Below are 72,089 nucleotides of genomic sequence, written 5' to 3' on the forward strand. Positions count from 1 at the left end.
TCTCTCTTGATTCTCCTCTTACATGCCTGACTGGTCTTTCTCAGTCTTCTTTCTGGGGCTTCCTCCAGGCCACACTGTCCTGATTCATCAACTGTATGCAGATGTTCTGTAAGTCTCTCCCCTGGCTGTTCTCTCTCTGTCTCTCTCTCTGTCTCTGTCTCTGTCTCTCTCCCTCTCTTTCTCTTTTCCATTGGTTTTCCTCATCTGTAAAATGAGCTGGGGAAGAACATGGCAAAGCACTCCAGAATCTTTGCCAAGAAAACCCCAAATGGGGTCATGGAGAGTTGGACAGAACTGAAATGACTGACCTAGAGTAAGAACAGAAGTGTCTGCCTTTGTGGTCGATTTTGGAGGCGAAGGATTGGGCCAGGCAGCTGCTAGAATTGTTTTTGCTTTGATTTCCCTAGTCTGTGAATATTCTCTGTGTAATTTGTTTTCTACTCTAGTCTGGCTTCCCACGGATTGGGTTTCAACCTTAGAGTATTTTGGATGGTGAGAGCAGGGGTGGAATAAATACTAATATGGAGCTTGCCATATTACAGTCACTGTGTCAAGGCATTTTTACAAATATGCTCTTATCTGATCCTCACAAGAACTCTGACATGTAAGTGCTCTTATTATCCTCATTTCACAGTTGAGGAAGCTGAGGCAGACAGAGCTTAAGTGACTTGCCCAGCATCACAGAGTCAGTAAATGCATGAGGCAGAATTTGAACTTTGGACTTCATGTCTCTAGCACCAGCATGGCTGCTTTCATGAATGCTGATTCCTTGTCCTCTTCCTCCTGACCAAAAGCTCATGTTCCAGATATGGAGAATGAGCCCTGCATTTTATTTTTTTTGGAGAGGAAGGGGAATATAGTCAATGTGGCTACTTGCTTTGCTGGACTGTACATACTTGTTAAGAGGCCTTTGTTTTTGTTACTGTTGCTGTTTTTGTGTAGGATGGGAAAAAGGACAAATGTGAAAATACAAGATTGCTAATTTTAAAATGAAAAATAAATAATTTAACTAGAAAAACCAACAAAGACAAACAAAACCCCACCAGCTCTCTATGATCTTGCCATGGTCACCATTCCATCCTCAGACTCCACAAGCTGCCTTCTCCTTTTTTCCTGAATCCCATCTCAGAAAGACCAAATTCCCTGAGAGAAATTTATATTCTCAATTCCACATTCGTCAAATAAAGGAAGAGAAAACAAAAGGAAGCTGTGGTCTGAGGTCACAATGGAGGCCTGGTTTCCCTATGAGGTAATCATCTAGTGCTGCAGGCACGTAGTCGGTCTTCTGGGAAATAGAGTCCTGGAATCCTCTCCAATGAGAGATCCTTCCCTGGGCCCAAACATCTGGAGAAATGCAATCTCTTTCCACCAGATGTGCCATCTTTGCTTGCACCCAGCTCCTCAGGAACATTCCTAGAGTTTTCCATATGCTTTTGATCTCTTGAGAAGTCTGCCCACTGAGATGATAGCGTTCACTGATCCACAGGACTGAGTGAGTCCCCTCATCTTAGCTCCCAGCTGCTCTGGGATTGTGATGGGGGGCAGGGTATAGCCTGCCACCCCCAGGCAAAGCCCACCCTCCCCTCCTGTGGCACATCCTAAGGACCCTGTGGCTATCAGACAGCAGACAACTGCTTTTCCTGAACAGAGAGGCCCCGCTACCAAGAGGACATCTGGAAGGTCCTTTAGCTCTTCTGGCCCAATGATTTACCTTGGAATTCACTTCAATTTCTGCTTAATTTGTGGAAATATGTCTTCATTCTGATGTTGCTGAGTGTCTTTGCCCTGGCCTAATGTCTCTGCATTTGGTTAGGAAGCTGTTCATTGCCTGTTGTCAAGAGTGACGGTCTTGCAGAGAGCAGGCGGGCTCCTTGGTGTTTCTCAGAAATCATGCACTCAGCTCAAGCAGCGAGAATGAGCCAACATGGAGAGGGGCAGGAAGAGATTGGTTCTGAGCTTCCTGAAGCCCAAATTATCACAGACTACTTTATGACCCCATGAGCCCCTCTTTCAGTTTCAGCGGGTTTAATAGGCTGCGTGCAAAGTGCAGCCAATCTCAGGTAATGGAAAATGACCCCAAAGGAGCCAAACAGGTGCCTAATTGGGAACTGAATTACTCTGATCTCTCAACTTTGGGAGAAAAGGAATGCTTTAGGCCCTGTGATTGCTGGGTTGTGCACAGGTTAGGCAGACCATTGTGCTCAACTGAGATAAACTGAAGAAGGTCGTTTCCTTAATGAGGGCATGTAACAAGATGCCTGTTTGTGTGCAATGAAATAGCGAGAATGTGGAATCACTTCTGGAGAAATACCCATGATGGCTGAGGCTCGGAAAATGAAAACGGGGGTGGTAACAGCCTTCTCATGTGCATGCAAATTCATGCAGGCGATTTGACAGGGCAGAAGTGTTCACTTTGGAAATTTGGGATGTTATAGATTCATGACTTTTAGAGATATTTTATGAAACGGCAATGAGGTGTAAGGGAAAGAAATGCTGAAGACCTAGATTCAAATTCTGGCTTCCTACTTTCTACCTTTGTGCCCTTGAGCACATCATTAGATTTCAACATCATAAAAGGTGATGGAGGGAATTGATTAGAGGGCCTTTGAGGCCTGCTTCTAGACCTATGATCCTCTTCCTGCACTATATCTTGGTGATGGTGGTATGGAGTTATTCAGATCTAGTGAATGGTGGGCGCCCCTAGTCCTCATTGGCCCTTCCCCTTGTGGTGCTGCCCATTCTTCTCATGTCACTCCCTTGAACACTCACCCACCTCCACAAGGAATGGTTTGCATTTTAAATCAGGTGCAGGGAAGACAGTGGGAAGGGAAAATAATCATCTTAGGCTAGTCCCAGAACGTTACAGCCTCTCCAGCTGGAATTGTTCATTTGTTGCCTATAATGGTCATGGTCTAAGTTTCTTTCCTTGGGATCGATACTTTTCCTTAATTTGTTCCAAGCCCTCATGTCAGAAAGTTTGAAGAAGGAAATCAATCTCTCTCTCACACACTGTCTCTCTCTTTCTCTCTCTCTCTCTCTCTCTCTCTCTCTCTCTCTCTCTCTCTCTGTCAAGAACATAAAACACATTTTAAAGAAATATACATGAATTTCACAAAGAGAGATATGGACTCTCCCGAGACATGTCTGAGCCCTTCAAACAAATTCAGCAAAACTTGTGCCTACCCGTGGCTTGGCTTGACCAAATGAGCTGATTAAATCCACTACAAATTCTTGATCCATTATCTCACCCTTGCTAGGTGATCTTTTTATCCCTCTCAAATTGGCTTACTATCCCACTCACCACAAAGGAGTTTCCAAAACTTTTTATCCCCTAACTCCCCTTCCTCCATTATCTCAGTTGGGAATTTAACCTTGTATTACAATGCAAAACAATGAGGCTTTTCCCAGAGAGCTCACTCTTCTCGCATCTTCCTCATTTCACAAATCCCAAATGCTTTCTAAAAACTACTGCTTTATAATACAGTTTGAGATGTGGTGTGGCTAGACCAGCTTCCTTTGAATTTTGTCACTCATGTCCTTGATATTCTTGCCCTTTTGTTCATCCTGATGAGTTTCATTTTTGTCTTTTCTAGTTGTATAAAATATTTTTGGTAGTTTGATTGGTGTGGTCCTGAATAAATAGATTAATTTAGGTAGAATTGTCATTTGTATTATATTGGCTCAGTTTACCCATGAGTGACTCATATTTCTCCAATTGTTTAGATCTGACTTGATTTGTGTGAGAAGTGTTTAATAGTTGTGTTCATACAGTCCCTGGGCTTGTCTTGGCAGGTAGACTCCCAAGTATTTTATGTTGTCTACAGTCATTTTAACTGGAATTTCTCTTTCTCTCTCTTGTTGGGCTTTGTTGGTCATATATAGAAAGGCTAATGATGTGGGTTTATTTTGTATCCTACAACTTTGCTGAAGTAGTTCATAATTTCAAGTAGTTTTTTTCCAGTGGATTCTCTAAGTATACTATCATATTATTTGCAAAGAGTGATAGTTTTGTTTTCTCATTGCCTATTCTAATTCCTTCCATTTCTTTTTCTTTTCTTATTGTTATCGCTAATATTTCTAGTACAATATTGAATAATAGAAGTGATAATGGACATCCTTGCTTCACCCTTGATTATATTGGGAAGGCTTCTAGTTTACCTCCACTACAGATAATAGTTGCTGATGGTTTTCAATAAATATTACTTATCATTTTAAGGTAAGATGCATTTATGCCTATGCTCTCTAGCATCTTTAATAGGAATGGGTGTTGTATTTTGTCAAAAGCTTTTCTGCATCGATTGAGATAATCATATGATTTCTGTTGGCATTGTTATTGATAAGGTCAATTATGCTGATTGTTTTCCCAATATTGAACCAGACCTCTGTTCCTGGCAGAAATCCCATCTGGTCATATTGCATGGTCCTTGTGACATATTACTGTAATCTTTTTGTTAGCATTTTATTTAAAACTTTTGCTTCAATATTCATTAGGGAAATTGGTCTATAGTTTTCCTTTTCTTTTCCTTTTCTTCTTTTTTTCCTCATTTAGGTATCAGCATCATATTTATGCTGTAAATGGAATTTTCTAAGACTCATTCTTTGTCTAGTTTTCCAAATAGTTTATATAGCTTTAGGATGAGTTACTCTTTAAATGTTTGGTAGAACTCACTAGTGAATCAATCTGGTTTGGGGATTTTTTCTTAGGCACTTCATTGATGGTTTGCTCAATTTCTTTCCCTAAATGCTGTGATTTAAGTATTCTGTTTCCTCTTCTGTTAATCTGGACAACTCATATTTTTGTAAATATTCATTCATTTCACATAGATTGGCACATACCTAGGCAAAATAGCTTTTAATAATTATTATAATTTCTTAATAATTATTTTAATCTCCTTTTCATTTCATTCACCCTTTTCATTTTTGACACTGACAACTTGGTTTTCTTCTTTTTTTTAAAAAGCAAATTAACCAATAATTTATCTATTTTATTTTCCCCCCCATAAAACTAGCTTATGGTTTTATTTATTACTTCAATGATTTTCTTACTTTCAATTTCATTAATCTCTCCTTTGATTTTCAAGAGTTCCAATTTGATATTTAATTGAGGGTTTTTTTTTAGTTACATGCACAATTCAACGATCTGCTCTTAGCAATCTAGTGTAGTTATTGTCCCTGAACAGTGTGTGTGTGTGTGGGGGGGGGATAAATTTCTTCAGAAGTCTGTTGACAATAGCTTCTTCTACTTCCTTTCCTCTCACTCTCTCCTTAACTTTCTACAGACTGGCTTCTCACTGCATCATTTAACAGAAACTTCTCTTTCTAACATTCCCATTGAGGTCTTAAGTACCAAACCTGATTGTCTTTTCTCAATTCTCATCTTTTTTGACCTCTCAGCAGCCTTTGACACTGGTGATTATGCTTTGCTCCTTGATAACTCTCTTCTCTTTAGGCTTTTGTGGCCTGGTTCTCTTGGTTGTCCACCTACTTCCCTGACTATTCCTTTCCAATCTCCTTTGCTGAGTCTTCAGCTAGTTCATGTTCACTAATGGGAGTTGTTCCTCAGAGTTCTGCTCTGGGGCCTCTTCTCTTCTCCTTCTATGCTATTTCTCCTGGTGAACTCATTGTCTCCGATGAGCTCAATTATTTTCTTTGTGGTGAATATCATTAGATTTACGTATAATCTCTCTCTTAAAATCTAGACTCCCTGAATATAAACTGAAGCATACTATTTTTCACTTTCTTTCTCTTCCTCTGTCTCTGTCTCTTTCTCTTTCTTGTAGTTTGACTTTTCTTCCACAAAATGATTAACATGGAAATGTTTTATGTGATTGCATATATATAACCTATATCAGATTGCTAACCTTCTCACATAGTTGGGGAGGGGAAGTGAGAATAGAATTTGGAGCTTAAAACTTTAAAAAAAACCAATAAATGTTAAAAAGTGTTTTTACATGTAATTGTGGGAAATAAAATATTACTTAAAAAAGTCAAGACTCCCATGTGCAAATGCCTATTGGACATTTCAAATTGGATGCCCCATAGACATCCCACACAAGACACTCCATCTCCTGACTGGGCATTTTCTTTGGCCGTATCCTATGCCTGTAATTCTCTCCCTCCTCATCTCCATCTCCTGGGTTTGCTGGTTTCCTTCAAGTTCCAGCTGAAATCCTCCCTTCTACAAGAAGCCTCTCCCAAGCCTTCTTAATTCTAATACCTTCCCTCTGTTGGCTATTTCCCATTTATCTGGCATGCAGTTTACTTGCACAAAGTTGTTTGTACATTGTCTCCTCAATTATATTGTAAGTTCCTCAAGGGCAAGGACAGGCTTTTACTTTATTTTGTTTTGTCAGAATAAAGCAGTAAGTACATGATAAATGTTTATTGACTGTCTGACTGACAGACTGATTGCCCCTGTCTCATAGCCCAGCCCTTAAGGTGACAAGTCTAGTGCTCTCTCCAGGTTTGCTCCCATTAGGCAACCCATGATGACTTTGGTGGTGGTTACCACCAGCTCCATCTGCCCACCTGAGCACTATTTCTCCCATATAACCCTGGTGACCTTGGCCCTGAGTACCCTCTCTCCTCAACATGGCTTTTCACTGAGGACAGGAGAATTAAAGTTTGGCCTCAGAGAGTCCCAAGGTCATACTGTTGCCCAGGGGACTCAGGAGAGAAGAATTTATGGTCAGGATGTGGGCCTTAATTATCAGGCATTCCTTCCTACAACCCAAACCTCATAATGACAATGACATTGACACTAGTAGTACAACTTTATTAGTAGTAGTAGTAGTTGCATTTATGTAATATTTGAAAATTTTCAAAGCTCATTGCTTAAATCATCTCATTTGAGCCTCAGAACAACCATGTGAAGTAGGTAATATTACTATCCCTATAGTATAGATGAGGACACGGATAGTGAGGGAGACAATGGGGTCTCTAGGGCATCTAGTTCACCCTGCATATTTATGTGTATATATGCACACAATATTTCTATGCATCTACACGTAGACATGTGCATTCATGTACATATATGTATGTGTATGTATGTATGTATATGTGTGTGTGTATACATATACACATATACATATAAAAGCTTTAGAGTAGGAAAGGACCATAATGGTCACCTCATCCTAGGGTTAGAGGCTTCACAACCTAGTGTGCAAAGGGAGTTAAGCTCAAACCCTTCATTTTTGCACATGACTAATGGAGATCCCATACCATTTTTGAAGACAGCTCTTCTTTTCCTGAAATCCTCTCCCCTCTGAGCTGACCTTCCCTGTTCTTTCAACTTCTTGTATTGGGTGGCTCCCAATCCCTTTGCTACCATCCATGGTCTTTCTTAGGGTCACAGAAGGTGGATGTGGTGAGGTCCTCAGAGGATCACCGCTTTCTCTACGTGCACAGGAAATTTCCCTATAGCCTCAATGACTGCCAAGCCTCCATCCTCCCTCCCTCTGAATGTGCTTGAGATAGCAGGCCTTTGCAAAGGTGGTCTGATATTGATAGAAGTTGTAGAGAGTTAGATTATGTTCTAGTTAAGGAAAAGCTGTCCACTAATAAACTGCCTATAAGTGGCTTGGGCTGCTGCTGCTGCTCTGCTGGATTTGCTCAGAGAAAGGTAGGATTCCTAGAGAAAGGATACCTATTCAGGAAGGATTATATTCAAAGCCTCTGAGATCTCTTCTACCTTGAAGAGCCTGGAGTTATAGTGAGACAAGGAAGGGCAGGGAGGTGGGTGGAAGTCAAAGACAAGAAAACATTATTACTCACTTTGTCCTCATATCCCCAGCAACCAGTGCAGGGCCTCACACAGAGCTGGAACTTAATAAAATATTCCTAGATTGAATTGGAATTGAATTGGAATGAATTGTGGTTTAGGGATTCAGGGAAGGCCTCATAGACAATGGAGCATTTACATTGGCATTTGAATTAAGGCATGAGGAATTTAGCATTATTCATCAAAATACCTTCCCATTTCTGATCTCTTTCTCCCTTTTCCTCCTCTGTCACCTCTTTTAAGTCAACATAAAAATGTTTACAAAGCACTTTACAGTTTGCGAAGCAGTTATGTGCAGTTATGGACTTACTCTGTTGATGAGAACATGCATCAGAAGGTCAGGTCCCTAAAGCAGGGCAGGCTTCACATCCTCTCTAGGGTGTGTAGGGGCTATCCCTGAGGGACAGCAGAGGGTTCTTAAAACTATCAGCTTGAGTTTATTCCGGTGTTTTCTCCTTGAAATATACCCAATGGTTAGTGCCCCAATAACATTTAACTCATCAATATCAGTTAGGCTTTACAAAGACATATTTATGGGAAAGATACAATAAGAATTAAAGTTTAATTGATCCCTGCACATGGAGTAAACTCTCTTCTGCCACCTTCATCTATTCAGGCAGCCAAAAGATAGACTCATAAGAACTTCTATAGACATTTAGTGTCCCCCCCAAAAAAAAACCACACACACACCATGTTCACTTCTGAGAGCAGCTCCCTTGTTGCAGGGTGTGACTTTTTGGCTGCCTGGATGATCCACTGTTGATCTGGATGTGCAGGATGCACTGCATTGTGGGATTTCTTGACAAGCTCAATAGATGGTAACTCTAGAATGGCCTCCAGTTACTGAATCTCTGATGACCCTTCTAATCTTTTGAAGCTCACATGGCTTGTGGACCACCACTCAGTCACCTAGGACCAGAAAGGATAAATAGAGACAAAAGTAGAAGCCCCTTGTGATCCTAGGCCACATGGAGACCAGGGTAGGAAATAAGGACCCATGGCCTCTCTCTCCACCTGGAAGCTTACAGTTCTTGCCTTAGTCATCCACAGGGATGACAGTGAAGTGGGTTTTATACTAGGATCTTTTGTACACACACCTAATCTGCTTTCTACTGCCAAGTAACAGGTTTTTCATTGCCACACGGTAAGAGGACAGGCAACTGTCCCAGAATACTTGCCTATGCTCTGAGCATGGGGAGCACATCCCCTCTATCACATATTATCATGCACTTCCAGAAGTAGTCTCACCAGATACATGGCTCCCTTAGGGTTGACAGGAGGAGGAATCCACTGAGTGTGGTTTGAGAACTGGACTTATCAGCCAATCCCTTGTTAGACTGACATGATCTCATCGGAGTGTCACCACAGCCCTATGAGTATGGTGCCACTGATATGAATTTCCCCAGATTACACAGAAGGAAACTGAGGCTCAGAGGAGTGAAATGATCCAGAGATAGCCAATAGAAAAGACAGGATCAGAAGCTAGGTCTTCCTGGTTCCACGGCCAGTACTGTGCCAGGCTGCCTCTCCAGTTATACATGACCAGTGGAGTCACCCAGATATTTGTCAGCCAGGCACGAGTCATGTAAGTGACAGACATAGCCCCCACTTGGAATCAGCAACCAAAACTTTCCCAGAGGACACGGTGATCAGAGCATGGGCGGGAGAAACCCACCAAAGATAGCAGCTCTCGGACGCCTGAGGAGATAAATAGGAAGATAAACGGGTGATTGGTTGCTGGCCTTCATTCTTGAAGAGGATCAAAATGACACCACTATGCTGGAGTCAAGGTCCAGTGTGTCTGACTGTGGCTCATCAGACCAATCCAAGCTTGGAAGGCTCTACCACAGGTCAGGCTCAAACAGTTGATGTGAACATTTGGAGTGGAGATGGCTCTAAATTTGCACATCTCACATTTCTTTTGAGCTACTGCAATTTGGCTTCACTCATAAAGCACAGTGCCTTCCTTGATACAGGCACACTATGCTGGCAAGTCATTTGCCAGTGTCTTCCATGTCATGCCATAATATGCAATAAATTCCAAAATTCTTTGGGGAGAACTTGAGAGTATCTTTGTATGAGTTCTTCTAACTACAGTGTGAGCACCTTCCTTGTGTGAGTTCTCTATAAAATAGTCTTTTAGAAAAATGTACTTTTGGCATTTGAACAACATGGCCTGCCCATCAGAGTTGCACTCTCTGCAGTACAATTTGAATTCTTGACAGCCAGGTGGCACAGTGGATAGAGCACTGAGCTTGGAACCAGGAAGACTTTTCCTCCTCAGTTAAAATGTGACCTCCGACACTTATTAGCTGTGTGACTCTAAGCAAGTTACTTAACCCTCTAGAAGAAATGATTATTGTTGTCTCATTAATAGCCAATTATTAAAATTAAGGAGGCACAAGCTTTTCCACTCTGTCCTATTTCCTTGTCCAATCTCTCAAGGCCAGGGCTGATGGAAGGTAGGATTAACATTCTCCTCCTTCTGGGTATTGATCCTTCACCCAACCAGATCAGCCTTCTAATCTTAGGTGGAACTCCTTTCTACTCTGGCTTGGGGAAGGGATAAATTCTTTGAATAGATTTCCCAAGGCTGGGGGTAATTTAGAAGCAAATGATGTAATCAAAATTCATTTGAATAGGGTCCACCCCTCACTGGAATATTCATTCTTTCATTAATTGTTAACCAATCAGAGTTGATTGCCACCCTCAAGAACACTCCTCTTCCAAAGGGCATAGAAGCTGTGAGCCTGCTGGCATGACAATTTTAGGTCTAAGACAGAAACGGCCAAATGACCATCCTTTTATTAATAAGCCTGTTGGCATTATTAATAAAATGGTTAAATTATCCAGAAATTGTGTCTCTTGAACTTTTTAAACATCACACCTCTTTGCTTCAGTTCTTCATTTGTAAAATGAACCGGAGAAGGAAAGAGCAAACCACTCCAGTGTCTTTGCCAAGAAAATCCCAAACAGCTTCATGAAGAGTCACACATGACTGAAATTACTGGAAAGATAGATAGGATGGCTTTGTATAACCTCTTTGTGGTTTACATAAACCTATCTTTATTCTCTTGGGGAGGGGCAGATGAGAACTGAAAAACTGCAAAAGTCTCTTGTCCAGGCACCCTGAGATGGATTTTGCTTCACTGAGTTCATCTGCACTAGAGAGAAAAATGGAGATGTCCAAAGACTTAGAAGCTCCCCTTTATGTACAGTATTCCCTTGTAATTCATCACATAACTTTCCTTATGTGGTGTGTAAGGTCTGTAAGGATTAGGGATTTCCTTCAACACCAGAGATTATCTAATCATGGCAGAAAAAGTTAAACCAGGCCAGGTAGATGGAATAAGAGATCAGTGCAGCTCTCACCCTTTAAGATTTTAGGGATAGCCATTCTTCCATGATTCCAAGTGAAATAAGATATTTTTAATACATTGGTCCAAAGTCAACATGTCAAGGCTGTATGACAGCAGCTCTAACCTCTTCCACACTGTAGCAGAAATTTCAGTGATTTACTGTGGCCAAAGCAGATCTTGACCTGATGGTTAACCACCTTCACAAAATTTAGCAGAGCTGGTCACAAATTCTGTGGCTGGGCCAGGATGCAGAGTTGCTCCTGTTTAGAGCAGACAGGTTGCACAGTGGATAGAGTGCCTGGCTTGAAATCAGGAAGAGATGAATTCAGATCCAGTCTCAAACACTTACTAGCTGTGTGACTATGTGCAAATCATTGGGGATAATGATAGCAACTATTTCCCAGGGTTGATGTGAAGACCACCTGAGATAATAGTTGTAATGCATTTAACACAGTGTACATAATATATGTCACATAGTACATAGTGAGAGCTACGTAAATGTGTTATTGTTATTATTATTAATATCAGCAGCAATAGCAGCCACTCTGCTTGATTTTAACTGCATGAAACGAGATGCCCCTCCCAAGTTAAACTCATCACTTCTAATCTCATCACCATGCTGCTGCTAGCTCAAGCCTTGTCTGACACCCCCTCCCTTATTCCCTCAGTTTCCTCTTCTCTCTGATTGGAGCTGGAAGGAGGAATAGTGAATTCCTCCCTCATTCTTCCTTTATGGAGAACAGCCACGAGACTCTCAGATCACTCTGCTTGGCCTCTGTCTCTCCCCCTGGTTTCGACACGGAGCAAGATGCTCCCTGGACAGGTACCCACGATGTTCCTCCACCCTTCTTGAGTGCAGGTGCTGTCTTTATTTTTATTAATTTTAGTCCCAGTGCTTAGCACAGAGCAAGCACGTCGTAGGTGCTTAATAAATGTTTGTTGGATTGGTTTGGAGAATACCCTAGACTTTGTGCTCTCCTAGCCTGTGCTTTGAGACCACGGAATCAGCTCTGTATCATGATAAGGAACTAGGTTAGGGAGGTGTTGAGGGGTGGGGTTCAGCAAAGGACCGACATATCTCACAGTGATAAAGAATCCAGAGAGAAGCAGTTGGAACGTCGTGAGACATCATAGAGAAGTTAGTGAAGGTCAGAGACTTCAGTAACAAAATCCACAAAAGCTTCCTCAAGGGTACAATAATAACAATAATGATAATGATAAAATGATATACGATGATAATGATGATATTAATAATTAGTGGTAGAAGCAGAAACATTTCCATAACACTTTAAGGTTTGTAAAGCACTTTATACACGTTATCACCTTTGATTCCTAAAACAATCTTGTGATACAGGTGATATAATTATCTTGATTTTTGAACAGATGAAGAAATTGAGGCAGACAAACATTAAGTGACCTCCCTATGGTCACACAGCTAGTAAACCTCTGAGGGAAGTTTTGAATTTGTGTCTCTGATACCAGGTACCACACTATACTACCTAGCCTCATGCTATGATGACATGCCACCATCCATCACTAAGACACCAAAGCCTTGTTATTCAGTAATTATCATCTATCACCTCATGTCACAAGAGCTCTTGGAAGAAGGTATCACCTAGGCTCATTGAGGGTAAGCCCAGCATGCTGCAATAGGCCCAAGGCAAACCTGTTTGTTACAAGACTTTCCCTATATCAGTAGAATATTATTCTCTGCAGAAGAGCAAAACAGGGTATTTGTCACAATTGTAATGAATAATTCAGCAAAAAAGGCCAGTATAGATAGGAATCCCATCCCTTCTGATCCCAAACTGTCTTGGCAAATTCCAGTGGGTTTCAGCCATTGTTAATGTGTATTGCTTAATCCCTGGTACATTAGAAAAACTGTAAGTTCAGAAAGGCCAGGCTCACCTTCATATTTATTCCGTAACCATCAAGATCCTCATGGGTCCCAGGAGGCTGCTTTGTCTTGCAAATAACAACAAAGAATCAGGATTTTGAGGGAAGGGACCTTGAAGATCAACAAACCTGAACCCAGAGAAGACAGATGATGGATGGATGGATTGGAACAGGAATATCTGAGTTCAAATCCTCACTCACATACTTACTGTAGGGAAAGCATTAAGCCTCAGCTCCTCATCTGTGAAGAAGAAGAAGAAGAAGAAGAAGAAGAAGAAGAAGAAGAAGAAGAAGAAGAAGAAGAAGAGGAAGAAGAAGAGGAAGAAGAAGAGGAAGAAGAAGAGGAAGAAGAAGAAGAAGAGGAAGAAGAAGAAGAAGAGGAAGGAGAAGAAGGAGGAGGAGAAGTTGTGAGGATGAAATTACACAGAAAGGGCTTTGCAAACTTAATGTGCTGCACACAAGCTAGCTTTTATTCTTATTGTTATTGTTATCATTATTACTATCATAATTGTTGTTGTTACAATAATAAATATTATTTATTAGTTTTTGTGGCTCCCCAAATTCATCCTCTGGAGGCCAAATATCTCTTCGTGAGCTGCTTTGAGCATAGCTGGGCTAAGCAAATTTGAACTCCGGTGTCTGTTTAAAAGAAAGGGCCCCACTACACCCCCAGTCCATCCCTGAAGTCTTCCCAGGTTGGTGGTATCTGCCAGAGCTAGGCCCCACCCACTTGGTGAGCTTTCCAGATTTCAAGCTCATATGTACCACTTGAGACTTTGGAGACAAATAGAAGAAGAGGAAATTGTTAGATACATTTATAGGAAAAAGCCAATTGGTTCAGTTTCCCTCTCCTCTGATTCTCCTCTCTGTCACTGAGCTCTGCCATCAACCCTCAGTGGCCCCAAAGATGCAGTCAGTGGCAGGGCTCTGGCCCTGGTCTGGCTTTAAGCCCTTGGGTTTCTAGGAGGGAATGTTGGCCTCGACGTTCAGTAGCTTTGGGCTTATTCGAAATGAAGCAAGATGAGAATGAACTCTTTCCCTAACCAAAGAGAGCTTTTTTCTTTTTGAACATAGGTATTTGAAATATAAATTTGGTTAGTTCATAGTTTCACCTTCATCTCTTGCATTTGAACTAGCATGAGTTTCTAGTACACATCATATTAGTGAGTTTTTTTTTTTAATGTCTCTAACCTCAGAGCCTTTCAGAAAATCTCCTCACTATTTGGCTAATTAATCTGATCTTTCTTACTCAGACGACAGTCAATGTTCCAGCTAATGCCCTCCCCATCCTCCACATCACACACACTGCAGCCAGTGTCCTTGTTCTCTTGACTTGTAGCAATTGTCCTTCCTGGAAAATTCCTCTAGAAGCTGTGCTGCCGTCCTCTCCCCAGCTTCTGCTCTGACGATCCACAGTTAAATGGACATTCCCTACCACACCCCCTTTTTGGGTAAGAGTCTTCTTTGAAAAGATGATGAGAGATGTCAGCCCATTACTCATTACATTTTTCAAGACATAAGAGTTTATGACAGCATCATGGCACCTACCCATGGCTTATTTCTTTCTTCCCTCCTCCCTTCCTTCCTTCCTCCCTTCCTTCCTTCCTTCCTTCCTTCCTTCCTTCCTTCCTTCCTTCCTTTCTTCCTTCCTTCCTTCCTTCCTTCCTCCCTTCCTTCCTCCCTCCCTTCCTTCCTTCCTTCCTTCCTTCCTTCCTTCCTTCCTCTCCCTCCCTCCCTCCCTCCCTCCCTCCCTGCCTTCCTTCCTTCCTTCCTTCCTCCCTCCCACCCTCCCTTCTCTGTCTGTCTGTCTGTCTCTCTCTCTCTGTCTCTCTGCCTGTCTCTCTCTCTGTCTCTCTCTGTCTCTGTCTCTGTCTCTCTCTCTCTCTCTCTCTCTCTCATTTATCTAGGGAAGGATACTGAACATTTGGGAACAGTGCTGTGCTACTTTAGAAAACTGGGACATGGCTCCATGTGGATGATCTTGCCTCAGGCATTTGGCTTATAATTGAGCTTCTGATCCAGGATGCCCCAAGGATTACTTCCCCTTTCTGAAGCACTTAGAGCTGACTGACAGGCCCACTGTTGCTTCTGCTGATTCTTGTCACCAGAGCTGCAGGTATCAGGAAGGGGCTGTCAGGCTCGGCCCTCTTTTTCTTTCTGAAAGTTTTATTGTTCATCAATGGTCCTGTTTTCTCACAACCCCTCCAACATTTCCCATTGTCTTTTTTTTTGGTCGTCCTTGCCACTCTGATGGGCATGACACAAAACTCACAGAATTGCTTTAGTTTGCATTTCTTGAATTGGTTTTAATTTGGGCGTTTTTACAAAGACAGCAGCAGAGCCTGCTTGTTCCTTGGAAAACTGCTCATATTCTTACGTTGTTTATTAATTGAGCAATGGCTCTTTTTCTTATAATTTTGAGTCACTTTCATCACTTTTAATTCCTTGAATATATTGGCAATGAGACTTTTATCTGAGAAAAGCTGCTTCAAAGTGTTTTTTTTTACTTCCCAATTAATTATTTTCCTTTTAATTTTATTGTTATTAGATTTGATTGTGCAAACCCTTTTACATTTAATGTAATTCTTGTTCTGGCTTTTTAGTCTTTTCTCCATGAGGCAGCAAGGGGCTGCAGGGGCCTCTAGAGTCCCAGGAGCCCATGGAAAAGTAGAGCCGAGTCATTTACATGGCTTGGGTAACTATACCTTATTGGATTGCCCTGATTGATGGACTATTCATACCAAATTCTACTCAAATAATAATTAGGTCAATAAGTGGCCACTGGTCAATGGCGTGTAGAGAGAGGTCAGTGTTTGAATCTGGAAGGCCTAAGATTAAGTCCCTTCTTTGAGATATACTGGTTGTTTGACCATAGAAAATCCATGAACCTCTCACTCCTATCCAGAGACTCTCTGTAGCCCAGTTTCAGATCTGTATCTGTGAAGAGATTTCAAGTCCTGCAGGTCAGGCTCTTTGATTTACAGCTTGTTTGACTTGTTTGAGCCTAACAAGATGTCTGTGAGGTGGGTAGGACATACGACATTACCCCATCTCAAAGAGGAGGAGAGAAAGGCTCTGTGCCTCACCATAGTCACATGCCTAGTTTCAGAGGTGAAATTCCATACTTTGTCTCTCCTAACTGCCAGTACAGCTCTTCTGGCCTGACTGTAGAGCTGCTCATGGACCCAGGCTCTTGCAGAGGGTCCAGGCTATTGCTTCTATCTTTATTAACTTGTCTATGACCTGGATGTGTGATCAATACTGCAGACAAACCATGGTAAATGGCCACATATTCCCAACACCTACCTGGGCTAAGAAGGACATAGACAAGGCAATGTCTGTCTGCCAAAGGAAAGACACCAGTCATCAATCAATCAATCAGCATTTCTCAAGTGCCAGCTCTTTACTAATGCCCACCCACCCTCTTGGTAGCAGGATGGCTCCACACAGGCAGAGATCGGATTCTAGGGGGCATACCTGAGGGGCTGGAATTGCTAGTACCTTTGCTCATAAGCCTCCAAGGCTGGGCTTTCCATTGATTATCAGGCAGACTTAATTAGATTTAGAGAGACTATTTTATTAAACAAGTGGACAAAGTAAGGACTGAGAGTGCAGAAAAGGAGCAAACTTCCCCTGTGTACACACAAAATCTCTGGACAAAGTGGGCTCCAACTGAGAATGATGATGTGGCGCGAAGGGTGGCGCCCGACCCCATTACCAGAAGTTCTTTCCCCCTTCATAGAGTCTCTCTCTGCTGGATTCCTCATGGCATTCTGGTGCTTCATTTCCTCAGTGTCCTTGGGGTATCTCTGAGCTTCTGATGAAGATGAGATAATGCCATCAGCCTGGCCGCTTCCGGACCCTGCTGGATGATGTTGAGAACTCCTGCTTCGTCAGCATTTTGAAGTTGACGAAGGATCAGTGGGGGACGGGGTATAAAGTTAGGTTACAATTCTTATTCTAAATGTTAGGCGTTAGGATTGGAGAACTCTTTGCCTGCTCTCAGGAGCTCTTTACCACTAGACCAAAACACTAATTAACTGACCCATTTCCAGAAGGAATGATTTTGAGCTGACTTGTTTTATATATAGGCAGAGAAAAGTGTCTGATTCATTCAGCCAACTGCAAGATAGTTCTGGGCTGGCATCATCTGTCTTTATTGAAATATCAAAACACTTCACTCCTCCCAAATGGATTAAGGTCTTGTTTGCACCCTTCAATGATCATTGATTGAGCCCACTTGTCTACTGCTCCTGCGATTACACTAACTGAGAGGGTGGAAACCCCAACTCCCCTTTCACTGGGCCAGAGGTTTTTTTTTTTTTTATGTGACCTGGACTCCTTTGACATGCTTATGGACCCCTTCCCAGAATCAGGATTTCAAACACATAAGATAAAAGTCAAGATGACAAAGAAAGCTAAAGGTTTTGTGAATATAAAGATGTGATTTTCTTTTCCTATTCAAGTACCATGAAATCTTTCTGAATTCCTCTTGGGGGCCCATGGACTACGGTTTAGGAACATGGAGGCAGTTAGGTTTCATAGCGGATAGAACACCAAGCTCCTGGAGTAAGAAAGACCAGTTGAAATCCAGCCTCATATACTAGCCTTATGACCCTGAGCAAGCTATTTAGCTCTGTTTGCCTCAGTTTCCTCATTTGTAAAATGAGCTGAAGAAGGAAATGAGAAACCACTGAAGTATATTTGTCAAGATATGGGGTCACAAAGAGTTGGATACAACTCAACCAATTGAAGTACAAAAGCGCTAGTACAGCAGTTGTGTAACCAAAGTGGCTGATAACTGAGAAGGCTGTGTAGACTCATAGTTAACAATGTGGGAAGCATCACGAGATCACAGGATTTATATGCCAAGAAGGGACCGAGAGGCCCATTCACTCACCAGCACCTGAGCAAATTTCCTCATACAACCTTCTTCAAAAGTCTCCCTTTTCTCTTTATCCTTTCCCTGATGACTTCCAAGGGTGAGAAGCCTATGACTTCCAAAGACAGATCATTCCACTCCATGAAAGTACTGCCAGCTCTAATCTTAAATGCCTCCAACTCTAACCCTGAATTCAATCAAAGGGTCACACTTGAGGACCTAGAGGGCCACATATGGCCTCAAGGCCGCAAGTTCTCCACCCTGCTAGCCCTTCTTCCACACAGCAGAAATTGGATTCTGAGAATATGGGTTTGTATCCCAGCTTAGAAACTCTTAGCAGTGTGACTATGGGATGCTAGGAGTGAGGGGAGGTATACTGCCTCTTCATTTCCCTGCTGTAAGTCTTAGGGAAAAACTGTATCAGTCCAAAGGGGCTCTTGGGGTAAATACTTTGCTTCATCCTCATAAAGCTTCCTGTTTGAGGAGTTCTTCTGGGTACTCACCCTTCATCACAGGTTGTGTTTGTCCTTTAAGGAGAAAGTGCATTAGGCTCAGTCCCATCAGCAGCTGTTTCATGGGCATGGCCCCTCTCTGCTGCATCCACATATCTCTATTTCCATATACTCCATTCCTAACTTTTAGAATGTTTCCAGAAAAAGAAATCTTTGTTTTCTAAACAATCAGAACCTTTGTTTCAATAATTGCAGTATTGGGAATATGTCTTGTCAGAACTATCAAACACACACACCAAAAATGAGCTGTCTGTTCCAATATTTTATACAGCAGCATTCTATATAATTGTAACACACACACACACACACACACACACACATCCCTAGAAACAGACTGTGTCCAACAATAGGGGCATTATTTGAAACATTTTGGCTCATTCAGAGATTCAAATATCATGTTCGAAAAATCACAAATGCAAAGAAATCTGGAAAGACTGTTAGGAAAAGACACAAACAAAAAGGAATTGAGGCATCAGAGCAGGGGACCCGCTAAGAATAAGCATAGATGGCGTTAGAGAGAGGCAGCCCAGTGCTTCACTACGGGCACCCCTCAAATTGGGGAAGGAAGGTGGAGCCAAGGTCAGGAACCTGATCCCTCTGTAAGAATGGGAGTTGGGACAAGGATGCCTAAGAGTGTCCATGTGCTACACAAGGAAGACTTAATGAGATGAATGGGCAAAACTTGTTTGGGAGGCTTGGAGGGAGGGACTGAAAAAGTTTCATAAAAAATGTGTTGGAATTAATTTCAATGTAAATAGTTAAAAAGTTAATATAGTTGTTTATATTGATGATTAATATTAAGGTTCTAATGGAACATGTAACTTAAAAAGGAAATCTGGCACACACATAGTGGGATTTTTATATTTTGCACATCAATCTTTCCAGCATCTAGGATTGTGTGCAGAATGCCTTGCTTTTGTGACTGAGTGGATGGCCTTGGAGAACAGAGCTTTAAACTGGGGCTTGAAGAATCCTGCCTTTGTCATTTTCCCTGCTGCTGATCCATGGAATGACAGCAGTTTTTGTTCATTACCAACATTGTTCTCAGAGCCTTCCTGGTTCTTTGGGGGAAAAGAGCTGGACCAGTCTTTCTGAACCCTGGACCAATTCCACACCACAGTAATGTAATGGGGAATATCAGGGTAGATTCTCTATCTAAAAAAAAAAGCTATATTAGATCTCATTAAAATATTAAATTAGCAACCTAAATAGTTAGTCCAGATTGTCTACAGTGTATAAACATTGCACATTCCAGAATGGAGGTGAGAATTGCTTTTTTGCACCAATCAGATTCATTCATAAAGGTAATTAACCTAGCAGAATGGCTGGTCTATTGAAGTCTCAGAAATGCTCATTTACCATTCAGCAAGTAATGTTCAGGTCTCCATAGCATCTTTGATCAGACACACATTGGTGTAATTTAGATTTCTCTAAGTGGTGGAAATGGCCAAGTGGAATGTGCCAGATGAGAAGCTCCTTTCCCGGCCGATACTTTTGGAACACGCCTTATTCACACAGGCAAATGCATCTGGGTCTCATCTACCTACAACATAGATACAATGCCATCTCCACCACCCTGCTCTTCAAAGGTGATGCTGGAGGAATTAGCCTCTGGGTACTTCGGAGAAAGCTGGGCCTTGGAAGGCCTACAGAGTTTTCTACCTTCTCCATCAAGCCTGGGCCCCTAGAAATACAACAATATACAAGGGAGAGATATTGAAATATGGATGGAACTGTGGCTTCAGGGTAGATGGCAGATGCCCTGGAGGAACTTTCCTCCTGTAGCAAATGTTTTCCTGAGCCTCTAAGGTTGTTCTCCTTCCTAGTACCACCCACCCTTCTAAGGTGTTAACTCTTTGAAAAGTGAAGCCAGAAAGCAAGCAAACAAGCAAACCCACTTGGGAATTGACAGTTGCTCCAGGCTTAGAGGAAGAAAAGAAAACCTTCTGACAAACATTTGGCCTCTCCTCCCTATTTGCACGTCATAGTATTGTACCTGTGACTGAGGGGGCATTTTTTCCATGCTTTGGTGGATGTCACCAAGAATTTGGAAGGACACATGCATAGCATGGTACAAAGGAGGCTTAGCTAATTCATGTGTGACCTGGACAATCCTTGGAATCTTTTACTGTTCATATTCTTAGAATATGCTAAGAAGCATTTGGAGGAGCTCCAATCTGAGTGTGAAGTCAGACTACATCCAGAGTCCTGTGTTCAAGTATAGGCTCCATGGTTTAGAAAGGATACTAAGAAGCTGGAAAATGTACAGAAGAGTAAATAAAGGCGCTGGAGTCCATGTTTTATGAGTCTCATGAAGGAGGGCCCTGGGACATTTACTGTAGAGAAATGAAGATTCCAGAAGAACAGAATTGGTGGTTTCAAGCATTCCAAATGCTGTTGTGTGGAGGTGGCCTAGCTTAGTGTTGTTTGGCTCCAGAGGACAATTTGGGAAAGTTGGATAAATGGATGGTGGATGAATGGATGGAGTGATGGCAGGAGGGTAACTTGTCAGGGAGTTTAGAAAGGAAATTTGTGATTCAGTACAGGTGGCCCTAGAAGCCTCTGTGGTCCCTTCTGACCCAGAGATTCTGTATCTATGAGTTTGTGATTCTATGGTGCACAAATATCAAATTTATTGTATCTGTCCCAAAGGACAGCACTGGGACCAATTAGCATGATTGACAGAAGGTCAGAATTCTATTCGATGGACGGAAATACTTTTTCATGACAAGAATGGGAGGAAATGTACAAACCAATTTGGGCAGTGAATCACATGTCTTTGTATAGGTCTGTAACAGAAGCCGAAATGACCACTTGCCTGGTTCCTTAGGGAGGGAGATCTTGCCTGGATGTGGATTGGATGAGATGCTGCCGAGATCCTTCCAGCTCTGAGATGCTGTGATCCCTCCAAGAGTTTGTACTCAGATGGGAGTCTGGAGGAGGTCCCCAGGGACAAAATTATCAGTTCACCTGTCTTACAGCAGTGGGGACTTGGGGGTCTTAATGAGATGCAGTCATTGTAATAAGGAAGAGTTAAAAGGCAGGGCCAAGACTAATTGGCAGAGGCTGGGATTTCTAGATAATTGCTCTGACAGCTCCCTGAGTGTCAGTGAAGGGGCTGACTGCTGCTCCCTTTCCATCGGAGAAAAAATAAATTCTCATTGTCTCCAGGGACCCATCCCCAATCTGGTGGCTCCAATGCCAGCTTGCTCTATAAAATCAGGGTAACTATCTCTATCTTTGAAATGGGACCCAACCTGAAAATAAATTAATACACAATGTCTGGCACAGACTCAGTGCTCAATAAAAGCTTGTTGGGAGATTGATTAATAGCATATTAACTTGTCAGAAAGTGCGTTGTTGTGTGTGTGTGTGTGTGTGTGTGTGTGTAGGCCACAAATACACAAGTCTTTTCCTTTTCCCTAACCTATTTCTCTTGGTTTGTTTGTGAGTGTGCGTCAATTGTATCCCCAACCGGATGAAGGTAAATGGAAGATCCTGCTCAGTAGTGGCCAATGAGTCCGGAGTGAGCTTCTCCAGGCAGAATCTACCCTTTTCTATCTCCTTTGATAGATATCTTTGACCAGGTCTAGCTCACATACTCAAACTTCAGTTGTCCCTCAGACTCCATCCCTGGCCTTTTCCTCTTTTCCCTCCCAACTAGCTCTCTTGTGATCTTATCTGCTTTGTGGATTCACTTATCACCTCCATGAAGACGATCCTGAAATGTTTGAGCCTGTTGATATAGAGGTAGACAATGGCCAAGACAGTGCTCTCCAGGGGTGCATATTCCTCTCCCCAACTCTACTCCAAGGAAACAAATACATATAATGGAGTCTGGGCTGGGAAAGGTAACAAGGAGAGCTTCAGGCCTTCTGAGGAAGGGGAGGGAATTGGTTCAAGGATGGTTTCAAGAAGAAAACAGAACTTGAGATGAATGAAATAAATTGTCCTCAGATGCTTTCCAGAGAAAGTAGCCGTCTAGAAAGAGGAGGGCTATTTGGCACATCAGTCAGTCTGTAAACACTAAGTGCTCACACTATGTGCCAAACAGGGAGATAATTGCTGGGGATGCAATGGGAAAGAAACAACAACAAAAACAGAAAGAAGAGTGTCTGGTCTAACTGGGGAGACTTGTGTGTGTGGGTATGTTTGAGATGTGTACCCATGAACCTAGCTGGTTACTTAGAGGGGAAAGTATCAACAGATTAGGGGGTCCCCAAAGGTCCCTCAGAAGGCTTAGAGAGTGGAAGGACAGCATATTTGACATCAGGGAGATAACAGCCAAAGGCACAGTGACTGGAGACAGAGCACATTTGCCCCTTCCAATTTTCCCTGATGTTTTGAAGAACACGTATTTAGGAAATGGCTGAGCCAGAAATGGAGGAAAAGTTCAGGCCACAGAACAATTCAATTTCCTTTGTTTCAAAAAGCATTTTTTTGAAGCACCTACCAAGTGCTGGGCATTGTGCTCAGCTCTGAGGACAGAGATAGAAACTAAGACAGTCCTGCCCCTGTCAATCATGAATTTTTTAAAGGAATAAACACAAGGTAAGTGATAGGTTTTGGGATCCCTCCCCACAATGCACACACATATACACATACACTTCACATATAACGCATCCTTTCTTGGAATCATACAGAACAATGGTTGGGCTGCAACATGGTGGGGCAGGGAGGGAGGTGTTTCTGAATCAGAGTCCTAGAAGGCACTTCCCAGGCAAAGCCCTGGGGAGAAAGGCAGAGCATCTCTCCTGAGCATCCCTGTGTCAGGTCCTTTGCACACAGCACATATCCTTCTTATAGGTTTGCTAAATAAGTGAAGAAATGAAGTCATCTGCCTGTCCTCACTGCCCAGCCCTGGAGCAGGGCCTTCCCAAGAAGGCAAAACAGAGAACACTCAGCCGCAAACCATCTTTATAAGAGGCTAGGGCTGGCAGGAACGAGATTGAACTTTCTGGTTGATAAATCCCAATTTGGATTGGTGGGAATTTCCTGCTTTCAGACCTCTCATGGAGGGCCTGAGGGGCAGCCAAACAAAATGTTTATTTCTCTGCAGAATCGATGTTCCCTAAGCTTAACCATGGGGAGCACTGTCTCCATAGCTCATGAGCCACTCAGCTCCCAATCAGCCAATTCCCACCTGATGACGCCCATGCTTGGGAGAACGTTGGTTTTCCTGGAAGCCAGCCGATTTATTTCTAGCTCATTCCTCCACCATCTGCCTGCCCTGGGACACCTCCTTCTGCTGCGGCTTAGTCAACAAGCACTTATTAAGCACTTGCTTTGTGCCAAACATGGTGCTTAGCACTGGGGATACTGTTGTTGCTTGACCTTCATTCTTGAAGAGAACCAATGACATTAGGAGGTTGATGTCTTGACTTGCAAGTGAATTGGATTTAAGTGAGGGACGGCTGTGCAGTCACCAACCTCATTTTCTACTCTGGAGCTATCTGGGTCCAGTGGCAAGATACAGATTAGGATGACTGGACGTGGATGCAGTGGGAGACCTTGGCCTTTTTGAAATAAGCTCTTTCCCACCCCTCAGTTTGTCTGAGGCAACATCCATTCAGTAGTTAAAGGCTAGATAAGAATTGTGGCAAAAGATGGCCTAGTTTGTCTTCACAGAAGAATCAGTCTGGGGGGAGAAGACCCTCAAAATTTCGGGCCTGAGCAGAAACAGTTGCTATTTACACTCTGAGCCATCAACACCCAAACAAGCAAGCAAGTATTGGCCTATCAGTGACAGCATGAGAGATGAGGCTTTAAAGGTGTAGTCAAGTAGCTCCAATGGAATCCCAAGAGGCTTTATCAGAGCTTGCTTTTCCAGAGGTATTATTTCAAGAAAGCATGAATAAAAACGATATGAGACAAAAGAGTTAATTGTCCAAAATAAACAATGATAGAATAAATAAGTTGGGAAGAAAAAAATTCTAGCCCCCAAATCCCAAGATACTCTGCAAAGTATAAGCAACCAAAATTTATATTACTTCTGACCAAAAAGTCACATGTAAGGGCATGACTGCCCATAGCGACGGAGGGCGAAGATGAGGAGGGGGAAGAGGAGGATACAAATACAAAAAGAAAGACAGTCCCTGCCCTCAAGGAGTTTACGTCTGAATGAGAGAAGACAACTCAAAAGGAAATTGAAAAGAGAAGATGGAAATGAATGTGTCTGATGAGGGGTCACGGTAGAAAAAGAGTCAAGAGTGTAGTCTATCCTTTTTTCAAAGGGAGGGCCCATGGAGCCCAATGGAAAGAATACCACTCAGTACTTAGACAGCCAGGGTGATCTAATCATGAGCCCCTCCATTTTATAAGGGAGGAAAGCGACGGCCAGAAAGGAGAAGGAACTGAGACAAATGGGTAGAAATTTAAAATTGGAAGGATCATGACAATTACCTAGTTCAGATTTACCAACTTACAGAGAAGGAAACTGAGGCTTAGAAAGTAAAGAGACTTAACCCAAGTCATGTGGTGAGTTCATGAGACTAGCAGGACCAATACTCAGGTCTCTTGACCTCCAGTTCAATCTATTCCCAGCTTCCGAGTTCATCCACCCTTTGGTTTTGTTTCCTGCATAACCACTCATCAGACTATAGGCATGTTTACCCATGTCCATGTCTGATTCTTGAACCCTGATCCCTGAGGGCCAGCTTGGCAGGGTGCTGAGTTTGGAGTTCAGAAAAGCTGGGCTAGAATCTTGTCTTTGACACTGACTGGCTGTGTGGTTCTTGGCACATGACAACCCCTCTGAGCCTCAGTTTCCTCATCTGCCTGATGAAAATAGACTTTTTATTTCCCACCTTCCAAGATTATTATGAGACTTTGAGATCATGAACAGAAAACATTTGATAAGCTCTGCACATATTGGCTCACAAGGTGTGAAACACCATGTAAATGGGAGCTCGGCTGCCCATGCAAAGAAGCACCAGTCTTCTCCATATTTTGCATCTTCCCTCCGGGCCCAGCCTAGAGTCACCAAATGAGAGCATGGGCAGGGAAGGCAATGGCCATCTAGTCCAGCCAACACCCCACCCAAGGCCCCAAGGACTCACTTAGCTAATGCTTTCTTGCCCACCTCCAGTGGTGGCTGGACAGGGGAGGGGAGGGCAATCCCTCCTGAAATGGCTGATTCTATACTGGGCCAGTTCTCTTTTCCTGAAATTGAGCCTCTATCTCCCACTTTCTCCCTTTGCTCCTGATCCCATCCCCTAGTATCAGACAGAATGTCCAACCCTGCCTCTACATGGCCTCCCCTCAAATACTTGAAGATGGAGCTCTTGCTCTCCCCCTCAATCATCTTTTCTCAAAGCTAACTGTGCCCAGTTTTTTTAAAATTGCTTTGGATATCCCACTTGTTCAAGTCCTCCACCATACTGACTGCCCTCCTCTGGACATTTAACAAATATCAATATTCTTATGTTATCCATAGAAGTCCTGAGAGGCTTTATCCTTCTCCCATTCTCACTGGTGGCTTTGGTGTATCCGGTCTGTCCTTGGCTTCTGTTGCTGACAATCAGAGTCCATCGCTGATGAGAAGAAGGGAAATCTAAAATCTTCTGAAGTCTTTAAATCTGGCCTTCTCAGACCCAAAGTGGGTGGGTGGGTAATTTGCCTAAGACCAAAGCCACAGCCTCTCCTTCTTCCTTCCCTCTCCCCTTTACCCCAGTTTCTTCTCAGGCGCTTACTTGCTCCAGTTTCTGGAATTCCAAATACCTTGTCATTTTTATACAGGACCCAGAGGACAAGATGGAGTTCCCCCGGCTTTTGGCTTCCCATCCCTCCTTCCACTTCATCAAATGACTTTTGGAGACTTCACACTCAGTCTAAGGCCAGATTGACTTGTTGATCAGCAGATAGAGGTCTTATGGTCCTTTTTCTCAGTAACAGGCCCAGGTCGGGTGCCATCATGGGCCACCATTTCCTGATAAAATCCCATTAGTGGTTTCTCCATCTCCTTTTCATCGCTACCTATCTACTCAGGCATGGCCTGCTTTCGATGATTGGCCCTAGTGTTTTTGCCAGAGTTAGGCCACCCCTCCAGGCTCTTACAACTTATTTAGGACAATAGTGTCTCTGAGAGTTACGCAGTCTAAAGTTGGAAGTTAGCCTGCATGCCATTATTTTTTTGGGAGAGTCATTTTCTGGGAGAGTCACCTGAAGTTCAGCGAGTGGAAGTGACTGAGCAGGTGAATGAATGCCAGCACCCGGTTCTCACTTCAGCCTCCTGATTGCCAGGACAATTTCCTCCTCACCTCCAGGTGACATCCAAATGCACACTCATCCTGGTTCTGCTCACTTCACTCAGCATCAGTCCATACAAGTCTTTCCAAGTTTTTGTGAAGTCTCCCCGCTCACTATGATCCTATTTTTTCAGCTCAGTTGACTTTGCACACATCCTCAAGGCTCTATCATCTTCTGTTTCCAGCAGGTCACCCACACCTATTTCCTATTCTGTCTCTCACCTGCTTATCTGTTTGTCCACTCACTAAATTGTCTCACTCTTTTTCCCATCTGAAATTCTGAAAGGGCAGTTTAAAAATAAAGCTACTTCTCCATTCATGACTGGAGCTTGTTTATAAAAGGAACTCTCTCAGTGTAAGAAGAACAAATGTCACCTGTCAGTAAGCACATTACCTTTCTGTATGGGCTACACCAGCGTCTGAGGCTCCCAATCTGTTTCTTATGCAGAATAGCATAATTACTGATTGGTGGTACACATTCCCAGAACCAACGGCATGCCTGAGATTTAAGAGACCTCCGAGATCAGTGGTCCATCTGCCTCATTTTACACTTGAAAAAGCCTAAGCCCAGAGAGACTACCTAATTTATCCAAGTTCACTCAGTCAGTCAGGAGTGGGGCCAGGACTAGAATCCAAGGCTCTTGTCCTGGACTGTGGGAAGGCTACATGGTGTGATTACAATAATAGTTAGTGAACTAGAATGAAATTGAAATTGATTTCTTGATTGAATTTAAAAAAAATGTTTTTTACTCAGGCCAATACATCATCTAATTCCAGGACCCTGCACTGAAAGGCTCATATACATATAATTTAAAGTATTGGAAAAAATAAATTTAGTTTATGAAACTGACGATCCATTTTGGCAAGCTGCCAGAAATCGGCAGAGGCCTCTGAAGTGTCACGCAATGGGTAAATTGTTCATCATATGAGAACCGTGATTTCTCCCTTGATGAGAGGAAGGGAATATTTTAGTATTGCTTTTCTTCCTCTTGCTTGGAAGTAATGTAAACTATTTTTCCATTTTGTTAGTTGCAGTTCTTACATTTTCTTGCTTCATTACTTATATAATGCTTAAAAATACCAGCAAAGAAACAAAACAAAATCATTTGCTCTCATGGCTCTTTACTGAAGTAAAAAGATGTAAATCATCCCCATGACCCTGTTTTTAAAATGTTTTGTTTTTTCTTATTTACTTACATTTGCTTTCAACATGTCATATGAGAAAAGCATCTTAAGAAACCACCTTAGCTAGAAGCGCGACAGTCTGAGAGCCTTTTGGCATTGGAGCAATGGGCCAACATGAGGTTGCTCATTACCTTTTGATGATGAAGCCAATATTTAGAAATACATCTCTCCCTGATGGGTCCAGGTAAGCTGAGTGACCATATGGAACATATGTTTGGTTTACATAGCCTACTGCGTGTGTTCTCTTAGAGATCACCAGTTGATTAGGATTCCCAAGAATCCCAGGAATAATGGTGCCTCTCCTTACCCCCAGTTTCTTCAATTTCTATTTTGCCCTCTGGTTCTAAAATATCAGGGCAGTTTTCCTTGATAATTTCTTAAAAGATGATGTCTAGGCTCTTTTTTTGATCATGGCTTTCAGATAGTCCAATAATTTTTAAGTTGTCTCTCCTAGATCTATTTTCCAGGTCAGTTTTTTTTCTTTTTTCTTTTCTTTTCTTTTCTTTTCTTTTCTTTTCTTTTCTTTTCTTTCTTTCTTTTCTTTTCTTTTCTTTTCTCTTCTTTCTTTTCTTTCTTTTCTTTTCTTTTCTTTTTCTTTTCTTTCTTTCTTTCTCTTCTTTCTCTTTTCTTCTTTCTTTTCTCTTCTTTTCTTTCTTTCTCTTCTCTTCTTTTCTTTCTTTCTTTTCTCTTCTTTTCTTTTCTTTTCTTTTCTCTTCTTTTCTTTCTCTTCTTTCTTTCTTTTCTTTTCTCTCTTTTCTTTTCTCTTCTCTTCTTTTCTTTTCTTTTCTTTTCTCTTCTTTCTTCTTTCTTTCTTTCTTTTCTTTCTTTTCTTCTTTCTTTTCTTTTCTTCTTTCTTTCTTTTCTTTTCTTTTCTTTTTTCTTTCCTTTTCTTTCTTTCCTTCCTTTCCTTTCCTTTTCCTTTCCTTCCTTTCCTTTCCTTTTCCTTTCCTTTCCTCCTTCCTTTCCTTTCCTTTCCTTTCCTTTCCTTTCCTTTCTTTCCTTTCCTTTCCTTTCCTTTCCTTTCCTTTCCTTCCTTTCCTTTCCTTTCCTTTCCTTTCCTTTCCTTTCCTTCCTTTCCTTTCCTTTCCTTTCCTTTCCTTTCCTTTCCTTTCCTTTTCCTTTTTTGGCTAGGCAATGGGGTTAAGTGACTGGCCTAGGGTCACACAGATAGTAATTATTATGTGTCTGAGGCCAGATTTGGACTCAGGTCCTCCTGAATGCAGGGTTGGTACTCTATCCACTAGACCACCTAGCTGCCCCTGTCAGTTGTTTTTCCAATGAGATGTTTCACATTGTTTTTTTTAATTTTTCATTCTTTTGGTTTTGTTTTACAGTGTCTTGATTTCTCATAAAGTCACTAGCTTCCAATTGCTCCATTCTAATTTTTAAGGAAATATTATCTTCAGTGAGCTTTTGGACTTCCTTTTCCATTTGGCCAATTTTGCTTTATAGGGCTTTCTTCTCCTCATTGGCTTTTGGGACCTCTTTTGCCATCTGGGTTAGGTTATTTTTTAAGGTATTTTCTTTAGTATTTTTTTGGGTCTCCTTTAGCAGGCTGTCGACTTGTTTTTCATGGTTTTCTTGCGTCATTATCATTTCCCTTCCCAGTTTTTCCTCTACTTCTCTTACTTGCTTCTCGAAATCCTTTTTGAGCTCTTCCATGGCCTGGGGCTGATTCATATTTTTCCTGGAGGCTTTGGATGTAGTAACTTTGATTTTGTTGTTTTCTGGTTGTATGTTTTGATCTTCTTTGTTACCAAAGAAAGATTCTGTGGTCTCACTATTTTTGGACTTTTGTTTATTCATGTTCCCAGCCAATTATTTGACTTTTAAACTCTTTGTTAAGGTATGGGGTATACTTCCAGTGTGGAGGGTGTACTGTTTCAAGCTTCAGGTGTTTTGTGCACCTGTTTTCAGAGATACTTCCAGGGACTTGCAAATTTTCAGTTCTTCCAAGGTGGTATGATAAGGGGCGAGGTGTTTACTCCTTTCCTGGTCTATGCTCTGGTCTATGAGTGACCACAAGCACTCTTTTTTGCCTTGGAACTACGAGGAGTATTCCTTCTGTACTGCCACTACAAGATCCACCATGCCATCACTCCAGGATAGCTACCCAGAACTGTGACCCAGATCCAAGCATGGGCAAAGCAAGAGAATCCTGTGCTGCAAAGAGATCCCTGCAATCCCCCTCTGATCAGCCACTTGATTCACTCTCAATCTGTGGTCCAGAAGCTTTGAAAGCAGCTGCCACCCTGAGGCTGTGTTCAGGAACTGGGGCTGGCTCCACACTTTTCTCTCTCAAGGCAGACACAGACTTTTCCCACTAACCTTCTAAGTTATCTTTGGAGTTCATGGAGTTCAGGCCTGCCTTACCTGAGTGCCTATGCCTAACTGTGTTCCTCTCCCAGCCCGGCAGGATATACCCTTCTGATCAACCATCCAGGTTGTCTTGGGCTGGAAATTTGTTTCACTCTGTCTTTTTGTGGGTTCTGCTGCTTTAGGATTTGTTTAGAGCCATTTTTTAATAGGTATTTGGAGAAGTTTGGGGGAGAGCTCGAGCAAGTCACTGCTTTACTCTGCCATCTTGGCAGATCCCCAGCCTTCTTTTAAGCCTGGCCTCCTGAAGCCATCATCCAGGGGAGCAAAACCTGTGGAGAAGGGGAAGCCCATCCCTGTGCTGAGTGTGGAACAACTGTCCCCAACAGATGGGATAAGCCAGGCCAGCTGAACCATCAAGGCCTCCTGAAGGGGAGAGAAGGTGACAGGGGTCAGGTGTGTCAAAGCACCGCCAACACCTCAACTGCCATTGGTCTCTAGGTGTGGGGAGAGGTAACCAAGCTCCAAAGCCCAGGAACACAGAGAATTGCAGTGCCCCAGACCAGTATGTTATTCTAGCCTGGCCCCTAGAGACATCATCAATAGGGGCAGCCACTGTGGAGAAGGAGCCCTCCATTCCTACCACCAACTGCTACTGATGGGCAAGGAAGCCCCAAGGTGCTGGATGTGGCAGCCCCCTCATCCTGGCAACCCTGCTAGCAGCCATCCCCCAGGGGATCAATCTTGTGGAGAGGTGACCTGGACACTGCAGGTCCAGCCAAGATGAGCTCCGATGAAAGCTCTTGGAAATGTCAGAGGTCACTGAGGGACAGACCCGTATCTCCAGTAACAACAGGTTACAAGCTGCATTGCTATAGGTTTTGTTGCTGCAACCTAAGGATCCCGGACACTTGTCATTGACTTGCAGCTGGAAAATATCTCCTTCTTTAGAGCTAAACTCTTCAAAAGCAGGCCAGGCGAAAAGAGTGCCAAGCCTAGAGTCAGGAAGATCTGAGTTCGAATCTGCACTCCCACACTTACTAGCTATGTGTTCTCGAGCAAGTCACCCAACCTCTGTTTGCCTCAGTTTCTTCTTCTGTAAAATGAGGTAATAAAAGCAACAACTTCCCAGGGTTGTTGTGAGGATCAAATAAGATAATAAATGTAAACCCCTTAGCACAGTGTCTGGCACATAAGAGGTACTTACAAATGTTAGCTATTGTTAGCTACGTATTTTTATTGTCCCCAGTGCTAAGCTCAGTACTTTGCATGTAGCATGCATTTAAGAAAGGGCAGGGTCACACAGACAGAATGTGTCCAAGGAAAGAATTGAACCCAAGACCTCCTGAACTGCCCTCTGTCGCTTTGCCACACGATGCTCTTTTGAGGTAGCCTCAGTCCTTTAATAGATCTCTGATATTCTGATTTAAAATCCTGTGCTTCCTGAACTACAGTACATAGCGGCAGCACCTCAGAGGTCCTCAGATCCAACTGGTTCATGTTCCTATGATGAAACTGCCTGCTCAGCCCTGCTTGGCTCTATCTTAATTATCAAATGAGACGTCTGGTCCTTGTGGCTCCAGCCAGAACCAGTGGCTAATGCTGAGAAATGTGTGCCTGCAATGAGCAAAGGTTTCTGTTGCTGACAAGACTTCCTCAATCCAGCATTGCTGTAGGCTGCAGGGACCTCCTAGTACTGAATCATCCCCAAATGTTCAGGAAATGCTGACTAGGTGCCAAGCACTGTCCTAGGCACTTGGGGATGCAAAGAAAGACATAAGTGAAGCAAGGAGATTAATTTTTATCTTTGGAAACAGTGCATAGATATATAAACATAAACAAAATAGATGCAAATGAAAGATTCTAAAGTTCTGCCTCTGCCTTTTAGGGCTAGGACCAGGAGAGACCATAATGCCTGAGCAAATGCTTCTGTTCCTACCCCCCCTTCCTCTCCCTCCCCCTCCCTTTCCTTTTCCCCTCCCACCTTCCCTTCCCCTTCCCCACTCTCCATCCCTCCCTCTCTCCTCTCTTTCCTCTCTCTCTCTCTCTTTGTCTCTCTCTCTCTCTCTCTGTCTCTCTCTCTCTCTCTCTCTCTGTCTCTCTCTCTCTCTCTCTCTCTCTGTCTCTCTCTCTCTCTCTCTCTCTCTCTCTCTCTCTCTCTGTCTCTGTCTCTCTCTCTCTCTCTGTCTGTCTGTCTGTCTGTCTGTCTCTCTCTCTCTCTCTCTCTCTCTCTCTCTCTCTCTCTCTCTCTCTGTCTCTCTCTCTCAGTCAGGATTAGGAGGCATTCCTCAGGCTCCTCAATTCATATTCATCAAACCTTGAGTAAAGGGTGGTATCAGATCAATACAAATAAATCATCACCACTTTTAAACATTTCATTTGAAGAACTATTATCCCTTCGCCGTTTAGTCTCAAAAGAGGGAGAGACAGAATAAGTATTTACATAGTACCTCCCATGTGCCAGGCACTGTGCTAAGTGCTTTATCAATATTATCTGATTTGATTCTCACAACAACCCTGCCAGAGAGGCACTATTATTATCCCCATTTTACAGATCAGGAAAGCAGAGAAACAGAGGCTAAGTGACTTACTCAAGATTACACAGCTAGTGAGTGTCTGGATGAAGTCAGATTTTTACTCAGGCCTTCCTGACTGTAGGCCCAGCTCTCTGTCCACTGTGTCACTTTCCTATCTCAGCAGCTCTAACGTCATGAAGGAAAAGCTATTCTTTAGATCTTTCATTCTCTTCAATGTCATGTGCTAGGGACAAGCTTGTGCTGTTCAAAGTATGAAACGGCTTTCTTCCCTGGTAGGACCACAATTACTGAATGCTTGGTAGCAAAACAAAACAAAATAAACAAACGAACAAAAACTTGCTTATTATCTGTAAGTATCTTGGCCAGCTTTCACCCATGATTATGGTATTGGTGAGACAGAGACAGACCACAGGAAACATTTCTCCGTTCTAGAACCACAACACCTCTGGTTGGCTCGTCTTTGCCTGCAGGACCAAAGGAAGAAGCTGCCCCTTTCTCCCTCTTTTCTTGTTGTTTGTCCTTTGTTCTGGAAGAGGACCACTGGCATCAGGACGATGATGTCAGGACTTGCAAGCAAATAGGTTTTAAGTGACCGAGGGCTGTGCAAAGTCACCGATTTTTCCTCAAAAGCCATCTGGTTTCAGTGGCAATGATGGGGTGCTGGGTGCTTGTGCTTGGACCCCACTTTCTCCCTACCCTCAGAAACACTGTCCCTGACAGTTTCTCCCCAGCCCAGGACACAGTGCCTGGCAATTACTCATAAGTGGGTCCCAGCAAGACCCTCATCTCTCTCCCTGGTGGAGTTAAAAACAGCACCTGAAGGAATTCTTAGTTTAAACCGGCTTTGCACTGGGTCATAAAGATATTCCTACCCACTGGACTATCTATACTACAGCCCTACCTCATTATCTACATCCTGGACTCCTCATTATCTGTATTCTAGGTCTAAGACATATGGCTACTCCCTACATCTATCTTTTCAAAGAAGACATTGACTGGTGGCAGACTGGACAACTCTCAATTACCCCTGACCTATGGTTAACTTAGTGATGCAGCAGGCCTAAAACCACACCTCCATGTGGCCCCCCTTGTGGGCTTTCCCTAGTGAACTTTGGGTAAAATGCCTGCACAGTAGATACAAAAAGTGCATGTTCCTTTAAGAACTGACCACTCCTTAACCACTCCCTAATCCCTCCCTGAATCACCTAGTTCTTATATTTTATCATATATAAACTGTAACTGTACCGCTCTAAGGTCACAGGTTCCTTAAGAATCCTTGTCTGCTATATAGCATAACAATAAATGTTTGCCAACTTGACACAAAAAATGCTTGAGTCTGTGAATTCATTCCAGACAACCCCATCCTGCACTCCAGTCTTTGAGGGGTCTCAACCTCTGATACCACAACAGCAAGATATAGATCAGGACAATTGGAGATGGCCCCAGCTGAAGTGAGAGACATTGGCCTTTTTAAGGTAAGGTCTTTCCGAGGTCTCCGTTTGTCTGAGGCAACATCCATTCAGTAGTTAAAGGCTAGGTAAGAAGTGGGGCAAAAGATGGCCTAATTTGCCTTCACAGAGGAATCAATCTGAGAGCGGAAGACCCTCAAAATTTCTGGCCTGAGAAGAAACAGTTGCTATTTACACTTACTGTGAGCTATCAGAACCCAAACAATAACCAAATGAGGCTTGGGCTGGGACCAATTGTTGGCCAATCAATGAGAGCCAGAGTGATTTGGGTTTAAGCCATGGTACTTAAAAGAAATCTAACCTGTAAACCCCAAGATATCTTGTGAGGTTGCAGTGGTCAAAATTTACAGTCCTTTGGGCAGAGTACCCAGAGGTAAGGGTATGAGTGGCTATGTGGACTGAGGGAGAGGAGGGAGATGAGGAAGAGGAGAGAGGAGGGAGGAAAGGATGGGAGGAAGGAAGGGAGGAAGAAGAAAGGAAGGAAGGAAGGAGCTGCATTGAGTAATTGGAACTGGTCAGTGGGGTCTCCAGGGGGGTTGCTACTACTGCTCACAAACTGCTGTTTGTCCTTCCCTCTATTTTTTTTTTTTTTTGGCAATTGGGGTTAAGTGACTTGCCCAGGGTCATATTTTACCGAATTTGAACTCAGGTCCTCCTGACTTCAACGGCAGTGCTCTTTCCACTGTGCCACCTAGCCGCCCTTTGTCCTTCATTCTCAAAGAGGACCAATGACATCAGGAAGGTAACATCATGTCTTGCAAGTGAATTGGATTGGAAGAAGCTGTTTCCTTTCTCTTTCTAGAAACATCATGGAAGACTCCATAGGCAGTGGTGAGGCAGCAGTTGGCAATCCATTTCCATACTCAGTTCAGGAACACTTTCTGTCTGGTGTCTGAGAATGACTCTTAAGAATGATATTCCTAATTTGTAGAAGTAAAAACCCTCACTAAGATTCATTCAGCCCAGAAGGTTGGGGAAGAAATTCTATTCTTTCTCTATTTTGAACCTCCCAACAAGACCAAGTGAGAGGTACAACTCTCAGTCTACTCTGCAATATGATCTGGAACTTCAGTCATTTTGATGCCTTTTTAATAATAGTCTCTAGGCTTCTTAGTCCTGATTAAATGCATCTCCAATCCAACCTTAAGTAAGAGCACATCGGTTTAGTGGAGGTCAGCCCAAGAAGTGTCCTGTTATCCACGGCTAAAAAAACTCACAGGCACAGAGCCCTGAGAAGATCACACAGTTCAATCAGTCAATGAATGAAAGAAACATGTATTAAGCACCTACTGTGTGCCAGGCACCATGCTAAGCACCGAGGATACAAAGAAAGGGTAAAAGACAGCTTCTGCTAAAAGACAGTCCCTGCTAAGCTATCTACAAAAATCTCCACCCCCCAATTTTCTGCTTTCTTTCTAATCTTGGCTATATTCATTTTATTTGTACAAAACTTTTAAAATTTAATGTAATCAAAATTATCCATTTTATACCTAATTTTGCTCTTTATCTCTCATCTATTCATAAATTGTTCACCTATCCATAAGTATGATAATATATTCCATGTTCTTCTAATTTTCTTGTAAAATCTCCCTTTATAGCTAGGTCATGTATCCGTTTTGATCTTCTCTTGGTTAATGGTGTGAGATATTGGTCTATGCCCAGTTTCTGCCATACTGCTTTCCAGTTTTCCCAACAATTTTTACCAAACAATGAATGTTTATCCTAACATCTTAAGCCTTTACACTAATCAAATACAGGGTTATTATGTTTATTTGCTGCTATAAATTGTATATACTTTGCTATAATTGCTATAAATTATATATAAATTGTTGCTATAAATTATCTGCTCTATTCTATTTGTTCTATTTCCAAAGAGAATTAGGGAAAAAGGAAAAGAACCTATATGTTCTAGAATGTTTACAGTAACTCTCTTTGTGGTGACAAAGAACTGGAAATTGCAGGGATGTCATCAATTGGGGAATGGCTGAACAAGTTGTGGTATATAGTTGTGATGGAATACTACTGTGCTATAAGAAAGGATGAGTTCAATGATCTTAGAAAAGGCATGGAAAGACTTTCATGAAATAATGAAGAGCGAAATGATCAAAGCCAAGACAGCATTGTACACAGTTAACAGCAATATTGTTTTAAGGATTACTTTGAACAAGTAAGTTATTTCGTCTATTATAAATACCCAAATTAACTATAAAGGACATATGAAGAAAGACACTATTTGCATTCAGAGAAAGAACTGATAAATAGAAGTATATATAGAATAATTTTACATATATGTATATATAGAGCATATGCATGTATACATACATATATGTGTATATATATATGTATATATGTAAATTTGCATGAAAATTTTGTTGTATATTTAAAAGGAATAGCAAGCAGATTTATATTTTTGGGAACAGTAGTCTTTTTTATTGTACTATGTTGTGGAAATGCTTGTTTTTACCATAAATTGAAAAAAACAACAACAAAAAATGACAGTGCCTGCCCCCAAGGAGCTCATAATCTAATGGAAAGGAAAGAAGCAAACTGACATATACAAATAAACCCTATGTAGAATGAATAGGAGATAATGAACAGAGGATAGGCACTGGAATGAAGAGGGGTTGGGAAAGGCTTCCTATAGAAGGTGGGATTTTAGCTGGGACTTAAAGGAAGCCGGGGAGTTCAGCAGTCAGAGCAGAGGAGGGAGAGCATAGCAGGCCTAGGGAGTAGCCAGAGAAAATCCCCAGAGAGTAGAGGAGTGTGATTTTGGGTTAAGGTTATTCTCATGTAATTAGGCGTGATTTTTTTTTTTCAGAATGGTTGGGTCAATTTGCAATTCCACCAGCAGAGTACTAGTGTGTCTGTAAGACTTAATACAATCAACTAATGGCAATTTATGAAGTGCCTAATAAATAGCAGGCACTAGGGATGCAAGGACAAAAGCCAATGGTCGCTGTCTCAGGGATCTTACCTTCTAAGGGGAGAAATGCCATGCATATATATATGGATTTTTACAAAGTTCCTACTAATTATGCACAGTGTCACCTTGGGGGGTGCAGGTGGCAGAGGGGGGAAGAAACATGGGACAGCCAGGGGAACATGCATGGGGCAATTGACTCAGTTATAGTCTGGAAAGCAGGAAAATTAGTCTCTTTCTGGGTGATCTGGGGGGAGTTGTTTTCCCGATCTCACCCCCAATTGCTTTGTCTGCAAATGGACATCATTGGAATCCATGGCCTTTGCAGTCCCTCCCATTTCACTAATTCTATGAGCCCAGAACTCTGTGATTCATCTCAGAGCTTGTCTTTCTGGAAGGGCTTTACTTGAACTGTGTTCGGTGTATTTACCTTCCTCCTTTGCACATACTCTTTGTCCTTTCCTACAGAAATGAAGAAAGATGCTCCCTTCGAGGATATGCACCCTCCTCCCTGCACCTTCATCTCTCAGAACTGGATTTCTTTTTTTCCTTTCGAGTTCCATCCCCACAGTTGGGCCTTACTCCCCCATCATCCCTGGGGCTCCATTCTCTGCTTGCTCTCTCTGTTCTCCTTCCTTTGCATGTGCAGGCTTCCTTGGGGCGACATCATTCAGTTTCATGGGCTGTGCTACCAAGGGGAAGCAGTCAGCATGATCATATTTTCCTTCCCAGGCTCTCCCGCTTTGAAGTCCGCTTTTCTGTAGGACTGACCCTGGATGGCTTTGAGTTTCTTTAACAAGAAGAAGAGTTTTGGAGCATGAAGTGGCAGGTCACTTGCCCAGAGGTGGGGGAGTGGGGCCATCCTGGCCTTGGCCCTGGTCTCATGGACACATCTGTCCTATCACGCAGGCTTGGGAAGCACTGACTGCCTCCTCAGAGAACAAGAGCAAGAGGGCAGACACTGCTCTCCCTGTTAATGCAAAGAAATGAACTCCAGGCTGAAGATGACTACGGCTTTCAGAACTCCTTCAGATGCTGTCATAAGGACAACTCGGAAAGCAACCTAAAAAAAAGGCAGGTGCACAAACGCACCCTGGTGTATCCCTATGTCACCAGCTTTGTGGGGTTTTTGCACTTTCTAATGTTACAGAAATAAGATGAGAAGGGTGGAACACAAATTTGAATGTGGCAAGTACAGGTGTCATTGACACATTGTGGATGCTTGGGACATCCAGGATGGCATCATGGAGAAGGTGGTCCCTAAAATCAGTCTGAAGGATGGGCAAGAGAGATACTAACAGATTAAGGAATAATTGCTTTTAGCCTGGCCCAAAATGAGTAGGTATTTAGAACAGTGCTCACACCTTCCCTAAATCATGAAGATTATAATATCAGAAGCGGTGTGGTGCAATACAAACAGGGCTGGATTTAAAGTCCAAAGGCCTGAGTCAAAGAGACTTATGCTGTGTGACTATGGACACATCCCTTGACCTCCCTGGGCTGGCTTTAGTTTTCTCAACTGTATAGAGGCTTAAGCATCATAATTTAGTAGATATAAGGCCAGCCATGGAGTTAAGAAAACCACGGATTGAGTAATGCCTCTGACGCATAAGTCTGGGTGATTGTGGGCAAGTCATCTGTGTGCCAGCATGTGCCAGTGTCTCTCATGCCAGGCTAGATATTTGCCCCATTTGTGAGCTGCAGGAGAATGGGTGGACATGTTTTCATATCATCTCTCAAAGAAACGTCCAGGCCCCACTCACTTCTGGCCCCTTTCCTTTGCTCCCACAGGCACGAGCCTTCTCAAGGCCTGCACACTTTTCCTTGTCCATTACTGCAGCCTCTCTAGGGGGTTCTCTGCTTGCAGGCCCTCCCTTCTCCGAGGCATCCTCTGTAGAGCAGCCAAGATCATCTTGGTGTCCCACCTCCTACTCTGTCACCCCTTGGATGGAGAAGCCTCAGTGGGCTCCTTGCTTTGAGACTAACATATAGCATCCTCACTTCAACACTGGAGGACCTGGATGTCCTGGCTCCAGCATGCATTTTTGGCCCTGTTCCACACGCTTTCTGTTCCAGCCAAATGGCTTCCTGGCTGCTCCCAGGACACATGTCTCCTGCCCATCTTCCTTTCTCATGGTTTTCCTTCCTCACATTTACCTCTTAGCATCTTCTACTTCCTTCATGTCCCAGGTGAGATACCCCTTCCTACTCTAGACCTTTCTTGGGCCCCTGCTTGCTAGGGCTGCCTTTCAGCCCAGCACCAGAGTGTCATAGAATCATGCATTTTGAGCTTCTTCCGCAAAGCAGCTATCCACACACTCCTCCCCCCAAATACGTACGCACACACGTGCACACACACACACACACACACACACGTGCATGTGTGTGCATTCATTTCTTCCAGTTAATCATCCTTTAAAGGGTTCTCATCTGCCATGAGGTCAAGGCCAATCATTTGTCACCATCCTGTTTGCCGTCCTTGGGTCCCTCTCCTTTTAATCAGGGTAATTTTTCAATGGTGGTTCCCCAGATTGAACAGAATATTTCTCACTGGTGTGGCCTGACCCCAGGAGAGAAGAAAGGATGTACCAGGCATCACTGCCTCGAGTCCTAAGCACCACGTATCTCTTTAGATGGCCTGAGCTCCCTTCCCTCAGTGTGGCTGCCATGTGATGCTGCTGGCACCTGTTTACCTTCAAATCCCACTTCCAGTCTAGCTATTCTGCTGACTTCAAAACTAGGAAATGCAACTGTGTCCCCCCAAATGAGTCACTGTCAAATGCCTGGTAAATTAGCAGCATTACCCCTGATTTACCAGCTTACACAGTGACTGGGTCTGCAAACAATAACAGCAGTGGTCAATCAATTGGTAAATATTTATTAAGCACCTGCTGTCTGCCAGGCACTGTGCTAAACACTGGGGATACAAAGGAAAGCAAATGAAAAATCTCTGCCCTCAAGGAGCTTACTATCTTAATTGGAAGACAAAGTAAACAAATGAGCAAGCCACATCTGCGATACTTAGAACATAATTCACAAGCAAAGGACTTTGAATGAAGAGGAGGTGGGAAAGACTGCCAGAAGAAGATGAGACTTTAGTTGGGACTTAAAGGAGGCCTGAGAAGTCAGCAGGTGGAGTGGAGGAGAGAGAGCATTCCAGGCATGGGGAACACAAGTGAGAATGTCTAGAGCTGAGGTGTGGGCAGTGCTGTGTTTGTGGAGCAGCGGGGTGTGTCACTGGATCAGATGGTATGAGTCAGGTGGTAAGAGACTGGGGAGGTAGGAAGCGGTAAGGCATGCAGGGCCTTGAATGTTAAATGGAGGCTTTTGAATTGGATCCAAAGGTGGTAGTGAACCATTGGAGTTTATTGAGATGGGGAATAGTATGGTCAGATATCCACTTTGGGAGATCATTTGGGTGGCTGAATGGAGCATGGATTGGAATGGGGAGAGCCCTGCAGAAAGCAGTCCCACCCTCAGGATACTGCAATAGTCCAGACATGAGGAGATGAGGGTCTTCACCAGGGTGGGAGCAGTGGCAGAGGAGAGAAGGGGGTGTGTTTGAGAGAAGCTCCAGAGGTCAAGTCACAGGCCTTGGCAATAGGTTGAATATAGGGGGTAAGAGAGTGAAGAATCTAGATGATGCCTAGGTTTTGAGCCTGAAGGACTGGGAAGATACCATTATCCTCTGTACTAGTAGGGAAGGTAGGAGTTAGGGAGGATGATGAGCTCTCTTTTGTACATAATGAGCTTAAGATGTCTATTGGACATATCTACTGTTCAGCTAGGTGGCACAGTGGATACAGTACCAGGCCTTGGGTCTGGAAGACCTGAGTTCAAATCTGGCCTCAGACACTTACTAGCTTTGGGACCCTGGTCAAGTCACTTAGCCCTCTTTACTTTAGTTTTTCCATCTGTAAAATGAGCCGGAAAAGGAAATGGCAAACCACTCTAGTATCTTTGCCAAGAGTGACACAAATGGGGTTACATACAGTCAGACATGACTGAAAAATGACTGAACAACAATAAAACAACTGCCCATCCAGTTCAAGATGTCTGAAAGGCAATTGGAGATGTGGATCTGGAATTCAGCAGATAGATTTGGGCTGGAAATGTGGATTTGTGAGTTATTAGCACAGAGATGGCAATTAAACCCAGGGGAACTGATGAGATCACCAAGTGAAGTAGTATGGAGGAAGAAGAAAAGAGGGCCCAGGATAGAACTCTGAGGGACATACATGATTAGACAGTGTGACCTTTGGTCCTGTCCCTCCTAAAATCCTGCAAAGGAAACAGAGAATGAATGGTCAGGCAGGAGGAGAATCAGCAAAGAGTGATGTCCAAAACCTTAGGAAGAAGAGGGTATCAATAAAGAAATAATGATAAATACTGTCAAAGGCTGTGGAAAGATCAAGGAGGAGGATTGAGAAAAGGCCATTGGATTTGGCAACTAAGAGGTCATTAGCAACTCTGCAGAGTAGTTTTGGTTTTTTTATTTTTTTTAATCATCTTTTGATTAATTAATTTATTTTAAGTTTTCAACATTCACTTCCACAAGATTTTGATTTCCAAATTTTGTCCCCATCTCCCCTCTCCCTCCACCCCAAGAGGACGTGCATTCTGAATACCCCTTCCCCTGATTTTCCCTCCCTTCTATCACCCCCTTCTCTTATCTCCTTCACATTCTATTTTCCTGTAGGGCAGGATAGATTTCTTTGACCTCATTGCCTGTATACCTTATTTCTCAGTTGCATGTAAAAACAATCTCTAACATTTGTTTTTAAAACTTTGGGTTCCAAATTCTCTTCCTTCCTTCCTGCCCACACACCCTCATTGAGAAGGCAAGCCACTTGATACAGGTTATGTATGTACAGTCATGCAAAACACTTCCATAATAGCCATGTTGTGAAAAACTAACTATATTTCCCTTTATCCTATCCCACCCCCCATTTATTCTATTCTCTCCTTTGGTCCTGTCCCTCCTAAAAGGTGTTTGTTTCTGATTATTTGCTTCTGATTACCACATCCCCCAATCTGCCCTCCCTTCTATCATCCCCCCCTTTTTATTCCATTCCTCCCTATTTTCCTGTAGGGTAAGAGAGATTTCCATACCCAATTGAGTGTATATGTTATTCCCTCCTTAAGCCAAATCTGATGAGAGTAAGTTTCTTTCATTCCCTCTCATCTCCCCCCTTTTCCCCTCCAAAGTAAAAGCTTTTACTTCCCTCTTTTATGTGAGATAATTTACCCCATCCTACCTCTCCCTTTCTCCTTCTCTGAGTGCAATCCTTTCTCACCACTTAACTTCATTTTTTAGATATCACCTCTTCATCTTCAACTCACCCTGTGTCATCTATCTGTCTGTCTATCTATCTATCTATCTATCTATCTATCTATCTATCTATCTATCTAATCTATCTATCTATTTTCCCTCTAACTACCCTAATACTTAATGAGAAGGGTCTCATGAGTTACAAATATCATCTTTCCATGTAGGAATGTAAACAGTTCAATTTTAATATGTCCCTTATGATTTCTCTTTCCTGTTTACCTTTTCATACTTCTCTTGAGTTTTGCATTTCTATTCAGTCTGGTCTTTTCATTAAGAATGATTGAAAGTCCTTTATTTCATTGAATGCCCATTTTCACCCTGAAGGATTATACTCAGTTTTGCTGGGTAGGTGATTCTTGGTTTTAATCCTAGCTCCTTTGACCTCTGGAATATCATATTCCAAGTCCTCAGATTACTTAATATAGCAGCTGCTAAATGTTGTGTTATCCTGATTGTGTTTCCACAATACTTGAATTGTTTCTTTCTGCCTGCTTTCAATACTTTATCCTTGACCTGGGAAATCTGGAATTTTGCCATAATATTCCTGGGAGTTTTCCTTTGGAGATCTCTTTCAGGAAGTGATCAATGGATTCTTCCAATTTCTATTTTACCCTCTTGTTCTAGAATATCAGGGCAGTTTTCCTTGATAATTTCTTGAAAGAAGATGTGTAGGCTATTTTTTTGATCATGGTTTTAAAGCAGTCCAATAATTTTTAAATTATCTCTCCTGGACCTATTTTCCAGGTCACTTGTTTTCCCAATGAGATATTTCACATCGTTTTCTGCTTTTTTCATGCTTTTGATTTTGTTTTATAGTTGCTTGATTTCTCATAAAGTCATTAGCTTCCATTTGCTCCATTCTAATTTTTAAGGAGTTATTTTTTTCAGTGACCTTTTGGACTTCCCTTTCCATTTGTCCAATTCTGCTTTTGAAGGCATTCTTATGATCATTGGCTTTTTGGGCCTCTTGCCATTTGGGTTAGGCTATTTTTTTTAAGGTATTATTTTCTTCAGTATTTATTGAATCTCCTTTAGCAAGCTGCTGACTTGTTTTTCAAGATTTTCTTGCATCACTCTCATTTCTCTTCCCAATTTTTCCTCTAGTTCTCTTACTTGCTTCTCAAAATCCTTTTTGAGCTCTTCCATGACCTGGGACCGATTCACATTTTTCTTGGAGGCTTTGGATGTAGGAGCTTTGACTTTGTTGTCTTCTTCTGGTTGTATGCTTTGATCTTTGTCACCAAAGTAAGATTCTATGGTCTGACTCTTTTTGCACTGCTTGCTCATGATCCCAGCCAATTACTTGAGTTATAAACTCTTTGTTTAGGTAGAGGTCTGCTTCTAATGTGGAAAATATACTGTTCCAAGCTTCTGGGGTTTTGTGCAGCTGTTTTCAGAGAGGAGGCTTTGGATGTAGGAGCAAACAGTGATAACCAAAAACCTAGAAAGAAGAGTGTATCAAGGAGGAAATAATGATCAATACTGTCAAAGGCTGTGGAGAGATCAAGAAGGAGGAGGACTGAAAAAAGGCCATTGGGTTTGGCAACTAAGAGTAGTTTTGTTGGAATGATAAAGTCAGAAATCAGATTATAAGAGTTAAGAGAGTGAGAGGAGAGAAAGTGAAGGCACCTATTAAAAGTGGTCTTTTCTAGGATTTTAGTTACAAAAGTCTGAAGATATGTAGGACAATAATAAATGGGGACAGAAGGGTCAAGTGAGGACTTTTTCAGGTTGCAGAGAGATGGGTATATTTGTAGACTGTTGGAGCTGAGCCAGTAGATGGGGAGAAATTGAAAATAAGCAAAAGTGTGAGAATGACAGAGGGAACACTTTATTGGTGGAGATGGGATTTAATGGGATTGATGGAACAAGTAGAGGCGTTAATCCTGGTAAGGAGTAAGGGCACTTCATGTGAGACAGGGGTGAAGAGAAGAGAGTGACAGAAGACAACTGAATGATAAGAGATGAAGAGGAGGGGAGAAAAGAGAGTTCATGGTGAATGGTCTCAATTTTTCATTAAAATTTTTCATTAAGTGGAGATTCTCAGCTGAGTTAGGGGTAGGGAGCCACAGAAACATGGAAGGTTTGAAAAGGGATGAGAAGGTTTGGAAGAACTGCTGTGGAGAGTGGGATAGAGAACTGATAAGGGAGGTATGGTAGGATTACCTGGCAGCAGTGAGGGCCCATTTGAGTTTGTTTAACCTAAATTTGTAGTGGATCTAGTCAGAACAGTTGTATGATTTTTCTCCATCTTTATTAAGCATCACATATTTAGGAGAGAAGGCAACAAATAAGAGCAACAGCAAAAATAAGAATGAAATAACATTAATCTTTTTCCCCCCGCTTTTTGGTGAGGCAAGTGACTTGCCTCGGGTCACACAGATAGCAAGTGTCAAGTGTCTGAGGCCAGATTTGAACTCAGGTCCTCCTGACTCCGTGGCCAGAGCTCTATTCACTGTGCCACCTAGTCTTGTAAAATTTTTCCTTGAAGCTATCTTGGCTTTTTGTGATTACTGCTTCCTTTCTAGATGTTGACTAACCAACCTTCTGTTAATCTGGTATAAAACTTTTCTAGAAAACAAAGTGAAGCTCAATGGCCTTTTCTGTCAAGACAATATTGATTTTCTCTTTATGAAAAATTATAACAGTGTTTTCCCTTCTCCAACTCCTGGGTAATTTCCCCATCCGTTCCAAATCTTCAGTATTATTCAGCAGTCATTTCTTCTGTGCACAAGGATATCATTCATCTGGGGGTGGACAATTTGAACTCATTATGGGCTGCTAGGTGTTCTCTTTCCCCCTTCTGTTCTTGGATAAAAACTACTAAGAGAATCCTTTATATATATAAGACACATGTCAAATACTGGAGAATTTCTCATGTGTTCTTTTTACAATATTTAAGGTTTGAAAGATTCATTTCGATTTCAGGCTGAGGATATGAACTTAAAAAAAATTAATATATTTAGCCTCTTTGATTAGAAGGACACCTGGCTTGATTTTTCTCTGTGTTTGACAGTTCTATAGATCAAAGCTGACATATCTTGGGACTTTGGGCAATAAAGCTCTCTGTGGTTTATTCTTCTCAATTCCAGTGGAATTAACATAATATTTAAATCTTTTCTGCCACGCCTGCCATCTGACAGGATTATTTATTAACTGCGCACTTGGCAGGGTGAAATGGATGATAAATCTAATAGATTCGTTATTGTCCCAGACCAAAGTAAGAATAAATATTTTTCACTTCATTTTTTCTTTGCTTTGCTCTAAGAAATTAAATGCCCCACACCACTGTCTCTTTTTCAGTGAACCTTTATTTAAACTGTAGGGAAATGTGAACATTTCATAATTCACTTTTAAAGATAAGACCTGGTACCAGGCAATGTCTGGAGATGTGGTCAGGGTGAAATCACATTATGAATTTCGTTATGATGACATTTCTGCTATAATATATCAGGGTTGCATTCCAATTTCTAGGTGGCTGTTTTTCAATGAGAAAATTGTATAAGAAAATTTCACTCTGGAAATAGAAATTTGAAGGAAATGCCTCTAATCCAAAGGAGATTTTCTCTTAAATGTCACATATCTCAGTAGAACTATCACTTAGGTTTGGACCCTGTGACACAGGAAAGGCTTTTTTGTTTATTTGTTTGTTTGTTTTGGGTTTTTTTGGGCAGAGGGAGGTCTCTTGACAAACTTCTTTTTTCTGTCATGTGGGAATGATTGATGTTTTTGGATTCACAAGAGGGTGTTTTAGATTCAGTGGTATTAGTTATTATTACAAGTAGCAATATTCACATTTCATTATTTAGTTTGTATGAAAAGGTGAAATCTCAGAGTGCTGAACTGGGTTTGATTTGAGCTCTGGTGCTAGAAGGCTAGGGATTGCTCAAAGTTGCAGCAACAATCATTTCCATATGGATAATTCCCAGAGCTACAGATCCAGCCTGGTTTATCCCTTGATAAACCCATAAGCATTTCTAACTAATCTCATCAACAAAGAATTGATTTCTTCCCACCTTCCTTCCTTCTCAGAACTTTCTAACTGGCTAGGAATCCACCATCTTCCTCCTCTCCCAGGCTTGCTTAGGGTCACCTTTGTTTTCTCAAGTTTATTCATCTGATACATCCAGTCCATTGGCAGATCTTATGGTTTTTATCTTCTTATCTCTTCTATAAATTCCTTTATGTATATTCACTCTGCACTCTTTTGGTTCAGACCCTTTTGCCTGGAATATAACACTGGAAAGAAAGGAAATGGAAGGGGAATCAACATGAACATAAAATCAGCTATGCTCTCAGTACTATGCTAAACATTTAACACATTTTATTTCATTTGAACCTGATAAAAATTCTGGGAGGCATGGGCCCTTATTACCCCCATTTGATAGTTGAGGAAACTGATGTAAACAGAGGTGAAGTGACTTGCCCAGGGTCACACAGCTAATAAATTTCTGAAGCTGGATTTGAATTCAGTTCCTCCCAACTCCAGGTCCAATACTCTACCCCTTGTGCCACCAAACTTCCTCGGGACGGCAGTAGAATTTTCATCTGTCTCTACTGTAAGTCTTACCACACTCCCAAAGAGATTTTCCAAAAACATAGGTTGTATCATTTGAGGAATGTAGGAAGCTCAGTTTCTTCATTTGTTAAATGGAGATAATAGTACCTACCTCTCAGGGTTGTTCTGAGAATCAAATGAGATCATATTTGAAAAGTACTTCACAAATTGTAAAGTCACACACCTACTCTGAAGCCTACAGTAGCTCCCTATTACTCTAAAGTAAAATAGAAACCTCTCTGTTCAATCGTTCATATTACTCACACATGTACCATTTCCTTAGCACAGTACTTGGCAAACTGTAAGCAACTAATACATGTTTGCTCAATAGTAATAAGAGCTAATAATTGCTACCATTTATATAGTGATTCCTATGTGCCAGACACTGTTCTAAGTTATTCATAATTATTATTCCATTTTATCCTCCCAACAACTCTGGGAATTGGTGCTATTATTATCCCCATTTTACAGATGAGGAAACTGAGGCAAATAAAATTTAAATGACTTACTCAGGGAGAAGAGGTAGAACCAAGATAGCACAGTAAAGGGAGCATCCTAACCAAATTCTCCCAACATTCTCCTCCAAGAAACTTTTAAAAAAGTTGCCAAAGTGGAGCTCTAAAGAGGCATATGTAACTAAAGGTCAAAGTGAGACTTGTTTCCAGTCTAGGACAAGTTAGGAAATCAAAGGAGAGTTCTGTGACACTGGAGTAGGGGCTGGCTCATAGCCTAGTGTGTTGGTGACACCAGCTGTGGGCCTTAAAGACAATAACCATGGCAGCTGTGGCAGCAATGTTGGGGACTCTCACCACTCAGGGATGTTAAGGGGATTAAACACTTAGTCAGGACGGATTCCTCCATGAGAACACTGGGTGCGTAAGTGGACATCACTTGGCAACTCCATTGCCCATTATCCAGTTCCAATTTGCAGTTCCGGGGCAAAGAGAAATTGTGATCATGAGAAGGCAGGGGCCCTACCAGGATAAGAACCAGAGCACAGACCAGGAGTGCAGTGACCACACTTCTGTTTGGATCACATCACCATGGAAACATTAAAGACTTCCAACCCCCCAGAACAATCTGTGAAAACAGCAGAGTTCAAAAGCCAGAAGCTTGGGACAGTGACTACCCCCTCTTTCCCATGAGGTGAGCAAAGTCCAAGTCTAACATAAACTTCAAAGTCAAGGAATAGTCTGGAAAAATGAACAAAAAGCAACAATAACAACAAAAATAGGTGACCATAAAAAACTACTTTGGTGACAAAGAAGCTCAAGACACAAACTCAGAAAAAGACAAAGTAAAAACAGCTGTAAGGAAAGCATCAAAGAAAACTGCAGATTGGACACAAATCCAGCAAGAATTCCTAGAAGAACTCAAAGGATTAAAAAAAAAGAGAGAAAATGTTTTTAAAAATCAATTAAGAGCATTCCCTCTAAGGTGGCACCAAAGGCAAAGAAGGAAGCAGTTGTCCTCCACCCTCACCCCCCACCACCTGCCAAAGCAGAAATCATGTCTAAGACCTTAACGGCAAAGAAGTCAGTGTTGAAGGGTGTTCATAGCTACAAAAAGAAGGAAATATGAACATGCCCTACATTCTGGCAACCCAAGCCACTAAGAGTTTAATGGCAGCCCAAATTCCCTCAGAAAATTGCCCCTTGGAGAAACAAGCTGATCACTATGCCATCATTAAGTTTTCCTTGACAACTGAGGCTGCTATGAAGAAGATTGAGGACAACAACAACCTTGTCTTCATTGTGATGTCAAGGCCAACAAGCATGAGATCAAGGAAGTGGTAAAGAAGCTACATGGTGTTGATGTGGTCAAGGTCAATACACTGCTCTGGCCTGATGGAGAGAAGGCCTATGTCCGACTTCCTCCAGCCTATGATGCTTTAGATGTGACCAACAAAATTGGGATCATCTGAACTGTGTCCAACTATCCCATTCTACCTACAATAAGAAGTTTTCCAGTATAAAAAGATCAATTAAGAATGGTAAAAGAAAAATTGGGAAAAAATGAGAACAATGCAAGAAAATTATGAAAAGGGTATTATCAGCTTGGTAAAAGAGGCAGAAAAATACTGAAGAAAATAATTCTTTTAAAAAATAGAATTGGCCAAGTGGCAATAGAGATATGAAACCTCACTAAGGAAAATAATTGCTTAAAAAGAAGTGACTTGGCCAGGGTCATACAGGCAGTAAGCGTCATGCTGCATTTGAATTCAAGTCTTCCTGACTCCAGGCCCCATGCTCTATCCACCAAGCTACCAAGCTGCTATCTGTCTGTCTGTCTGTCTGTCTATCTATCTATCTATCTATCTATCTATCTATCTTCTATTCATTTTCAAAGATAGTCCCCTTCCCATTGTTTTAAAATCAGTGATTATCAATGTCTAGATTGATTAAGTTTACAGGAATTTATTGAGTTCCTCACAGAATTTGTTTACTTCTTTGGCTTCTCCAGAGGTGGCATGAGCCAGTGTTTCATAAAATTGAGTTTCCATTAGCTTTTGGAGGCACAATGCTGCCTTCTCTGCCTAATCCTTCATTTACCCCTCCACAAGGATTCTGGGAGACAATTTCCCATTTAGATAATTTCTTTTATTTTTTTCTTTCATTATATCATGAATATTAATATGTTTCAGTCCTTCTGGCCATATGTCAATTCATGGGTCATTAGATGAAAATCTTGGCAGAAAGCTATCTCTAAATTTGGAATGACCCTCAAACACCACCTAATACCTACTCTTCATTTTAGAGATGAAAGATCTGAGGTCAGAAATGGGAAATTATGTTCATAGCTGAATAAATGGTAAGCCATAGAGGCAGGATTTGAACTCAGGACCTCTTACTCTAAATACCAGGTTTTCTCTGCTATTCCACAGTACCTACAATCTCAGAATGACTTAACAAGAGAAAGCTAATGGTGAGAGTTGATCCAAAAACTGAATTCCCTTTGGCTATCTATGACATCTCCTGTACCCCACCTGACTCTCAAAGTTCTGCCACTATTACTGTAGAAAAAGAAAGCGGGCACAAAGAACTGAATTCTTTTTTTTTTTTCGGTTTGTTTGTTTTTTGTTTGTTCCATGCAGTGCCCTGGCCAAATAATTCACCCTCTAGTCTTTAGCCTGCTATCACACAACCCTCTCTCCTGAGCTATGTTATGTTGTGGATGGCAGACAACACTAAAACTAACTGGGCAGTACTTGAAGCTCTTTTAAGATTGAAAGCCTTCCAGGGCCTTTGTCCCATTGCTACTGGATTTGAGAAGCTGGGATCAAGTCCATACCATGACCAGGAATTGGGACAGAACACTTATGGGGGCCAAAAGCTCAGGCAAGGATTGAATGTCATTTGTTTTCTGTAACTACTGCCCTTTGTGCACACTCCCTCATGTTGACAAGATCTTTATGGAAATGGTCTGTCTGTGTACAAAAGTCACCCTTGAAAAAAAAATAGGAAAGTACACGCTTTCCCAAATGATTTTCTATGGTATATATTATCCTAGTCATGCAATTGACTGGAGATCATAGAGTCTATAAGACCACATTGTCTGTGTGTGTGTGTGTGTGTGTGTGTGTGTGTGTGTGTGTGTGTAAGTGTATTTTAATTAAAAGATGATGTTTTACTCAGGAAAGAGCAATATAGTCTTTCATTGTTTTTCAATCAACAAAAATCTGCCTTTTCTCCCTCCTACCTCCTCTCCAACCCCCACTGAGAAAGAAGAGAAAAAAAAAATTTCCTGTCGGAGATATTTAGAGTTAATCAAAACAAATTCTTGCATTGGTCATATCCAAAACAAACTATATCTCAATCTATGCTCTGAGTCCATTCCTTCTCTATCTGGAGAGTATCAGGTTTTTCAGTAGTGGTCACTTACCACATTATCAGAATTCCTATGTACTTCAAAGTTTTTTTTATCTTTGCAATATTTTTGTTGTTGTATAAATTGTTAACAATTTTCCTGATTCCACTTACCTCTTTCTGATTTCCTTTGAATCTTCCCAATTTCATCTGAAACCATCCCCTTCACCATTTCTTGCAGCAATGTATCATATTGACATATCATGACTTTTTTAGCAATTTTCAAATTGGTAGGCATTCTCTCAGTTTCCATTTCTTTGTCCCTTGGGGGAGAGGACAGCTGCCATGAATATTTTTGCACATTCCTAGTTAGAATTTACTTTCTTTAGGGTTAGTCCCCTTTAATCTGACCTTTCAGTTATTCCCTTCTCCCATTTCCTCTCATGTCTCTATTGAGTAAAATGTACCTCCAGACCCAACTATATGTTTCAGTATTTGGCCCTTTGTTAGCTAGTTCAGGTGAGACTGATGTGCAAGTGTCACTTACTGCCATCACCACCACTTCTATCATCACCACTGCTGCCTCTGTTGCTACTGCAACTACCACTGCCACTGCCACTGCCACCACCACCACCACCATTGCCATTGCTGCCATGACAATCCGCCCACCACCACCTTGTTTGTACAGATTTTTCCCGAAAATCCAAATTATGTGGAACAATTTCCCCCATCTCTCACCCACTTTTTCACCACTTAGTATAATCTCTTTTATTAAGATATACTAAACCTGATAGCATCATTCCCATGCCCTCTAATTAGACTCTCTGTATGGCACTTGGTAATGACAGGGTTCTGAGGAAATATACATGTCATTTTCCCAAATTAGAACGTAAACAATTTGCCCATTATGTGTGCCTGCACATGTTTACATTTTTATGTTTCTTTTCACTCCTGTGTTTGCACTTCAAGGTTTCTATGAAGCTCAGTTCTTCTCATCAGGAGTGCTTATAAGTTCTCTATTTCATTAGATGCCCATTTTCCCCTGAGGGTTATACTAAGTTTTTCTGGGCAAATAATTCTTGGTTGTTAGCCTATATCCTTTGCTTTCTGGAATATTATATTCCAAGATCTCCATTCATTTATAATGATGACTGTTTAATCATATGTGATTCTGACTCTGACTCCTTAGTACTTATGAGACAGGGACAAACACAGTAGATACTGGATGGTTCTAATTTATAAGATTTGGTAACTGATTGGATATGTAAAGTGAGGTGCAGTGAGGAGTTGAGGATGTCTCAGGGATTACAAACTTGAATTATTGCAAGGATGGTGGTTCTTATGACAGAAACAGGAAGTTCAGTACAGGAAACAGTTTGGGGGAGGGGAAGATCATAAGGTCAGTTTTGTATGTGCTGAAGTTCAAATGCCCATGGTACCTCTAGTGGGAAATACTTAATAGGCAATTGGTTATGTGGGTCTGGAGCCTGGAAGTGCAGCTGAACTGTATATATGGACCTGGGAGCCATCTGCATAGAGACTATAATTAAGCCCATGGCAGATCATGAGGTCACCAAAGAGAGTGTGGAGTAGGAAGTGAAGGGAACTCAGGACTTAGCATAAGGTAATGTCCTCAGTGTTGGGGGACAAGGGAGGACTAACACTGATAATGATCCAATAAAAGAAAGTGAAGAGGAGTGGGTTAGTTACATAGGAGGAAAAACAACAAGAAGAATAGAACAACAGAGAGCTGCACCACCCAAAACAAAACAAAACAAAACCAAAAAAAAAAACCACCCAACACCTAGAAAGAGAATTGGTTGGTTGGTTGGTTCATTCTTGCAAAGGACCAAAAATGACATTGCTATATTGGGAGAGACAAGAGAGTATGTATTAGGAGAAGATGGCCAGTTGGCCAGAGATGGTATTTGGGGTAATGATGACATGGCTTAATGTCTTAAGGAAGAGCAGAGTATTAACATTCTGGGTCATCAAAAGAGAAAGTGCATGGACTTGGTTGGTGAATTAAAGGTTCAGATATGAAGTACATGGCTGTGAGGGTGGTAATGAAGTGAGAGGACTAGCTGATTCAGAGAAAAAATGAAGTTTCTAAAGCTCTTTGAAAGATTGAAAGGAGTCTATATCTCATAGACATCCAAAAAATAGGGAGGGGGAGGACTTATTTGTACAAAAATATTTACATCAGCTCTTTTTCTTTTAAATGGTGGCTACATACGGCAAATCAAAGAGATGCCCACCAATTGGGGAATGGCTGCACAGTCTGTGATATATAATTGTAATGGAATATTATTATGTTATAAGAAATAACAAGCTGAATGATTTTGGAAAAACTAGGAAAGACTTACATGAACGGATACATAGTGAAGTGAACAGAACCCCGACAACATTGTACACAGTAACAGCAATATTGTTCGATGAAGAACCATGAATGACTCAGCTATTATCAGCAATCCAACAATCCAAGGCTATCCCAAAGGACTCATGATGAAGCTGACTCTCTGCCTCCAGAGGAAGAATGGACACTGTCTGAACAGACTGAAGCAGGCTAGTTTTCACTTTCCTTCTTTTGTTTTTTCTTTTTTTTTTTTCAGTTTTCTTATAAAAAATGACTAATATAGAAATGTTTTACATAATTGTACATGCACAACTTATATTTAATTGCTTACTGTCTCAGGGAGGAGGGAAGGAAGGATAGAACTCAAAACTTTAAAAAAATATTAAAATTGTTTTAGAGCCCAATTGGGGGAAATAAAATATATATTTAAAAAAGAAAGGAGACATGAATAAGTTGTCTGTGGGAGTCAACGTGTTATCACATGACTGAGGAGCCAATGGCTTGAAGGCCTCATCTTCATATACATATTCCAACGTGGGAATACATGGTTTAATTAGATAACATTTCATGAGATGAAAGTGCCTTGTCTTAATACACTTAATAATGAATGATGTCGTCTTAAACTCAGAAACACAGTTTATTAAAAAAAAGATGAAAACAACAACAGCAACACTAAACTGAGTGTCAGCACTTCTTCCCCTTGCTTATCTAAGCCTTTGAGATGTAGTAGGGGCAGGGGTGGACAGCGCACCTGTCCAATCAAACAGAAAACAAGAGCTGAGTGCCAGAAATATCATAGACTATTTCAAGATACAACTTCCTTCCAAATAATTGCCCAGTTAGAAAGACAATAAGCAGAAAACAATTACAACAAAGAAAGCAGAGACTACTCTACTACCAAAGCAGAGACCTTGGTCCCACACATATTCTCTTATAGCTTGTGTGTCTCTGTATAAATGTGTGTGTGTGTGTGTGTGTGTGTGTGAGCACCTCTATTGAGATTGTGAACTCCTTGAGCATAGAGATTTTTTTTTGCCTGTTTCTGTATCCCCAGTGCTTGTGCCTGGAACCTAGAAGGCATTGAATAAATTATTATTGACTGACTGCTGTGCTCACGAGAGTCTAGGGACACACTTTCTTGAGTTTGACCTCTGGAGTATCTGACGAGGTAACAATGAAAAAATAAAGAATTGCATCTCAGCTTGAATTTACTACTTAGAATTGCCCAACAATGAGGACAGTCGGGCAACATGAGGATCCCAGACCTTGGGAGGCTGTTTTTTTGCCAGCAGCAACACCTTCCCTTCTGGAAATCCTGGACACTTAAAGTGAGAGACTTATAAGAGTGATCAAGGCCAAACTTCCCATGAAGAGTCACCACATGCCTAGCAGATGTCACAGAAGCTAAAGTATCCACATAAGTAACTTTGAGCCCTATATTTGGGAGGTCAGCTCATTTTCTCTGATGGTATCAATGTATATTCCAAAGTTCTTCCTTATAAAAAGCCAAGATCTGCATCTCTGTCACTTCCTTCCATTGGCTTCACTCCATTGGCATGACTCAATGTAGGTATCATATATGTTTCTTTGGGATGACAACCCTTGAAAGAGCTGAGGACAGAAACTTTGTGTTCTCATCTTATGTTTTCTCATGTGGTAGTTATATGCAAGATAGTTTGAGAGGAAGCATACTAGCAGCTGGGATATAGGATGAGGAAGGTCCTCTTGTGGAAAATAGTGCTAAAGCTTCATATTAAATTAAAAGAGGCTGCCTCTGAGGTGGTAATGGGGGAGTGCATTCCTGACATGGAGTACAACCAGGGCAAACATACAGTTAATGGATCTTTACTGTCCTTGTTGTATGTGAGGAACAGAGAGAAGTCTAATTGTTTAGTAGGTGGGAAGGAAGAATGTTCAAAGGGTTGGAAAGACAGATCATGGACAAGTTAAGCATGGAAGACCCAGAAAATGAATATTTTCACATTCTGAGTTCACAAATTTGGTGGATAATTCTCCACAACCACTCTGAATCATTTGGAGACAAGTCTGGGTATGTTCTGTATGAAAATCTTAAGCAAAATTCCACTAATTTTATATCTTCTTTTAAATATCTTCCCTGTGTGTTGAGAGATTTGGGTCTCTTTGCTTTGGCACTCATGCACCTTGGCAGATTATCCCCTGTCCCCATTAAAACTCAAGAGTTTTTCTTTGAGAATAGGTACGTGCATTTATGAGGAACAAAAATTAAATGTATTGTAACAGATGATATGAGGGTGAACAATATGCAAAAACATTGGTTGTTTAAAAGAGAATTTGCATATCCGAAAACCTCTTTGCATGACAGCTGAGCTTACAAGCAGCCAAAGGGCTGGTGACTCCCCATCTTTTCATCAATGTCCTAGCATCATCTGCAGAACAGCTGATGGAAGAATGTGAATTGGGAGCTAAGGGCAGACTGGAGATAGATTCTAGGCTCTACACAGAGCCCTGAGAAAGGAGCATCCTATCAGAAGTGAACATCTTAAGGGCTCCTAATCACATGGAGCTGTGAGTTACTCATTTGTCATACGTATACTCTAAGCCTGAGGCAACATTCCTGTAGACACTGCATGCACCTGTAGAAAAGGGTGTCACAGATTTTTTTTTTCTTCGGGGTGGGGGTACTCTGTACTAACTTCTCTTACCTTATGACCCTAGTAAGCACCCTTTCTAAAAGCTTATTAAACCTGGTGGAGTAATTGCAATCAATGAATAGCTATGGAGAAAAATGCACTGGTGGTGTCTCATGACCTATAGAATAAGAAAGAGTTCTCTGAGTTCTTGTTGGCTAATGTAGGATCTTGAGGGGACCCAGTAGTCATATTCTGGGAATCTAAGTTGTCAGTATGAGTAGGCTATTGTACATGTGGTACGGTTCCCCTGAGTCTATATATGTGTACAACTTATAAATAAATGCAATGCGATTTCTAGGAGGTGTGGCAGTAAGATCTGGGAAAATCAGAAAGTTCTGTGGAGGAAGGTCACACTGGAGTTAAGTGTTGAAGGTAGCCAGGTGTCCCAACAGTTGGAGATTAGGAGATAAAGTGTTACAGGCATGGAGTACACACTGTATAAAGGCACATAAAAGGATGAATACTAAAGCATAGAAATTAGAGATGGAATGACATCTACCAGGAATATCCCCCAGGCCAAATGAGTTGTTCGGTAGAGTTCATGAAAGGCAATGCACAATAGAGTGCATCCACTGGGAAATATGGTAGGCTGGAACGAATTATGTAGGAGTGTCAATGCCAAACTCTATTTCACTGGAATAGGGGAGTCTCAGTGAATGTAGCTCTGGAAATGAAGAAAGAGCAATAATAAAACTATTCAGCATTTATGAAAGATTTGAAGTGTTACAAAGAACTTTCTAGATGTCTCATTCGATCTTCACAGAAAATCAGTCATGAGGTCAGTGTTGGCATTAATCCCATTTTCCAGATGAAGACATTAAGGCTATTGACATATCCTCCTGATGAAGGATATGGAGTCTAATTTCCTTGACCTCAAATCAGACATTCTCTCTACTGTCTCACTGGGCTGACTAAAGAAAGCCAAGTAAAGAAAACTTTCCTGGTATCCACCTACAGCATTTTTTGGTGGAATACACTGGAGCTCCTACTTAGGCACAAAGATGCTTGAGAGGCAGTGAACAAGAAAGTTTTGAGTCCTAGACCTGAGAGACTTGTGTCTCTCTCTATCTCTCACTCGCTCCCCCTCTTCTCTTTAGATAGATAGATAGATAGTCTCTATCCATGTCTATATATCTGTATCAATCTAGCTGTAGATGTGGAGATTGAATGAGCTTTAGAAAAGCCACATATATTTACACATATACACACATATACATACACATGCATATATAGAGAAAGAAAGACAGATTGATAGATGGAAAGATAGAGACAGAGAGATAGAGACAGAGAAGTATGGAGAAAAAAAGAGATGGAGACAGAGAGAAATAGGAGAGGGAGAAGATGATTGGAGGGATGAGCATTGAAGGGGAAATGCTGTCTGAGCTCTTTTCCAGATGAGGGGTGAGAGAATCTATCTATCTATCTATCTATCTATCTATCTATCTATCTATCTATCTATCTATCTATCTATGTGTGTGTGCATATATACACACACAGATACATGCATACATCTATGTAGAAACACATATATAAGTGTATACATGTGTGTATATATATATATACACACACTTAATCTGCGCATGTATATAAGTATACTCATAATCTCTGTGTATGTGTGTATACACACACATGTATTATATCCACAAAATATATCCATAAAAACAATATACTTGTAGTTTTGGAGAATTGCATACATGCAAATGCATGCATGTGTATATACATATATATATACATACATATATATACATATATATACATATACATATATATACAACATATATACATACACATATTACCGATTTTCTGTATACATGTATATGTATATACACACATGTATGTCTATGCATATATGCATACGTACGTACCTACAGTTGGTGTACAGGTAACTGTCCAATAGTACAATTGGGAATGAACACTGGCCTTACAGTCAAAGGACTCAGTATCAAGCAGTGCTTCCTGCCCATGTGACTTGCCCTGGGCTTTAGCTTCCTTAGCTGTAAAATGGGAGCCCTGGAAGAAGCCTCTGGCTTCTGAAGGCCTAACTTTTAATTAATTAATCTCCATCCCAAGCTGCAGAGTGAGCGCATTGGTAAGAATGGTTTCATCACATTTCATCCCTATAAAATTATAGAGCCAGACAAAAAATTAGACCAAAAATTATACATATGAATAGGTATGCGTGCCTATGCATGTATGTATATATGTGTGCATGTAAGCAAATGTGTGTGCATGTTTACATTATTTTCTACAACCAGAAGTAGCAAAGAGAAAAGTAAGAGAGAAGAGAGGAAATCATAATGGCCTTTTCTTCTTATATATGGAAATTAAAAACAGACGTAGCTTTCCCTTCCTCTGCCCCTCGGTCCCCTTACTTCCCCAACCTCAGCCCCTGTTTAGACTGGTCTAGCACTCTCAGCTCATGTGACCTTGCACAATTTGCTTCTTCCCTCCAGAGAGGAATTTGATAGATTCATGGAAGGTCTTTAGGGAGCCCTTAGGTGGCACCTTCTAGAACTGGACTCACTTGGTGTGTGGGGAGAGAATATGGGAGGCACCTGTGGACACCCACTTGCCATCATATTCTGTCTGTGAATTAATGTCTGAACTCACTGCATTTCTCTCAGCTGAATTTCTCTTAGTCCTGTTTCAAAACTGGGTAATGTTTGCTTTTAGAATTTTCCATTTCTGTAGTATGTCTCTATGCTATACTATATTAGAGGAAGAATAGTCAAGCCAGTTGGGCATTTGTAAATCATGTATGTTATGGGGTGGAGGAAGAAGGCAATTCTCTTTTGGAAATGAAGCAAGTAAACAAACAAAAACAAACCAATCTTTTAATGGAGGTGTTTTTCTTTTTCTTTTGGTCTTTACATTGCAGCCACCTCCAAACCTCTACCCACCAAATTGCATTTTCCCTTGTCATTAAAAAACAAAACAATTACTCTAAGAATCTGATGCAGAGAACCTGTCTGACAGCCTAGGAAATGCTCAGGCGTAGTAGTCCCCACCTGTGTGCTGGGAGGGAGGTGTCTGCTTTTCATTGGGAGTTCTCTTGGACCATCCTTAATGGTTGTGTTACTCAGTTTTCAAAGTCCTCTTGCAGGTGTTTTCATTGATATTGTTGCTATCTCTCATAGCATTCTCTTGGCTCTGCTCACCACATTTCTCCAAATTCTTAATATTTGTCATTTCTTACTGCTTATTAATACCCCGTTACATCCATATGACATATTTTTTCAGCCGTTCCTTAATCAATGGATATTCATTCTGTATCCCGTTCTTCGTCTCTATGAAGAGCACTGTTATACGTATTTTGGTATTGGTGGGACCTTTGTTTTAATACCTGTGACCAGCAGTGGTATTCCTTCTTTGAACTGTATAGATAATTTAGTCCTTTTTTTGGAGATATATTTCCAAAGTGAAAGGGTGGCTTTTTTCAAGGAGGGGGAAAGCTGGGATCTCAAAACAGTGCTCCTGCCTCAAGCAGCTTCTCGAATTCTTTCCTTTGGCCTCAGTACCCATCTGAAACTGATTAGATTTGGAGAAGTCCCTCACAGAACAATGATTCAGAATATTTTTTAATGAGCTGCTAAAGAAGCAGTCCACTACCAGAGCATCTCACTTCATTGGGTTTGGCTGTGTGTTCCAACCTCATGTTTCACTACCTCACTCCTCATTGGTTCCAGTTTTTTTTTTTTTTGAGGCAATTGGGGTTAAGTGACTTGCTCACAGTCACACAGCTAGGAAATATTATGTGTATGAGGCCAGATTTGAACTCAGGTCCTCCGGACTCCAGGGCCAGTGCTCTATCCACTGCAGCACCTAGCTGCCCCCTCACTCCTCATTGGACAATGCATTTTCTTACTGGGCCATTTCTTTGGCTGTTAAGGTGGTGAAGTGTACTTTAAATGGCATGGATCACCAGGGGAATTGATTCCAATCCTCAACATTAATGTTTCTATATCAACCAAATCAAACTACAGCAAAAAAAAAAATCATTGTTCTAAATTTCCTGGAAATTATTGCACTTTAAATGGAAAACTATTCTTTGAGCAAAAAGCTGATTTTTACTAAAGTTGATTTTTCCATCAAAGCTCTAACAACTCATTGAGACTCTTCTTTCTGCTTCCTTCAAGGACATTCAAAAGGGTCTTCCCCAGTTCTGTAGATACCTTTGTCACTAGATTTCACTCTTACAAAGAAAGATTTTAAGAAACCTCCTGAAAATTCCACTGTGCACTGAGAGTTGTACCACAAACTGTAAACAGAGGAAGCACGTGACTTGGCTTCATTATTCAAGAAGATTACTCTATATGCTTGTGAAGCAAAGTGATCTACGGGGCCTTAGTTTTTATCACCATCTGCAATTTAAATATGTCCATTTTTAGTGAATCATACCACTCATTGAGCTAAGCCCTCCACTACCATGCAGAGTAAGACAAGATTCTTTGTTTAAAGTACCCCCACCATTGTGCATTTTGATTAAAGAACTCTGCATAATTTCCATGCTATATTGTACCATTCCCTTATTTCCAAATGCATAACAAGTCTGGTTTTAAAACAGCCAACACCAGCTGAAGGATCGCATGGTTTCACAACCTAATTATAAACATTCAGTGATCTTGGAAGGCACTGCAAAACAAATAATGCATCTCCTTGGCTGAGAAATGGAGCTTTTAGAGAAAATGCTTTATACTAGGAAAGTAATTAAAACAAAACATTCATTCTGATCCATCTTTTTAGAACAGGTTGACAGCAGAGCTTTCTGTACAGGTCCAAGAAGTCCCCTTTTACCATATAAGCTGACTGAATGCATATTTCCTACAGAACAAAGTATCAGGTTGGAAAGATTTCTTCTGATGTCATGGAAGTCTTCCCTCTTCTGCCTCCCCCTCCCCCAAGCATCCTTTTTCTCTCAGTAGGATTAACCTTTCTGTTTGCATAGATTTCCAAAGCAGATTCACTTCCTCCATCTGAACACTTTCCACCTTCCTCTTGCTCATCATCATTATCATCATCATAGTCATCCTCATTTCATACCTCTGAACTTGTTATGTGGGATCAGCTTGTAGCAGCCTAGGATGAGACACAGTCCTGTTATTCTTCCTCTGTATTCAACATTCTACCAGTTATCACACAAGTGGATTAAAGAGCTGGGATTTAGTGTGAAATGCAAACATTCCAACTTAAGTTCTTTTTCTGTCAGCTCACTGAAAATGTCCCTCTCCCTAGAACTGAGGCTTTAGTACAAAAATTAGGCAAGTTATTTGAGAAAAGGCTCAAGTGCTAGGAGTGATGGTAGAGATGCCACCTTTGAACTGAGCCACTGACTGGGTCATCCCAGTCATGTCCAGCTAACGCTGGCTGGGGTTTCATGCTACACCAGGAAAAATACAAGCGACAGAACATGACCCAGTTGGCCAAGGGTTGTTTTGAGACAAAATATATTTTATACATCAAGAATTCAAGCTACCAAGAGAAAAAAGCAATTTTGAAAGATGAGATTATCTCTGACCCAAAGCTCATCATTGCAAAAGTGGGAAAAAATGTGGCATACCTGCTAAGTTTGCTCCGGGAAGACATGCCACTGACTCTACTGTCAGCCTGCTGGGCCCCAGGAGCAGAGCTGGTATGCCCCGAATGCTTAGCTGTAGGTTTTAGGAAGGGTTTCCACACATTTTCTCCTTTCCAGGAAAGCCCTTTGTAAATCTAAACTGAGATGAATGATGTGGTACGATACCTGGCAGATGACACTGGCTCTAAGACAGTGGACAGTCACTGGCTCTGATGAGCTTCACTTTCCTCATCTGCGAAATGGGGAGAATCCTATAGTAAAGGGGAGGGAGACAATCCCTGGGGGGCTCTCTGCAAATGGGATGTGAGGTAGCTAAGATTCAGCAAGCTGACTAATAATATGATCTCACCTGGCAGTGTGCCGACCTCCCCTCGGGCCAGTGCCTGGCAGTGTGCCGACCTCCTCTTGGGCCAGTGCCTGGCAGTGCGCTGACCTCCCCTTGGGGATAGTGCCTGACAGTGTGCCAAGAGCTTTGCAAACATGATTTCATTTAATCCTCACAACAACCCTGGGATATAGTTGTTGTTATTATCCCCATTCTACAGTGGAGGAAACTGAGGCAAACAGAGGTAAAATGACTTGCCCAGGGTCACACAGCTAGGAAGTATCTGAGGTTGGATTTGAACTCAGGTCTTCCTGATTCCAGGCCCAGAATGCTGGGCACTGTGGCACCTCCTAGCTGGTGCCGAGGTTTAATGACTCGTCTATGATTATGCAGCTTGTAATTGTCAGAAGAACTAGAACCCTGGTCTTCCTTATTCCAGGGTCCAGCACTTCTTCTTTTATCATGCAGGTCTTGTGCCTTGGCATAAACCACACACAAAGTAAGCATTCAGTAGAGTCTTTACCCTTATGTCTCCTTGCATGTCACAGTATCTGAGTTTCTGTCTTATTTCACCATTTGACTGGAAGCTCCATGGAGCTCAACGGAAGCAGTGGAGGAGTCAGGGTCCCTATTTGCTGCCCCCCAACAATGCCTAGCAAAGGACCCATAACATGATAGGCATTTAATCAGTGCAGAATGAATGAGTTAATGTCATCAAACATGTGAGGCTGAGGAAGGAGACTCCATGTGGGATCAGAAAACCTGCATTCAAATCTCCATTTGGGCATGTCACATAACATCTTAGGCAGGGCCTCAGTCTCCTCCCTTGCAAAGTGGGAGCTTAGACTAGAACACTTCTCCCTTTCCTTCTAGCTCTAAATCCTGTTGGTCTGGGGTCCTGGGTCTGAGTGGGCACTTTGCTCCTGGTTCTGGGTTCTGCTCTCAGTGTTCTGCTCCTAAGGTACACTGCCCTCAGCCCCTGGATTCCTCAGAACTCAGACAGTGCACACAGTGAGATTGGAACATCGAGTAAGTGATGGGAAATCAAGTCAGGAAAGGTGATGGGAACAGGGGTCTCTGGGAGAAGCAGGCTCAGAAAGCACTTTTCTTGCAGAAACTTGCATGTGTTCCTCATAACAGATTTCCAGAGTCCTTTCTTCTCCACTTCCTTGTGGCATCCTCATCATTGGCTCCTGCTGTAGCCTCTCTCCCAGTCTACACACTGTCTATACACTGTACCTGAACAGTTACTTTGCAACCTCTTGCTCCTAGCTGTGCTCTACACTGGTCAAACCACACTGTGAAACCAGCTCCCGCCTCCAGGGGATCATTGTGGGCAAACTCCACACCCAGAGTTTTTGGGTAGTTCTGGGCATGCCATCACTCCTGCCCATTGCCTAAGAAGGGAGAAAACTCCTCATCCCCTGAAGGAATATGAAGAGCCTAAACAGCCATATGGCATGGAAGTATAGAGGGGACTTAAGGAGATGTGTGTGTGCATGTATGTGTGTATGTGTGACTTCAGAGAGACATATATACACACATCTTGATATATAGTATATAAACACATATGTATATATACATATATGTCTCTATTTGTATCTGCCTCTATTTTCCAATCTCTATCTCTTCCCTATGCGTACACACACACACCCTCCCTGCCCCCCACCCCTAAAAAGCCGAGAAAACAGGCAAAGAAAGAGCCTGATGCTTGCTTGTGTGTATGTATGTGTGGGGCTCGCTCACATCTGGTTGGTTAAAGACTATGGGGATTTTCATATTTGTCCAGACTAGTTATTCACTCAAGGATTTCTTTTTGGTTATTCACTCAAGGATTTCTTTTTGTTTTTCTTCTTCAGGAATACATAGAATCACAACTACTAAGCAGGCTGACTTGCAGGGGAAGGATTACCTACAGAATTGGCCAAGATTCATGGGGTGGGGCAGTGAGTCAAGAGAGGGAGAGGATCCTCCACAGAGTCATCTTCAAGTCATGAGACAGTCTATAACAGTGGGTTATAGGACTTATTAGATCCTAAAGGACAGACCACATATTTAGAAGAAATTAATCCTAGGAGCCAGAATTTCCCAACAAACTTTAAGTCTCACAATGAGAGATCTATGTAATTGGTTGGAAAAGCACCCATTGTCAAAGTGGGACACAGAATAGGAGCTTAGTCAATTACAATTCAATTGATGTGGAAACTGCGATGAGTAAATCTTTCAATTATGGGCATCGGTGGTGCCACTTATTACCTCAAAGGTTTTCTTTCATTTTGAGAACTTAGCATTCAACATTCCTGGGATGCACCGAGGTTCATCTGAAAAATCCTCTGCCCTTTTTACATGGTGCATGGAGGATGGTTGCTCAGGACCTCTTTTAATTGATGTTTTCTCATTAATGAAGTTTGCCTTCTACAATGAACTTTTCAATGCTCTGATGAATCTATTTCTCAATCTTTCTAACCTTTCCTTCCTTGGTGAAGTTCACCCACAGTTCACCATTTTAGTATAATTGGCTTCCCAATAGCTAATTATTTTAGTTGAAATTGTCACATACAAGAAGAAAAAGACTATGGTTTCTTAGTTCTCTATTCTAGTGGAAGTTTGGCATAAACTGAAAGACAGATAAAGAAATACAGAAATGATTATTTTGAACATAGCTCTGACAAAATCAAAGGGAAGCTAGCAGTACGTCTTTGGGGATCTGGTAAATATCTTTGGTATATCTCTGCAGACTGATCCAATTGGTTTCAGACTAATCATGTTCTCTTCTCTCATAAATGTGGGTCTATGGCAATGCATTTTTGGCCATTTGCCAGTTTTATTAAGTAACATTTCTTTTGGGACTGGGAGATAGAGGTTGTTTTCTACCCCTTTCTGATGCCTAGGTGACCTTAGACCTTTCACCTCATGAGGACTCAGCTCATTCAATTTTGAGCTAGGTGACCTCCTCACTTGTAATACAAGAGAAGTACGAATGAGTAAATTGGAGTATTAATGTACATAGGTGGAAAGGGAGACAGTGACGATGGCCTTTCTTTTTCTTTTTTTTTTCAGCCAAAGAAAAGGTTTATTAGAACATTCATCATATTAGGCAGACTCTTAAGGAGTCTGAATATGAGTAAGCAGTGACTAGATTATAAGAATCTAAGCAGTGGCTAGATTTTAGGAATCCCAGCATCTTAATGGAGACAAGATGGACCTTATATACAGAAAGCCTGTGGGAGGGATCTAGGAGTGGCCAAGTAGTTTGGGGCGACTGGAGGAGGGGTCTAAGGAGATCTGGATGGGAGTGGCCAGTAAACTAAGCTCAACTGAACTCCTAGGACCTGGACAATGGAGCCTAGCTAGGATTAAGTGTGGGAAATGGCTGGGGCCATAGAGAGGTAAGACAATGTAACAGAGAATTAGGAGATTGAGTGTAGCCACTAGGAAAAGCCAGTTGATGGGATTATAGGCTCAGTCAAATGCCAGAGATTTGGCCATGTGGGAAAGTCCAGGGTTTTTCCTTTCTGGGGCCTGTATCCCAACTCTATCATTCCCCCCCCCCAAAGAAATGGGACCCAAATTCTTTTGGAGTAAGGGGCAAAGGTCTCAGCTTCTGAAACTGCTTCCTGATGGCAAGGGGCATAGAACTGTCCCTGCCTCAAGGGGGTCCCAAAGAGGAGGTTGACTGGAACCGAGGACAGGCTGCATCCAGGGAGCCATGGGGGGGGGATATTGGCTGGTACTTGCTGTTTGCTACCAACTGTAGGTGAATGACCCAGAGTCTGGAAGACACAAATCTTCCAGTCTTGGCTGGAGAAGAACTTGGGGTTAGACAGTTTCCCTCTATGGGCCACCAAAACGATGCAGTTTAAGGGTTCAAGGGCACTGGGACCCCAAAATCACAACATGCAGTTCCTTCCCACAAGAATTTGACCTAAGCCTTCTTTCACCCAAAGACAAGGTTTATTAGAACATTGTCATATGGCCATATTACAAGAATCTGAGCCGTGGTTAGATTATAAGAATCTAAGCAGTGGCTAGATTTTAGGAATCCCAGCCAGCAATGGCCTTTCAAAGCCTTTCCTATACCAGAAGTGCAATTTCTCTTTAATTTCTCTATGTTTGCAAGAGTTGTCAAAACTTCCAGACAAAGTTCTCCAGGCTTCCTTGTAAAATGCATGTGACACTGAATGTTCAGACCCTAAGCCAGCCTTGGGAATGCTGGAAATCTTGCTCTTCTGGCCTCAGTGACAGACTGGGTTTGTGGTCCAAGAATCCCATTAGTTAAGTACATTACCAGGAGACTGGACATTTAGTGATGAATGGTGAGGAGCACTGATTTAGAACTGGAAAGGACATTCAAGGTCAGTGAATTGAATCCATCACTTTTCAGAAGAAAATATGGAAGTCCTGAGAGACTCTGCACCCTGATCAAGGTCAAACACATTGCAGGTGACAGGATAAGTTTCTTCTCCTTCAAACCCAGTCCTCTTCCCACTGCACCATGGCAACCCATACAGTAAAGAGAGCACCACAAGGCCCCCGTTCCTGTTCAGATCCTTCCACTTTTTGCATTCAAATCAACAAGCATCTATTAAGCACTTACGACATGCCAGGAACTGTGCAAAGTTCTGGCAATGCAACCCTGAAGAGAAAGACGGGGTTTGCCCTCAAACAACTTACTTTCTAATGGGAGAAGAAAACACATAAAAGTAAACTGAGAAGCAAGGAAAGGGGTGGAGAAGAAGTCCATGGAGTCTGCAGTGGAGCCTGGGAATGATTGAAGACGTGACTGTGCCTGGCCTGGGCTCTAATTGAAGTTGGAAGCTCCAGGAGGCAGGAACCACAAGGCACAGGGATTTTCCAGGGGTAGAGGGGTCTTCCAGGGGCTGAAGTCCAGAGAGTCACGAGGATAGTGGAACAGGGAATGAGAGAATGCTTGCAGAGTGTTGCAAAAGGGAACAGAGCACAGTACGCTCCACTTTTCAATATTCTCTGAACAGCCACTTCACTTTAGGGCTTCTATTGTGAGAAGAGGGCCAAGTTAGCAGTCAGTCATTCATTCCTGAGGACTCAGCAACATAAGGCAGGTACAGATTGTTGCAGGTTAAGCATAAAGCACAATTTGGGTCTTATACCTTGTATTCCTCATCTCTTCTAGAATGCTGCTTTTTCTCAACTCAGATCAGACAAAAAATATACAAGATGAAAATGTTTTCTCAGAAGTGTGGACACTTCTGAAGCATCTACTTTCTTTTCCAAACCCTGTAGCATCAAAACTGAGCTGCTCTGTGCCACTTTTAGTGACTTTTATCAGTTCATACTTTCCAGGACCCCTTCACTATCTTTTCCCAGTGTGTTTCTGTTTACATAAAGTACATTAGATTTTCTGTCTCTTTGGAAGTTCCAAGTAGTAGAAAACAAGCCTCTCAAGGGTCATTTCTCTAAATAAAATGGTCTAATGTCAGGTAATCGAAAAGTATGAATGGTAGAAAAGCAGAAGGCTGGAAAAGCACATTTGGCAAAAGAATATTGATCTGTCCATGGTTCTACTGAAAATAGGATGATGAAATCTCACTGCTCATGGCTCTAGCCAAGAACTCCCTCTGCCTTACAGATGCTGCCGCATCTCACAAAATATTCACAGCAAATAGGACTCCTGCCTAAACATGGTGAACAAATCACATTCCATGTTTAACTGGCTAAGCCTAATCCATTCATTTCCTTCCTTCTTTTGTACATTTTTGTCTGATCATGGCAGTCTCTGTGGGAGTCTCATGGGCCTCTCAGAAACATGACTCATTGGACCTAATCAATTGGTAATTGGGTTGGAACTTTTCTGAAGATTAGTGAAAGTTTAAAAAAAAATAATTGGTGTGGTCTTGTTTCTAGGGAGATGGGTGAGTTATTTATGGTTTCTTGAGATGTGCATCTGGCTGAAGAATTACCAAGGATATGGCACAGGGCCAAGGGAAGGAAGCCCATTCTATCCTGATGTGTGGGAACAGAAACCTGTGAATTAAACTGAGTGAACCTGCACATTTTATGGGATTATCCTTTGCCTCATTTTAATTACCATTTAAAGCAGTGAAAATGAGCTTTTTATCAGAAAATTCTATTTCTGGAGATATTATATAGACTCCATGCAAAATCCCAAGTGCATGACTGGTGATGGTTAAGCAAAACAAATGAGCAGGAAGAGTCTGGGCTCACAAGATCCCCAGATCTCAGAATACCAGATGGGAAAGGAAATAAGGTATAACCTGTACTTGGTCCACAATACATTATTCAATACGCTCATGATTTTTAAAGCTAGGAAACTCTACATCAAGCCTGCATTTGCCTGTCCACAATATTCATTCCTGCTCACCTGTCTGCCCCCTGGGGTCAAACATAGCAAGTGTAATTTCTCTTCTATGGGACAGACTTTCAGGTACCTGAAGGCAGTGCTCATGTCCCTCTCTTGCCCATCATCTTCTGTTCCCCAGGTTCTTTAATCAGCATTCATATGGCATGTTCTCAGGGTCTGTCTCAATCCTGGTTGACCTCCTTTGAATGCTGTCCAACTTACCCATACTATTCCCAGCATGTGGTACCAAGACCTGCACAGAAAACTCCATGTGAGGTCTGGGCTGAGGACAGACTGGTGTGCCTCAGTCGCCTCCATGGTCCTGGAAGATGCATATCTCTCCCTGCAGCCTAGGTTTGCATGAACTCTTTTGGGGGCATCTTCCCACACTGTTGTGGATGTAAGCACCTTGCAAGTAGGGAAGATTAGAGTCTTTGTCTTTGGATTCCCAGTGCCCTGCATACTGCCTGGCACATGTTGGTCACCTCACTATTTTTTATGGATTGATCCATGCATCCATTCATTTATTCATTCTCCTACTTGTGTTGTGAGAATCCTCAAATCTTTTCAAGTGAAAAACAGTTCATCTTCTTTCTGTGTCACATCCATGTTTTACTTGTGAGGTAGAATTTTTGAACCCAAATGTAGTCTCCATGTCTATTAATCTCCATCTGATTAGATTGAACTTAGCATCACAGCCTTGGTAGAGCTGTTTAGATCTTGACTGTCATTCAGCACATTGCTTTTCCCTTCTTGCTTTGTATTTGGTAGGTAGGTGGTGCCATGGAAAGAGCCCATTACCTGGAGTTAGCATAGCCTGATTTCAAATGTGTCCTTAGACACTAGTTGCATGACACTGAGCAAGTCTCTTATCCTTTGCCTCAGTTTCCTTATCTATAAAATGAGGATAATATCACTTACTTTCCAGGGTTGTCGTGAGCATAGAATGAGATAATATTTGTAAAGTGCTTTGAAAACCTTAAAATGTTATGTAAATGTTAGCATTGTTGTTGTTATTATTAATATCATAAGCCTTCCCCGTTTTCTCTAGGTGCTTTTGTCTAGGTCATGGATGAAAAGAGTAAGGAGCAGAAAGTCAGTTGCAGAGTCTTGGGGGGAATTTACTGGTAATGTCCTTCTAAACTTACATTAAAACATTAATGAAGAGTCTTTTGGCCTCATCAGGCTATGATTTCTGAATCCAACCAAAAGTAAACCCTCCTAGACCATATTTCCCTGTCCTGGTGCCCAAAAATGAGCAGGATGGAAGTCACCAAAAACTTTGCTACTGTTTAGGTAAACTCTAGGCCCAGCTTTTAGAGTGTAAGCTCCTTGAGGGCAGGTGATGTCACTTTTTGGAGATTTGTGTCTCTGGCACTTAGCACAGCATCTGGCACAGAAGAAGTATTTAATTTTTTTTTTGAAAAATTACAGTCATTTATTTACAAGTTGAATAACAAAGAACAAATCTGCTGTTGGAGAAACCACAGTGACTCCCAGGAATGACCATGATTATTGCATTTTGTTCTAAATGATAATAGCTCCACTTATATAGTGTCTTATAAATTTTAGAGTGTAAACTGTGTACATATAGATACATATATACACACACACATGCAATATATATGTATATGCACACACATACATACAACACACATATAAATACGTAGATATATGTATACGTTATTAACCTATCCATTCATATTTGTTGTTCACTACTACCCAGTGAAGTAGGTACTGTTATTGTTCCCATTAGTTCAATAAGGAAACAGAGGCTAACTTGCTAGTTCATAGAGCTAGGAAGTGTCAGAAGTGGGAGGGCAGCCCAGGTCTTCCTCGCTCCAGGTTCAGCACCCCACCCGTAACATCACTCTGCCTTTCACCATCCTTCCTTTAAAGCAACTAGCTTGAGTTTTGTGATGAACCACAGTCATGCTAATTGGCACGTAGTGAATAAATACCATTCTCTTCCTCTTTGAAAATTGGGACCTTGGCCCTTGTCTGAGTGTGCACATTTGCTCTTGTTCTCTGTGATCCTTCAAAGATGACTAATGAGCTTGGCAACTTTATTGGCCCTTTCTTTTGGTCCCTGACAACAGAGTTCATTTGGAATAAATCATTTGAACTCATCAATGTCAGATACATTCTCTTTTAATAGCTCCCTACTTATCTGGAATCCCAATTCCCTATTAGCCATTTTTGTTCTGCCCTTTTCAGTCCAAAGGTCATTCTTCCTGGGGGAAAATAAAAGAAAAAAAAAAGCATAGTTGAGTAGTCTGACCTTCTTTCTGTTGTCAGTAAAAATTGTGTCTCTTTCCTCCCCAAGCCTCAGTCTTTCCTTTCCTTTGTCTTTCCACTGGCTGACACACCATCATTTCTTTCCTGCTATGGGCTCTTTCTCAAGCCAAAGTTGGCAGCACCTGACTGCACATCTTAGCTCTACCCATTCAGACTTTTGTCACCTAGCTTCACTATTTCATGAGCCCAGGCCTCCTCCATTTCATCATTGCCAAAATTGGGATAATGATGTGCTTGTTTTCTCTGCTCCCCTGAGAAATAGGAGGTGTTGCTTGGGAAGATGTATAGCTAACCAAGCAGAACCACCTCTGGGGTTGGGATTTCCTGCCTATGCACTTCCAAAGACTCATGATGACCACATGGACACCTTATGTACCACCATAGAGCCCAGCTCCTCTGTGTCACAGCCTGTGAAATTGCTCATCACATTCCTCTATAGAGGAACTGCTCATATGGCTGGAGTCCATTTCACTCTTCTTTTCATCTGATACCCTGGCTAAACAAGATGCCCCTTCAAAAATAAGCTCATCATTTCTAAGCTCATCACCATGCTGCTGCCTCAATCCTTACTAATACTACCTCCTTCAGGTAGGAGGGTCAAAGAGTAGAGTACTAAATATCCTTCTTTATAAAGGTAAAAGCCAAACTCAGTTCATTAAACTTTGCATCTGCTGCCTTGCCTTGTTTCAACTCTATGGAACAAGATAGTCTTATTCCAGATATTCTCTGGTATCCTATGTCCTATCCTCCCCCCCAACCCCCACTTTCCTGTCTCCTTTTGTGTGCTATCTCCCTGTTCAGATTGTAAGTTACTTGAGGGCAAAGAATGTATTTTTTGTTGATTATATTTCCAGTGCTTAGAACAGTGCCTGACACATAGCAGGTGCTTAATAAATGTTGATTGGATTGGATTGGAATCCATGCTGTAGGAGTCTACATCTCATAGGCCCAGTGTAGCCACTGGGCTGTCCATCTATCATATCTCAGTGACATGGAGCTTTTGGAATTTCTCTCCTTTTGGGACTACCCATTTCCTTAGGAACCTTCTTTATCCTATTCTTTCTAAAGAGGTCATGGTTGGGAATCTGTTCCAGGGTACTTGTGCTCCTCACAAAAGTCTCCTTTTGCCTTTGAGCCAACCACACCTGGAGACATACAAGTTTGTCATTTTCCAAGATTCACAATCATAGAGCATCACCACAAAGTTGGTGTTAACAAATCACTGTTTTGTGCTAGGAATCATTGAAAGCACGACAGTTTCTCAAATGCCACTCACTGACATTTTTCCTCAGGCCAGGTAAGTGTTGATGCTGTAGTTAGAAGCTTGGATTAGGCATCAGGAAGAAATCAGTTTGAACCTTGCCTCACTCACTTGTTAGCTAGCTATGGGGCCCTGTGTCAGTCACCTAACCTTTCTTAGTTTCCCCACATGTAAAATGGGATAATAATAGCACTGACCTCTCAGTTTCAGGAGAATCAAATGAGATAATATATGAAAAACACTTTCCAAGCTTTAAAGTGCCTTATAAGTAAATGCTAGCTATCATTATTATTATTACATTGATTTTAATAAATTATTGTTATTATTATCATCGTCAATCACCAGCAGAACTCATTGTCCCTTTGGAGTGCCTATCCCAGTTCTATGCGCCAATGGCCAGACAGCGAGTTGACCATTAACCCTTCCTTCAATGGCACATTCTATTCTGGGAAAGAAACATTTTC

This window comes from Phascolarctos cinereus, unplaced genomic scaffold, assembly GCF_003287225.1.
Source record: "Phascolarctos cinereus isolate Bilbo 61053 unplaced genomic scaffold, phaCin_HiC Scaffold_3;HRSCAF=262, whole genome shotgun sequence".
Classification (NCBI taxonomy): domain Eukaryota; kingdom Metazoa; phylum Chordata; class Mammalia; order Diprotodontia; family Phascolarctidae; genus Phascolarctos; species Phascolarctos cinereus.